At 38.6% G+C, this 72,089-nt stretch overlaps 2 protein-coding genes across 4 annotated transcripts; both read right to left on the reverse strand.

The window, feature by feature from the left end:
• Positions 1-6,409: 6,409 nt before the first annotated feature.
• LOC311281898 (inter-alpha-trypsin inhibitor heavy chain H3-like) lies at positions 6,410-27,882 on the reverse strand. Of its 2 annotated transcripts, XM_084395255.1 has the most exons (22): positions 27,724-27,882; positions 27,493-27,525; positions 26,868-26,891; positions 23,184-23,338; positions 22,965-23,069; positions 22,716-22,878; positions 21,393-21,503; positions 21,120-21,248; positions 17,553-17,669; positions 17,290-17,458; positions 14,879-15,004; positions 14,520-14,701; positions 14,132-14,320; positions 13,558-13,697; positions 13,205-13,362; positions 13,012-13,038; positions 12,596-12,649; positions 12,391-12,504; positions 9,423-9,624; positions 8,517-8,689; positions 7,495-7,606; positions 6,410-7,410 (listed from the first exon to the last, which is right to left on the reverse strand). In XM_084395255.1, the coding sequence occupies exons 1-22, from the start codon at positions 27,841-27,843 to the stop codon at positions 7,272-7,274; spliced, it is 2,742 nt and encodes a 913-aa protein (XP_084251381.1). In that variant the 5' UTR covers positions 27,844-27,882; the 3' UTR covers positions 6,410-7,271. The 2 variants fall into 2 exon arrangements, with proteins under 2 accessions (XP_084251381.1, XP_084251382.1); XM_084395256.1 differs by lacking the exon at positions 26,868-26,891 and having other exon boundaries at positions 27,724-27,872.
• A 1,017-nt stretch (positions 27,883-28,899) lies between these two features.
• Positions 28,900-52,104, reverse strand: itih3a.2 (inter-alpha-trypsin inhibitor heavy chain 3a, tandem duplicate 2). 2 transcript variants are annotated; one of them, XM_084395249.1, is made up of 21 exons: positions 52,011-52,104; positions 46,086-46,244; positions 41,251-41,405; positions 41,046-41,150; positions 40,771-40,933; positions 40,555-40,665; positions 39,617-39,745; positions 39,407-39,523; positions 39,154-39,322; positions 38,804-38,920; positions 37,606-37,787; positions 37,310-37,495; positions 37,097-37,236; positions 36,850-37,004; positions 31,361-31,387; positions 31,058-31,213; positions 30,818-30,940; positions 30,501-30,702; positions 30,204-30,376; positions 29,320-29,431; positions 28,900-29,231 (listed from the first exon to the last, which is right to left on the reverse strand). In XM_084395249.1, the coding sequence occupies exons 2-21, from the start codon at positions 46,197-46,199 to the stop codon at positions 29,093-29,095; spliced, it is 2,775 nt and encodes a 924-aa protein (XP_084251375.1). In that variant the 5' UTR covers positions 46,200-46,244; positions 52,011-52,104; the 3' UTR covers positions 28,900-29,092. The 2 variants fall into 2 exon arrangements, with proteins under 2 accessions (XP_084251375.1, XP_084251374.1); XM_084395248.1 differs by having other exon boundaries at positions 41,251-41,417.
• Positions 52,105-72,089: the final 19,985 nt, after the last annotated feature.

Raw genomic sequence — 72,089 nt, forward strand, 5'->3', positions numbered from 1 at the left:
GTTACTAGTCAGAAAGGGTTGTTGAAGTTTGTTCATGAGTGTAAAACTGTGAACGGACAGTGAATTGTTGGATGGGAAAGAAGCAGATAAAAGAGAACAGAGTCGATGCAGAAGGAACTGACATGTAGGGGAAGATAGGATGTTTTTTTTTCCTGATGGAAACAGTGAATTGTTGGATTGAGCACATGCAGAAGGAACTGACATGTAGGGAACGATAGAGTTCATGGAACTATTTATGAACGCCTGATTAAGTCAAATTAAGTTGAAATGGTACGAAAGGTGAGTTTTAGATGGAAATGGGGCGTTGAGTATGATTAACAGGGATTGGCATGATATAAGGATAAGGAATGTTTCATTAAGTAAAACGATTGTCTTTTGAACCTAAAGGGTCCAGCTATGCTGGGAGTACAGCAACAGCGCTTGGTTGTTCAAACCAGCTTCTGAATGTTAAATGTATACTTGTTTTGTAATCAGTGTTGTTGATGATAATATCAAATTAGAAAATGTCCAGAGATTGGATATTTTGTTGATATTAAGCCATTTAAGGAAATATATTGTTTTATAAAGGAAATTATGGGTTGGAGATAATTTCCCCAGAAACGTGTGACTAAAGTTAATCAGAAACTTTGTGAAACCCGTTTAGAATATTTAGATTTTCCGTGTCGCTTATGAAAATTAATGTTCTGCCAATAATGACGATGTGAATGCTTTATTGTATTAATGTTATGAAAACAAGGGTATTGAAGAATAGATTGCCATATTTTTGTAACAAGAGTTGAAGGTGCAAGCGGCTAAGATAGCTGTCTGTGTAATTTAGAGACTGAGAAGATTTAGAGAATCTTGTGTTTTCTGTGAAACAGTAGAGATAAGTAGGACTGAATAATTATAATACAATCTTGTGATTTATGTTGAATCTGCAAACTAACCATTTGATAGAAGAATAAGCTTTTAAAACCAGTGTTGATGAAATTAATGACACGTTAAAGTTTTAATACTGTATGAAGAGTAACTGAACAGTCCTGATAAATAGTGAGATAAAAGAGAGCAAATGCTATAAGCAGTTCTGCTCATGCTCTGAAGAGATTTGCAGATGATGTTTTGTAAAAGTTTGATTGTGATTGGAAAGATAAACAATAACTTAATTGGCTCCAAACAAAGAAAGTGCCAAAATAACACAAATTTAAAGAAAAGTCTGTGTTAATATGAGTTAGAAAGTAGATCAGTGTTAATATGATGAAGATTGTGATTCAGCTGTTGTAATTGAATTTGCAGCTGGGACAGTGGGGGAAAATGCAGAGAACTTATCAGTGGCTCGGTTTGCATTTCCTGAATAGGAACGCTCTGCTTCAGGGGCGTAAAGTAGGGTGGAGATGTTAGAAAGATAAAAGGCAGAATAACAGAGAGTGTTTTATTGCAGTCAGCTGGGTCATTCAGTGACTGTAAATGCCCACTGTATGACTGTAAAGGTAAATGAAGGAGAAAAGAAAGTTGATAGATGGAACTTTTGAAAGTTGTTAAGAAGATTGAAAGATATTAAGTGTAAGGAATTCCTTTTGAAAGGAAAAGAACTATAAAAAGTACCGGTTGACGTAAAATTACAGATGAGCTAAATGAGTTGCAAAATATTTTAAAAGTACCGATCACTAAAAGGATGATTGTGTTTTGAATGAAACGCTTTGATAAGGTTTTAGATGATATAGAGAGACAAATCTAACGAATGATTTATAGTGATAATCATAAAATGTATGACAAGCAGAGAGCGCAGCCTCAAAAGTTAGTATGAACCATAGAAGCAGATTGATAAACTCCTAGAGAAAACATTGAAGTCGGGTATTAAATTATGGTAATTGAAAATAAAATTGAAATGAAATTTGAAACGTTATTAAGAACTAGAATAATTATTATTTCTTTAAGATAAAATAAACAGAAGCAGTGTTACAGGATTAACAGTTGCTAAATGTAAAATGTGTAAAAGGCATTTGATTAAACAAAGGCTTGTTAATGTTGATTTTAAAAGATAAGAATGTGATTTGGCCAAAACAGGTTTGCTTATCTAAATCTGGCATGTGCTGTAACTGAAACTGCCACAGTTTCAGTGCAACAGAGACTCATTCGGAGTGGATATTTGTAATGTCTAAATTACAATACATGTAATTTATGGAAAAGATGCCTTAAGATGGGCTACAGTTAAAGAAAAGATGGCAGATAAAGTCTGAAGTTAAAGGTTTATGAGAATGCAGTGTACCAGTCCTGATGCCTCAAGAGTCTCTCTCTCATTCAATGTCAGCTGAAAGCTGTTTTCTGAGGCTGTGTAAAGCACAGTGTTTCAGTTGAACAGATTCATAGATGCGGAAAAGCTAAGGCAGTTCAGATTTGACAAATTTAGAGGACAATTTGTAAATGTTTTAGAAGTAAACCTGAATGACTTTAGAAGTCTTTACAATAACACTGTTTAGGACTTGCTTATTTTAGGACCAGAGACTTTTAGCTCTCATTTTAGCTTCCACCATAAAACAGGGTCGATGGCTCCGGCTACAGAAGTAACAGTACACTGAATGTACGATTGTGATCTAAATTCACTGACTATAATCAGGTTGCTACCTTTAAGATGATTAATGAATTTAAGTGATTAAATACTGTTGTTATTAACCTGTCTCCCTGTGAACACTATTAGGTCAGAATGGCTCTGATGACTCTTGAATGCGCCTTTTCCTAAGCTCCAGAAAACAACAGATTATGTTGAAGAAAACGGTCACAGATTCTGTGATGGGAAAAAGCGGTTACCAGTGTGTACGAGTGATTACTTCAACGACGGGTACGATCTTTTAGGCCAAAAAGACAACCTAAGACAGAAGGGTCACGCAAAAACACTGGGCATTTCCTGATGGAGGTGTTTTTTTTTATGTGAGAAAGGTATTAGAGTTGAGCGGTGACTGTGAGGCCAGCAGCATCAGCAAACCATTGAGAGGCGAGATGAGCTGTAAGAAGTTACGGCCGTCTGACCCAGAAAATGTGAGTTCCTCTATATACCACTCACCAGAAACCGCGTTGATTGAACGGCTTGTTTTTCTGACAAGTGTCTGCAACTATGCCAGGGGACAACACCCTGAAGAAAAGACAATTATAGGTTAAGAGCTGATCTGAATGGGCATTCAGGAGCCAGCAGAGACCATTGAACTAGTGGTTATCTGTTGTGGAGACAGCTTAAAAAAAAAAAAAAAAAAAAAAAAAAAAAAAAAAGTTGTAATGTTAGTTGCCTGATGAGCAAGGAAAACACAGAGATTTGTGTCGATGCTAAACTAATGTGTCAGTTCTGACTCCTGTAGATCATTTAGACATGACAAAGGACCACTATAAGACATGGTGGTGGCTAAAGATGACTCAAGAGAATTTTCTGGAAAACAAAGGTTAGGTAAATTGAGTATTTAAACTAAAGATAACCTTAGAAAAGATCATAGAACGATTGAATATGACTATGATTATTTTAGTTACAGTCCTAGGAGGCTGTTGAAAAGATTATTTGCTTATAATGAGAGAGAAAGAGACTGCTTGAGTGGAGGAAGAGGATGGTACTCTGTCTGTTCTTCTGTTATCAGTCAGCCAAAGAAAGCTGGAGCAAAATAAGATAATGAACCAAAACAATCCAGCTGACTTTTCTAAAATCAGATGGATAATGAACAGACATGTTTTGAAACTGGTTAAGAGGCCATAAAAACATTAGATAAAAGATACAGGAAAATGTAAGGTTAAAATGTCATTTAAAATTTGAATCCTTTTAGATAAAAGATATTAATAAGAAATATGAGCGGTTCATAGTCAGGGAAGAGTGTGAGTGTGAATTCATGTTTTGTACAGTATGTGTTAGTTTAGGACAACTGTTCTGTCTGAATAGTGTGTATAAATTTGTCATTAACCTCTGGAAAGAGTGTTTTAGCATTATAGATGGGTTAAGGCGAATGACAAATTTGAAATTTTGAAATTGAAATTTCACAAAGCTGAGGATTGTGAGTCAATCTGATGAGAAGGCAACACAGAACAGGATGAGCTTTAAGTTGATTGATCATCGAGCTCTGTCTATTAATTATTATTTTGGTCATTCATGATGTGCAGTAGATTTGAATTACTTTCTGGACAGGTTTAAGTATTGATAAATTAGAATTGTGAAGTCGTAGATAGCCGTCAGTCATGTGTTGAAAAAAAGTTATAAATTTGACAGCAACAAACACGTACAGTAGGCTAAGTAAATATCAGATTATCCAGAGAGCCCTTAACAGTTATGTATTGTAAAAAGGGGAAGATTGTTATTCGACTGACGTTGACGAAGTGTAGTGACGTTGACAAAGTGTACACGACCTGACCTGACCAATTGATGACCTGGAGAATGTTCGTAGATGACAGCTGATTAAGAGACCAAACAATAGGGTTTAGGGGCCATTGCCTTAAAACAATTTGATAAGAAGATGAAATTGTGGTTTTAAGTAATATTTTTATTTCAGAGGCAGAGAAAGATGTCTAAAAGAAATTTGGCTTAAGGACAACGTTTGGGTTAGCAAACTTTATCCAAACAAATGTCACCAAATAAATATTAACAAATATTGCAGTTTTCTATAGCTCAAACAGTAGAGCGTTAGCGCTTGTAACGCCAAAGTCATGGGTTCAATTTCCGAGGGAAAGCAAGAATTGATAAGAATGTAAATGTGTACCTTGAAATGTAAGTCGCTTTGGATAAAAGCGTCTGATAAAAGTAAGAGAATTTTATTATGTTAGATTTATGCACGAGATGGGTGTTGGGCATCAAGAGGAGGATGAATATGCTCATGGCGGGAACAAGAGAACGCACAGTAAAACAAGTGGTCAGATGAGTCTTTGAACTTTTTAGTATGGATAATTTGTATTCAGGCCACAAACAAAGACATTTCGGCCTCACAGGTGGGAAAAACAGTAAATCCAGGGGGGAAGGGCTAAACCCATTGTCTTCACAGCAGGCTGAGAGGTTATCTAGCTTTGACCTCATCGGTATATGAGGACAGTAAAAGTCCAGGAGGGGTTTATTTGAAGAACTTTATTTGTATTAACCAGCTAGATCTGGTTTACTAAGGGGTTCACATTTGCTGAAAGCCATCGCACAGGTGGGAAGATAAATGTTGGGAGGACATTGGGTTTAATTGTGTGTATTGTTTGTATTTTAAGTGTGCTAATAACAAGAATTGTTTTGACAGGAAACGCCGGAGCAGAAGTGGCAGCACAGCAGACAAAAGAAAACTATGTGACAATAACCTCAACATTTGTTTTTCTTTACAGAAGATGCAGACTTTTGCGCATGGCATGAGCAAAGTGAAGAAACAGTGCCTCACCCTGTGTAATGCCTAACTTAAAATTTTCATTTTGCAGGATGTCAGGATGGATTGAACCAAACAGAACTGATTCTGTATTGTTTTGTTAACATGAACAACATGGGTTGAATGTTTTTTTCAGGGGAACAAGGACCCTGAGTGCTATTCAATGAGCAAAAATTATCTGGTGACAATAGTGTTTCAGGCTGTTGAATCCACAGGTCACACCAAAGGGACGACAAGACAAGCGGTCACTAACAAAATCACTTAAGGCCTCCATTCGCAGGTGACAGTAGACAGTAAATGACTCAAGGATATGCGCTAGAACATACCTCTCCTGCCAACGTTGGAAAAAGACCATTTCAACAGCACACAAAGTGTCATATTGGTGAAGATGGAACGTCCATGAGGCAACGAGATGATCAACATATCTGGAGAAAATGTTGACCAATTAATGGTTGAAGAAAAGTTTTGCGATTTTATTTGATTGAATCAAATTAGGGCTTAGTATTGATATACATGAAGGGTATAACTGTTCTTGAATTAAGACTTGAATTAATTCTATTCTTAAGGATTCAATAGTAAAATGGGTTTGATTGATTTTAGAAAATAGAAATGAATTTTTATTATTTTATTGGTTATCAGAGAATGATAAACAGGGGGGAGATGTTAATGAAAAATTCATTGTTCTTGTGTCCATTCATTTAAACTTGTTGATTTCAATTGAGTGTGTGTAAAAGCATCTGACCATATATATTTCTGTGAGGGTTTTCTAACAGCTGAAGAAGGGACAGGAAGACAGGGTGATAAAAACTTACACCTGAGCACGAGAAAGGATCCAGCCAGGAGAATACAGGGGTCGTTTAACAATAAACAAGGGGTCCCATGCCATCCCCTTAGGGGATAAAGAACAGCAGGAGGTCATCTAGATTGTAAATGAAGGCCTTTTGGCTTCTCAGGGACAAAGAACAGCATAACCTGCCCAGGGGGGGGGTAGAACCAGTCCATACTAGATGTCTTTAAGGAAATTTACAGAGACTAGGGAAAGGAGGAGTCAAGAATGTCAGAAACCTGTATAAAATGTCTCAGTTTTATTATGTCAGTAGGCTTTCTGTTTCACATCTGGGTGGCTGCGGTTGCGAAAAGATTCCTCAAAGAATAAAGGCCTTTTCTTCTTTATTACAATTTTGCCTTTTGAGTGTTCCTTAACCCTGTGATGCTGTTTTTCCCAGTGAGATAAAAAATTGCTATTACAGTTCCAACTAGCGTTGTCATGATAGTGGAATTTCTAACTTCGATACAACACAAATAAGTGCAAAATATTGGAAATAATGCGAAAGTGAAAATAAAGTGTATCCCAAATTGTTGTTAAACTCGCAGCACACGCAGAGACTGATTTTGTTGCATTTACTGAGCTGAAAACACTGGATCACGAGCTGCATGCGTGCGCACTGAACACAGAGCCATGCTTCACTCTGAAACATGCAGCACTGCTGACTTTATACTCATTTAAACGACAAGTTTTGCTTCATCTGGGGGACTTTTTGCTGACAAATAAATGGGGAGATCTAGGAAGAGAAGAGAACTTCTTGTTAATTTAGTACTTACATCGAAACAATAAAAAGCTGATTGAAAACGGGCAAACCTGTTCTTTAAAATACACACACTGCTGTGTTTGTCAACTTACTGAAGAAGAGATAGCGAGAAACCTCAGGTGGTCTCAGTGTATCGAATATTAGTATTCCAAATATTTGGTTATTGATATACATTGTAAAATCTATATTTTGACAACAACTAGTATTTTGACAACAAAATTTCCAAGTACAAATGATCTGGTCAAATTACATTTAAAGGCTGATGGCCGAATCATTTTGATAATTTCTCTAATCATCTGTTTGATAATCAATTATTGATTTTTCTGGCTTTAGAGGCTTATTGTTAGACTGTCTTGAAGAGGCCAGAGACGATGTAGTCTGTGTGAACTCCATCCAGCAGTCCGTTGCCGTTATTGTGAACGAACCAACAAGGCACTTGCTCTCCGTTCTTCACATCTTGTCTGAAATCTCTCTGCCAACCCCTGTTGACAGAATAATGCAGTGTAATTGTGATCGACCCCTCCATGTTCAATGAAAGGGTAAACTGCACAGTGTCTTAAATTCACCTGGTAACTACAAGCTCTTGTCCCTTAACAAACATGATGGCGTCTGGTTTCTTTGGATCCTTTCCTGGAAACGGTTCACTCACTTCAAACTCCAATCCATGGTAGAACTGACCTAAAGAGCCGTGAACAAGTTCAGAGTGAAACCGTCACAGACTGTGTCGCTCAGTAGAAGTTAAGCTAAGTTGACAGCATTTGTGGAATAATGCTGATTACCACAGACATTGACTTTCCTCTTGTCCATCCTTTTTTTTGGGCTAATTTATTAATGTTAAAAAATATTCACCGTTTCAACAGTATAGCCACATAATGTAGAAATATGTAGGCCTACGTTATCATGATTTTGGTGTGAAAAAAATTGATGATTAATCTTTTCTGTGCAAAGTCATATCCAATTTTACAGCTTTGTTGCCATGACAATGAAACACCATAATCCCTAAAACGACTGTAAAAATGATGATTTATACAACTTTACAAATCTAATACGTTTTAACAGAAGAAACAATAAGAGATTTTATAAGCCTACTTTTCTGATTTAAAAAAACAAAATTGCCTCCAAAAGTGCCCTTCACTGGACAATTATTTTAAAGGGGAACATGGCAACTCTAGCCATTTCTTCGCTGATTTTCTCTTTTGTTGTCGTGTGTTTTCTCAACGAGCTCCCCCTACAGCTGTGGGCCGTATATTTCACAACTCTGTAGTAAAAAAATCTCACTTGCGGCACCCTCCTCCCCCCTTCTACTGCTGCTCATGCGCATTTGTTATTATGGGAGCCAGCCAACTTTATCGTGTGGAGCTATGTCTACTGAGGTGGGTAATACATCATACACAGTATCATATGGTGTGTGTGTTTATGTTGAATTGCCGTAAAGCAGTTTGTGTTTCTCGCTTGTTCTCGCTTCTCACGAGACTTCCTATTTCATCCAAATGATTTCTAAACGGATTTACTAAGTTGAAATAGTTGCCAAGTTCCCCTTTAATATGACATATACAGTATATTGTAGTAAGTCATTTAAGTGTTTTACCAAGCAGGCCATGGACATTGCTTGAAAACAGGTGACTGTCCAGAGTGTAGAACCCGAGGTAGTCTTGATGATACGGATGTTTCTGCCAGACTTTGTGCAGGATAATAAGAAACTTGACTGAGTTCCTCAGGGTCACTGTTAAACTGCGATCTTTGATCACCTGCAGATCCATGCTGGAGAAAGAAGGACAGAGTTCTGTGAGGAGGTTTAGTCTTTTTCCAACTCCTTTTGAAGAGTACAAATTTTAGTTAGCTCACAATGACCTGACATGAATGAAGTGAAAGATGATGTGTGCTTCTCAAGCGGAAGGCTGTGTCCTTCTTAGTCCAGGCTTGTGTAAGTGAGGCTTGTAGGCTAGACTCCTCAGCATTAAACGCCGGAATGAGTTGGTCTATTAAGTGCGCAGGGCTACGTCACACATGTTCCTGCCCCAACTGTCACGGCACAAAATACTATTAAAATGTCATTTTGGAAAAATACTTTCATTTAAAAATCTTTATATTAATGCAATACAGCTGTCTGTGGACTTCCAGTTTAGAATTAAGTGATTAATTTAAACCAAAACAAAAAATAACATGTAACCTATGCCTTCATCTCTGAAAACATTATACTGTATTTGTCTTACATTTCATAATATAAGATTATTATGAAATGTAAGACAAATGCAGTATAATGTATACATGAAGCGGCGAATCGTTTTCCGTCAGTTCTTTTTAAAGAATTGGAATGTGTGCAAATGATTGTGGGGGATTTAAGGACGCGAAAATGAGCTAAATGAAGGATGCGAAACGAAGGCTGCCTTCTAAGGATATTTCAATTTGAGACAGCCTTTGACGGAGCTTGATGACGTGGCAGCCGAGATATGCAGCCTTCCGATTGAGAAGCACCCGAGATCCTGCATCTTACTTGGGCCCTTTAAGCGTGGCAGTCTCAGTCCAGAAGAATTTTGCTTGTTTTCCCTCATCAGACACTGAGATCTCTTTTGTGCTCACTGTCAATCTGATGCCAAACTTCTCATGAACGATTCCAAAGCGCCCAAAATAGGTGTTTACTTTTTCCCCAGGGATGACCTTCTTATCGCCAATGGTTTGGCCATTTACCAAAATACCTGTGGAGCACCAAAGAAACAAATAAAAAATACTAAAACATTGAACTTCACAATAGCTCAGAAGATAACAACAGACATATTGTCCTCTTGTATTTTGTCATTGGTGAGTAGCTACTCTGGGGAGCTTAAGCCCCTGATTATTGTATAACCTCAGATAATACAGATTTTAAGATAAAATTTGTGCACTTTGTTCGCCCTAGCCTAGTGGTGATGGAAAAATAGAAAAGGTTTTTATTTATTTAAGCATGTTAAACCAGGGCTCTGAACCGGTTCAAGGAACGAAAACGAAAACCGGAAACGAACGAAATTTTAACAGGAACAAAAACGAAAACGAAAACAAAATCAATTTTAATCGTTCTGAACAGAAACGTTTATTTAAAATGACTATTAACCAGTTAATAACGTTATTTTATCGTTCTCTTTAATATTTTAATTTGCCATTGACCAATCATGAATTTAGTCAAAGCGTGACGTTGACGCATTAACGAGTGACGTTGACGAGTGAAATGCCCGCGCAGCAGTCATCGGCAGACAATCTCTTCGGCATAGGCTATTCAAGAGAAGCACACCTTAAGAGGAGTGAGTGTACTTTTAAGTCTACTGGGCAAGTGTTGCTCTCACTAACCCAGATTTGTACAAACTTGCTATGAATGTAATTGCACTACCGCGCCCGCGGTAACGCAAGTCAGCGTAGATTGGGCATTTTCATGCCTCAAGTAGCCTACATTCTTTCCTCACTGAGGTCTTCAATGAATGCACAGGTATTGGAGGACATTATTTTCATACGTTTAAACAAGCAGTAGCCTACGGATTTTAAGCTCAAGTAGTTTATGGATTTCGTATAAGTACTAGCAAGTATCGCACATTTTTTCTATAGTCTTTCAGTTTCAGATAGCCAAAAACAGGACAGGTCAATGTATTCTTTATAGACTTTTAATGCTTTGTATTAAAAATAGAAAATGTGTTGTAGTTTTACAATGTTATTGCATTAAATGATTGTGCTTTATTAGCAGACTGAAATTGGTTAACGTTATGTGATGCAAGGATGTGTTGCGCAGTGTTTGCTTTGAAATTAGCAGTTGACGGTGCATTAAAAGAGCAATGATCGTCCAGTTTATATAGGCCTACTTTTTATTCATGTAATTTCTAAAACAATTCGTGTTGCAAAAAAAAAAATATATATATATATATGTGTGTGTGTGTGTGTCTGTGTACAAATAATTGTATCACTCTTCTGAAAAGAATTAGGCATAAGAGTGCCAATTTCGATTGTCTAACGGTCCAGTAAAACAGGTCAATATTTTTCCAGCTGTTTATGCTTTGTAATTAATACAGGTATTTCTGTAATGGTTTTAACAATGTTATGAAATAAATGTTCAAGTTTAATTATCATGTGTTATCTTATTTTTGAGTGAAAATTAGTCTTATTTATACATATTTGTTTAAAATATAGGCTAAATTAAAATAACGTTATTAACCGGTATTTTATCTAATCAAACCGGTTTCGGAACGGTAATGTTTAACGAGGAACGCAAAAACGGAAACGTTAAAATATTGATTCTGCTCGGAGTGAACCAATTGAATTTTTTTTTCATTTTTAAGCCCTGTGTTAAACACCGTTGACTGTCGTCTGCTTTTTCAGCTTTTCTTGAAATGGCTAATAAGCCAATAAGTGCTCCTCTGCCGCCATCTACTGGCTATAGTGGTAATTTCATGTCTTTTTTATTTTTAAATAAAAGTGTTTGTTTGCCAACAACTTATAGTTTTACAAATGGGGACAATCTTTGAAAGATAAACAAAGAATATTTTTTGTCATCACATTCAATATCGACATTAGATATCTATCTCGCAGCAGTGTTATTAATACTATGGTGAATGCAAACTTTTTCTCACTTGATCTCCCAGCTCTGTCTTGTAACGTTGTCGCGTGATCAAGATCGGCCTGCGGCGAATGGCACCCTAAACACTCGCGGTCTTTCTACGAGTTCAGACTTTTGTGACGTTACGCAGCTTTGACTGTCGGGAAGAAGTCTGCTGCGAAACACACACCAGTGCGAGTTCAGCAAAAGTGCGCATCGAGGGCGCATACCGACCGCAAAGGGGGCACTCGCTCGCACCCTTCTGAAACCTAAAATGACAAAAGGGATACCATACGGTCGCATGGGCTTAATGGACACACACATCCATTGTAAGTCCACAAGACCGAAAGTGCATATAAAGTGTGCCATTTGGGACAGTGCCTAAACCTGTTCTGAACTTGCTGTGCTGTCTATTGTTGGTCCGAGTTCATGAATGGTACAATCTAGTAGGGAGGTTTCTTACGCTACTTCTTAGGTTTCTTCAACGTTGCGAAACCAGTCGATGCCAAAAAACAAACAAACAAACAAACAAACAAAAAAACTACATGAATCGGTCCCAGTATGCTTTGCATGGGACTGCATTAGGACAGTAAATAAAGCAATTAAGTGTTATGTGATTTGAGTAAAGGGAAAGACTTGTTAGTGAGATTTCTGTTATGTTTCTGTTATGTTGGAGTTTTTGTTGTTACCATTTTGCTGAAGAACGGAGCTTGGAAAGCTGCACTTGACAGCTTGGGAGAGCCACAATTCAAATAAAAATGTTAAATAGTTTAAACCTTTTAGATTTAATATGAATCAATAATGCCAGGAGGGGGAACCACGTTTACGATAGAATAACTGTGTTCTATACAGCTATGCCTGGGGAATGTTAATGTACTTTTCTGCCAAAATAGCAAGTTGGTTTTACCTGTAAGCGGGTCTCTAACCAGGTTGAAGATGGTACCAGGTTCGTCATCAATGTTGAAGCACAGAGCATCATTCTTTTCTGGCAGCTCAATGATGAAGTGTGGATCTCCATCAGCTATTGACAAATTGTAAGAATAACACTGTTGATGTGACTTATGAATCTTTACCTACATTTCACATGGCCAGTACATGGTTTTAACATTTACCATAATATGTAGGTGATGAGGAGCTCACATGTGAGTGACTGGCCGGTATGAAACCTGCAAATAAGATAAAATAAATGCACCAAAATAGTTCACTTGGTTTTAAATAATGTCAAATATAAAAGAAAGCTTTAAAACTCTTAGCCTAATTTGCACATTAGTACACTATAGTCTCCATGCTCATGGCGTCACGGACACCAGTATTTAAACGATTCATAAACAATTAATCACTGCCTGGCCAACTAGATTTCGCTATGGAGATAACGGGTAGGATTATCATGATTGTTCGGTTGCTCAGCACATTGTGACTGTGTTTTAGAACATTTGTTGTTTGTTTTTGGACTATGAAGGAGCGGATACTGTGATAGTGATGTCAGACTTAACCAGATTAATAAGGGCTAGTGTAATGGCTTACCCACCATATCTGTCAAGTTTTCCTTGTTCCTCTGTGTTGAGAAAAGAGTAAGTGTCATAAAACTGAATAAACATTAACAAAATCACTGAGAACACTGGAACTCTGTTTTAAATGTATGGGCTTCTCCTCTGAGATTAATGTGCCATTTCCATGAGTTTTTGCAAACTTCTGTTTGCTATTTGACAGTTTAGTCATACCTTCAGTCAGTTTGTTGGCAATGAACATGTCATTTTTGGTCTCATCTTCAGGTTTAGTGACGACCATGGAGGTAAGCGGCGTAACAAAGTTGTACTTTAATGAAAGGCTTAAAGCATCAGCAGTGGCGTTTCCTTTCTCCTCTGGAGTACCTTTGTCTCTGTCAGAAAACATTTTTGTATTATAATTGGACTTGATTCAAATCTTCTGGTTAAAAGATTATGAATAAAGTCAGCCCCAATTAAAATCAGTAAAAAGAATTCAGACAAATTACATTTATACTAGTCATTTTCACATTAGGTTAACTATGTAAGAAGGCTTGTTGATCTTTGAGAGTTTTAGGTTAGGAACTGACTTCTTATCCAGGAGCTCCTGGATGGTCAGATACGCCCAGAGACGCTCAGTGAAGTCCCCAAAAATATACTCTTCATCAGGAAATATGGTTTCCCACTTCTGAGCATTTGTCTGACCTTTCAACTCAAAATTATTTTCAAACTGTTGCAAAACAAACAAAGCAGGATTAGTCCCCCCAAACAAGCTCACCACTGATAATGATGGAAGTTCACTGAGAATGTGATTATAGATATGAATTAATGATAATATAATATAATTCAATTGTTTAATTGAATATGCAGCTTAATATGCAGTAGCAACTTTAATAAGCCTGACATAGCAACAATAGCTCAACCAATGGTGTGGGTTTGGGGCAGAGCTATCTGTCTATCTCCAACCAATGGCTGACGAGGGGAGTGCCCCTTTAAAATTATCTGTATCATAAAGGCTTTTTTCTTTTTCACACTTACAAGGAGATGATTTTGGCGCACATACACCCAACAACCAATGTCCACATTTAAAACAGATTTATATACAAATTACAATTACTATGGACCGTGTGTATATGTGTCTGGAACCATAGATTATTAACTCACCCCTTGTGCGGACACTTCAATTGCAAAGTTGTTTATGTCATTTAAGTCATTAAGTCGCCCAGCGACCATGATCTCCGAGCCGTTGAATAGCTGTTTAAAATGGCTTCTTGTCAATGAGTTAACAGTGTTGTCCGGATAGTGAAAATTCACCTCTGAAAGTAGAGGACTTGACACTTCTTCATAAAATCCCTGGGTAGAAAATAATAATAATAATGGTAATATATTAAAATACTCCATAACGGAAAAATGTATCTTTACATTTTTAGGACTTTATGATTCTTAAAGTGATTTATGAGATTTTTTTGAATGAAGATTGATTTAATAAATAAAATAAAAAACTTAAATCATATTAATATTTAATATTTTGCAAAGACCCCAGTTGTGATACCTGTAGCTGAAGCGGAGCATCTGAGTCCTCATAAATCCTGCGAACCATGCCATTGTTCTGCTTGCTCAATGTATCCAAAAATCCATAGTCTGCATTTTTACCGAAGGCCAAACTGAACAGAGTGATATTCCCATTAATTGCATTACGAATGCTCTCTTGGATCTCAGGAGGCGATCTTGGGACTAAGAATTAGTCAAATTTATGATTAAAATTTATCATCACAGGCGACAACAGGCGACAAAAATGAACAACAGCTACAAATAACTGATTAGTTAATCTATAGTCTGCTCTTGAGCCCAGCTTTTTTGAGCTTTATTAGTCTGGAAACATTAAATGGTTGTTGGTATGTGCATACATACTTTGGTTTGGTTCCCCATCAGTCAGCAAAATGATCATCAGGACCATATTCTCTGGGGCTGTCCCGGTACGCTGTTCTTCATACAGCATCTCCACACCATGAATGACAGCATTATGCAATTCTGTACCTGAGACACAAACAAAAGGTGCTCGTGTCACACATTTGATTAGTGATGTAGAAAGGGTGCAGAAAATATTTTCTCTTTAAAATATGATGTATTTTATATTTTGTCATAACTTTAAATCTGGAATTAAAGTTTTTCCAGGTTTTTTTTTTTTTTTTTTTTTTTTGTAGTGTAGACGTTTTGCGTTTGCAGGTCTAAAATAATGACTAACACATTTTAGATGCTTATAAAGTAACTTTGCCGATTTTCAATCTGCTTTGAATTGTCACAATGTCAGTAGTAACTGAACAATGTTCCCTTGTTCTCCTCATTACCTGGACAGAGAAATTCATGTTTATTTGTCAGTAAAAGTTAGCCTGGTCCTACCAGACTTTCGTACATTTCATTTGTACAGAGAGTCTGGCCACTCTCCATTGACGGCGGGTACTCTTTTGAAGTTTAAAACTATTGGATCTGCCCAGAGTCACTCTGGATCTGCCATAACCAATTGCTAACGTTTGGTCGTGACGTAACCCTACAACTCAAATTAGCGCACAACCTTAATGTCCTCGTTCTCAGCCACTCCCTCTGTTCGCTGATTGGACCGGTAAAAATTTGGCCGGAGAAAACCCAAAAATATACAGCAAACCCATGACGGAGTACTGAAGGAGAATGAAAATTGAGCGGAAGTATGTAGGAGGGCGGAGCCAGGCTAAGTAAAATTCTGCTGGATGATGCAAAATGCTCCAGGGCTTTCGTGACAATTATAGATTATACTTCCACATTTTGTATCCCTGTTATCGTAACAATGGTTATTGTAAGGGTAGGTTTATGACTGCAATTTGTATTGTACTTTGTCTACGCTTTAAACAGCATGATAAAAATGGAAAACTAATATCATTCACTTGAAGGTCTGAATGAAATCGAGTTAGTGAATTCGGACACAGAGTGTGCTGGAAGCTTAGCAAACTAGCAACTCCAGTGGTAATGAAAATATTTATCCTGAACTCTGTCATGGAAACTAGCATTTATAAACCTTAATTGAACAATTTAAAAATCAATTAAAAGGAATTTATACCTATATAAAATTGTAAAATTGGATGGATGATTCAGCTGTGGGAATTCATGCCCTCACAGTTCATTATGGGTATTCTCTAGCTGTTGAGTGTACAGCAGTTGTACACTCGTCGTTATTGTGGTGCATTATGGGATTAAATGAGTTCACTCAATAGTGTCCACTATGTTTTCTGACACCACTACACAAGGCTGTTCCCTCAAATAGTGCTCTATTTAAGGGTATAGGGGGCAATTTCAGACACGACCATTAAATATTGACTACAAACAAACACAGGGCTTTCAGATTTTCTTTTGCGAAGTTCTCCATTTATGATAGTTTGCATCTTTTAGCCGCTGCCCACAACGTGCTGGATCCTTCACTGGAAAGTGGAAACCAAAAGTAACTCGCTTCTGTTAAACTTTTACTCTATTTTTTCGCCCGGGAACAATACAAGTTGACACCACCATTATGACTAAAAGTTTGCCAAGAAATATTTCCTACTAAAGCAAGGCATTATTTGACTCTGGTAAGCGTATTCATAGCAGACTGGTGGGAGTGGCCTTGGACAGCAACATGCCCAGTGCATTATGGGTGTTGAAGTTTTCCTACCTATTTGGCAAAAGGGAACACAACAGCCTTTTTTCCTTGTTTTCTCTAGTCAGGTAGTACCAATTTATAAATTTTTTCGCCTTTGTTCTGTATAGGTAGCCTAGTTTTATTGAAAGCACATTTTGCCTGTGGTGAAGTACACCTTTAATGTAAGGTAAACTATATTAAGTGAGATTTGCTGTTCTCAGTGCATAGGCAGCTTTAGGGATTCTTTCACCAATTTAAATAAATATGAAATTCTATATATTTATTGACATTCCCAGTTAATATAACATGGAGCAGCAAAATTAAAGCAATAATCCATGTTTAATATGAGTAAAGCTCTGTTGAGAATGTACATGAATTACGTATTCACAGAATACATGTACTATGTTTATGACATATTATTAGAATAAATCTGCCTAGAACAGTAGTCCCACCCATTTACAATTAATTTAGCATATTTGTAAAGGAAGAATTAATGTTCTTAAACAAATAAAAGCTTAAATTTCTGCTTTTAACCCTCAAATGGCTCCTTTCCTAGTCACGGTGCATTGTACTGTTGTGCTTTATTTAATGTTTTTATATGAATTGCACCAAATTAATCTTGTTTATAATTTGTTCAGTGATAATCTCAGTTTATATATTTCATATTCATACTTACTCCCCAGTACTTCAATTGTTTTGACATATTCCTGGGCTGCATGCACATTTTCCTTTGTTGCTTTACATAAATGTGGCCGCCATACAACAAAGCTGCTTGAAAAGACGATGATCGCAAAGTAGTCATCCTCTGGGAGTTCACCCAGGATGGTCACTAGGGCATCTTTGGTCTCGGTTTGGAAACAAACGGACAAATTAACTGTCCAAAGTACTGACAATCTTTTGAAAACAGTATTTTCTCATTTAACAGACATCATAACTCACCTGACTCATTTTTTTCCCCACCATAGAGTAGCTGTTGTCTATCACAAACACAACCATCTTTGGTACTCGTGGAAGACTGGCTGGTGCAAAGAAATGCACAAAGTAACCATTGACAACCTGTAGATGACACACACACACACACACACACACACACACACACACATACACACACATATCTATTTATGTCTATTTCTATTTTTTTAATAAGAAAAGTAAAAAGAGTAAAGGAAATGGAAGGGAGAATGGACTAATGACTGGGATATAAAGGTGCAGTAAGCGATTTCTGATTCCAAATGCTGTTGAAAGTGGATCGGACCGAGCAGCACAACACACTTGTAGCCAGTGGGTCAGGCCAGGGTGTCAATTGGGTGTATAAGTTGCATTGACATACCGTGGCTGCCTGGTCATGTCAATGCAATTAATATATTTGTATTCATTGCATGCAGGATTAATATACTAGTTATGTTATGTGTTACATACAGTGCTCGAAGTGGGGCGGTACTCACCGGTACGCAGTACCGGCACTTCTCCATTTTACTCCAAAGCGTACCTGCACTTTTTCTTGCGTACCGCTACTTCTCGCATTTGCAGTGCGTTTTTTTTTCGCACCCATATTAACAGGTTAGAGCTTTCACACTGCATGCGGATGCGGTCCATGCGTTCCAGGAGCGGTGCGTATACAGCAGTGCAACGATCAATTCCACACCGAGTCTATTTTCGCTGTGCTGCACGCGCTCAATTAAAGTAACAGCGCATGGTTCGTGGTCAAAATTAACACAAAATATGACATGAAAATATAATAATCTCACTATAAATGCATTTAATTAAATAAAATGTAGTAATAATCTCACCATAAATGTATTTTTGGACTTGCAGACTTGGAGTAGTTCCGTTTTCACACACAGGAACGCACAAACACGACTTGTTTAAATACATTTATGTTGTTAATAAATAACAATAAATTGTTGTTGTACCAGCAATATCTCCAAGTTTTGTTTTTCACTGTAGAAATCTCAAATGTCATGATTACTTGCCAATGCAAGAGAGTACCGGCACCTTTTTTCCCCCACTTCAAGCACTGGTTACATATAATTTGTATTGTTACATAAAACAGAACAGTAAGTAAATTAAAGCGATCTGGTTGTTATATTCATGTCATGTGAAATCAACGGCATTGCCAATGTATCTATTCACAACATGATTTTGCAGCGTTGAGTATTGTAGCTCATCACTGGGATTTCTGTTGGAAATTATGACCAATCAGAGGTGTTTAAATTACCGGTAGTGAGAATCCGCTTAGTAGCTCTCAAAATTTGTCATCTTCACTTTATTTTTTGTGAAGCATTATTTTGCTATTTGAGAGCATTTGTGCGGATGCAATGATTGTTGTGGTGCGTTTCAAACTCTGGTGAGTTTTCATTTCTCTACAAAACATTCGCTAATTATTGCCCGCTGTGAGCTGATAGTGACCGGTCCACCGTTCTGTTCAACTTTACATAATCAATTCAACTTTATCTTTACATTCTTAACTTTAATGCTGATTTTGGTTAATATTAGCCGTCAAGCACTCCCTTTCGCTGCGCTCCGATGTCACATGACTGGGAGCTAATTACCGCGCAAAATGTAGAGTCGAAGAGAGAAAATGAAAAGGACACTGCAGGGCCGGATTGGGACTCATTTTCAGCCCTGGAGTTTCATGCCTTAGACCGGCCCACTTTAGTTCCCGACTGACTATTAAAATAATGTAATTAAACCCTCAGTATATAAGGCCCAATCTTTCAAGGGCTATCTGGCACTTCCCCCAATATGGAAGCTTGGTTCCGCCACAAAATAAAAATAAATAAATGATAATTGCGACTTTTTATCTCACAATTGCGAGTTTACATATCGCAATTCTGACTTTATTTCTCAGAATTGCGAGATACAAAGTCAGAATTGCGTGAAATAAAGTCACAATTGCGTGTTATAAAGTCAGAATTCTGACTTTTTTCTCGCAATTGCGACTTTATATCACACAATTCTGACTTTATAACACGCAATTGCGACATATTTTCTCAGAATTGTGAGATAAACTTACAATTGTGAGATATAAATTCCTATTCTAAGGGGGAAAAAAGACGGACTTTTTTTTTTTTCTCAGAATAGTTTATCTCACAATTCTGACTTTATAACACGCAAAATTGCGACTTTATATCATGCAATTCTGACTTTATATCTCCCAATTGCGTGTTATAAAGTCAGAGTTGCGTGATACAAAGTCAGAATTGCCTGAAATAAAGTCGCAATTGCGTGTTATAAAGTCAGAGTTGCGTGATATAAAGTCACAATTGCGAGAAAAAAAGTCAGAATTCTGACTTTATAACACGCAATTGTGACTTTATTTCACGCAATTCTGACTTTATATCTCGCAATTCTGACTTTATAACACGCAATTGCGACTTTATTTCACGCAATTCTGACTTTGTATCTCGCAATTCTGAGAAATAAAGTCTTGAGAGATGTAAACTCGCAATTGTGAGATAAAAAGTCGCAATTATCATTTTTTTATTTTGTGGCGGAAACAAGCTTCCATAAACATCTGACTGTGTTAAATAGGAATCCATTGTAATAAAGTTATTCTCATTATTATGCAATAGGCTATTGCTCTACCCGCTCTTCTCTCTCATCTCCATCTCCTTCTCTCGTTCTTCTTCTCTCAGTCTCTTTATCTTTACCTGTAAATCTCCCCTTCCTGAAGATGAGCTTAGATTGATACAGTCTTTGTAAAGTGATTATTTATGTCGGTCGTTTAAAATTTCTATCGTAAAACAGCCGTTTAGTTTAGCCACGCACCTTATCTCGTGAAGCGTCGCGTTGGGATTCGCGCGCGGCCGCGGCTCGCGCTTCTGTGAACTTAAATCCCGCTTGCTTTGATCGGTCATCTCAAACATTTTGCCATTGCCGACGAGCGGTGTTTGAGTGCTGAAGCAGCTCAGATGATGAGGTCGGTTATCGTCGCGATATAGGCTATTATCCATGTTTTGTATCTCTTATTTTTTTGTTCGCACATCTCTAACAAAGTGACTTTATTTTTATTTTTTTGTGGGGCTGCGATAAAATAATAATAATAAAAAAAATAGTGGGGCTGCGCTATGACTGGAGCCATAAGGAAAGCATTCAACCCAGTGCCATGACAACACCGGCCCTCCTGGCCAATAAAACAGACCGGCCCACCGGGAATTTTCCCGGTGCTCCCGATTAGCCAATCCGGGCCTGGGACACTGAGAGATTTCTTTTGTAAGCTGTGTAAAGTTACAGATAACGTTAGTCGCAGAGTTGGAGATGCCGATCATGTGGTGAATGTGGATCCACCTGCGGAAAAGAAGGCTCACAGTTTTCAAAAAGAGTGTCTGAAAGACTTTGAGTGGCTCGCTATAAAAAAAGGCTCAATGATCTGCGTTCACTGTAAAGCCTGTGGGACAGAGGTGAGCCACTCAAGATTTAGGTTCGATTGTTGAAGCTTTTCATCATCAGGATGCTGCCGATTCAGCTGTCATTTTTACTTTTATAATCATAATGAAATCTGACCTGAATGTCACCAATGTCATGAGCACGGTTGACATCATACTTAATGAAGAAATCTCCATCAATGAGTGTGCCGTCACACTCAGAGCATTTCCTCTGTTGATCCAGTGTTGGAGAGAAGGACACATGGGCCTGAACAAAGGTTACAATTTGACATCATTATCATTACTACCAATATTATTGTCTAGCAGAGATTATTTTTAGTTATTAGTTAGTGTACTAATAATGCTTTACACTAAGTGGCATCCATTCATCCAAAGTTTTTTGAATAATCACCTTCTTATCACTGACAGTTTTCTCCACTAGAGGGAGCAGCTCATTGGTGATGAATGTACCATAGGCGTCCACAAATGCAATTCCCTGAGGCTCATAGATATCTGCCACAATCTGAGGATGAGAGACAGGACTAAGTAGTCATTTATTTTAGCTTTTAATTATAATTGCATAATTTGAATTCAGTCAACAAATCGAAATCATTCATTGTTTAAATGCGAGGTGTTCAAATTAAGAGAGGAATTATTACTGCTAAAAATTGTGGTCACTTTACAATACATTTGGTAACATTAGTTATTAGTTAACATGAATTAACAATGAACTATACTTCTACAGCATTTATTAATCTTAATGTAAATCTCAGCATTTACTAATACGTTTTTAAGATCAAACGTCTTTAAACACTAAGACGCAAGACACTTTAACAATGGCATGCATAATAGATCTATGTAATCATATTAATAGGCAGGTACACTGATAAAAATGATTTTGTGAAGTAAATGCTACAGAAAAAAACAATGTAATTTACATGAAAAAGTTAGTTCAGGCAAGAATAAAAATAAAAAAAGAAGTAAATTCTATATTAGTACTCAATTCAAGCGTGTAGAAATGAAAGCGTTAATATCAATGTTATAAAATTAAGTAAAATTACTCAACTTTTCTGATACTGGTGTTCCCATCATGCACTGGGCCTTGAATAATTAATGAGGTTGATTTTTCACTGTTTTCCAGCTGTATTTACACTGTTTCATCATTGCTTTTGTTGTTAGAATTAGTAACCTGCCATTTTGTGACATTTGGAGTTCATTTTCTACTCAAAATGACACATTCAAACACCAAAACGATCCATCAAATGTTACCGTCATTGTGTATTGTCTACCAAGTATTGAGGTCTCTGCGTTCACATGAAGTGCAACCTCTGATCTGTAGATATGGTGTCTATACATTACTTCGATATTTCTAAGTAAAGTATGTACTTTAAAAGTGTGGTTTAATTTAATGTTATATTGTTTTATTGCAAAGGAAACTTCAACTAAATAAATATTACTCAACCTTTTACTAGCCAAGTTAAAATGACTTATTTTCACTTAACTTAGTTAAGTAGAGTTTACTTAATTCCATATGTGAAATTTACTTAAAAAATATTTGTGCAAAAACTTGCCAAAGAAAAATTAAGTAAATTTTACTTATTGTTTTTTTCAGTGTAGTTGACAAGTAACATGTCCATGACCATTACATTTTTGTAAGTTTTCCACCACTTCACTTATTAAAAATATATCATGTGGCTCCTCAATTAAAATCTGCTGCAGTCAGTTAACAGTGAACCTGGAAGTGTTGGACCAGCTGTTTGGGTTTGACTCTGATCATGAGCTCATATTTGCCAAACTGTCGCTGAAGAAGTTCCTCATGGGTGAGAATAAATACGACACTGCTGTCTGCTGCGACGTTCACAGAAACAGAAAACTTCTCCATTTTTCTACCTGAAGCCCTGGAATACCAGAACACCAGTTAGTTAGTTAGTAGGATTTGAGCAACAAGCAAGTTCATGTTGACTTCTTGTTTTCTTCTTCTCACTTGACTAAACCAGCAGTCTGGCCAGATGACACAGCCTTCTGATACTGCTCCTTGGCCTTCTCTTTTTCCTTCACTTCACCTGTATATGTCTTGCCATCAATCTCCCTGAAAATCCAAAAATATCACGACATTAATAGCAATAATTTTTAAAAATGCAAACAAAAAAACGAAATGCAGTAGATTCTCATGGCTCATGCTGACTCATGGGAAAGGACTGACATGCTAAAGTTGGTGATGAAAGACTTCTTGGGTAACTCCATCTCAAAGGACACTTCCTGTGAGATGTTGGCCTTATTCAGAGCTTTCGTGGTCATGACAGTGTGGGCGAAACGTGATGTGACTTTACAGTCCACCTTCACGCTCTGTACCTCTATCTGAAAGAAGAAAAAAAAGAAGAAAAAAAAGATGCAACAAAAGGGTGATATTAGGGGTGTAACGATTTTCGAACCGAACCGAAAAACCGCGATACACCACCCACGATACGAATCGCGATACTCTCTTGGCGTACCGAACACGCCCGCCCTGCCCCCTGCTGTCGGCGCATTGGACCTCATGTCTTATGTGTACACAACGAATACAGCGTTGCCTAACCACCATTAACCACATTTAATCGCAATAAGCTTAGTGTTTTGTTACATTCGATAATAAGCAAGGTATAATCTTTCAAATTCTGTCTATTTGATCACGAAATTCAAACATTAAATGTCATTTTGGCGCTCTTTGATGTGGCGTGACAGATCACTGTAGGCTACTAGGCTCCTCATTTAAAGCGGCAGCGCGGAGCGCGAGTAAACGCGATTCTCTTCCTCTGTTACAGAATAAACATGAATGGACACCTGAAGGTATGTTGAAAGATACAGTATACTTACTGAAAGGCATCATAACTCGTGTAATCGCTCAGTCAGTGTTTCAACAGCGGAAATACGTCAATAAAACGCTTTGTCACATAGCTTTATTTACCTCAGGCAAGTCATTCACTGTCCAGCTTGTTGGTTTGCTAAGGAAATGAACTCTTTCACTAAATAAATGCACTATATTAGCCTATATATTATATTTTACTTAACCTGTTAATGACATCTTGATTATTTAAAGGTGCATTGCGCTACTTTTCATGTTAAAAATACCCGTTTTCTAACCCATACATGCTTAAACAATTGCCTGATGGGCTGACTGAGCCCTTCTCTGATCACTGCGATTGCCTCTATAATCCTGTACAGTAAAATAAATAAGAGGGATTCGGGTCGGAATCTGAGACTGGGCGTGACGTCATGCGCGTTCACGGCACGCTCATATGTCTGGCAGGTTTGTGTATGCGCCGACGCCGCCATTCTCCGTAGAAAATGGATTCTAAGAGACCGGCTTGTAGTTCATTTCAAACACCAACGCAAACTCCACGTAAGATAAAAAAAAAAAGAGAATTTTTGTCTAGTGCAACCAAAAGGTCCAAATTGGAGTCAGACAGGCGTCGGGGTAAGACGAGAGTAAACATAGGGAAGGCTTTCAACAAATGGAGAGATCTCCGGTCTGCTCTAGGGCTCAAACGGGATCCTCAGTTGGCTTTTTTCTTGATAAAAAGGTAAGATATATCCCATTCTCTAATGTCTGATACGGCCAATAATGACAATAAATGACGATCCATAAAATGTGTAATGCTTTAGCGTAAGCTAGATAAATGTACAATCGGAATAGGTTTTACAAACTTACCATTGTCAGTGATCAGGTTCAGAATGATTGTGATATAAAATGCTGATATATAAGTTAGATACTTAGACACAAATTTTGAGCAAATTACTGCTTAATTACGATGTATTGCTATTGGAATATGCTACTTAGCTGATCAATAAAACAGGCTAAACCCCCGCAAATCTTCGGTGGATTAGCCTGTTTGGCTTTTATGGTAACGTCATAGTGCCACTTGATTGTTTATTACCTTGAGACATTTGGGTGTACTTTGTTGACCGACTGTGTATGGTATGGTATCATGATTACAATTTTGAGCTTTTACAAAGTTATAACTTATATTGTTCATGAACGTGTTTCCATAATAATAGTCATAAGTGGATACAGTAAACACATAACACAGTTCAACATGGAGATAGATGGGAATAAAAAACGAAGTTTTCTACTACCCCCATTTTTTCCCTCACACATAAGTGTGTTATTTACTCAATTGCCTTTCCTTTCACATATTTTAAATTACTTGCAGATTTAAAACTTTATTACCTCTGAAGACATTATGATTGTAAACAAAAGATTTGTGCGGCTGATGCTCCTTGGGTTATGACCAGCTCGAGCTCGTGCAAGCGTGCGTGTGCGTGTGGTCCGTGAGCGTGCACACCTCTGGTTGCAGTTTCGCTTGCCGCCAGAGGGGGCGTAGTTCTGCGAAAACTCAGACTCTCGCGCAATGCACCTTTAATGTATGTTTAAAATATCTGTCATGAAAATGACAGCAACTGTGTAAATGATTATATTTCAATAATAAATTAGAGTAAAAATGTTAATGTAAAAACTGCCTTATGTGCAGTTTACATGTTTTCATACAATTTGTTACTTGAGTGTTGATTATTATTATTATATCTAAAAATAAATAGCAACTGAATTTAGGCTAAAAGTCTCTGTTGTTAAGCTTTAATGTTATAGTAATGTGCAAGTAAGGGCTCCTATATAGTTTACAGCATTAGCAGATAATTTAATAAAAAAATGTATCCTTGCGAAACGTTTACTTGTAATTGAATTAATTTAAAGACAAGGACACAATTTGTTAATTAAAGCACTGTTTAAAAAAAACAAAACAATTTTAGCTTTCTAATCCCCCCACACTCCACCTAAATGAACCGAACCGAACCGAGATGTCAAAACCGTGGGACGTACCGAACCGTCAGTTTTGTGTATCGTTACACCCCTAGGTGATATACTTTGTCATTTCAACAATGACAACAATTCTTTCCTATGGTACATTGCTTGTTAACTGATATATAAACTTCTTGTTGCAACAAAAGTATTTTTATTACAGAGTAGTTTAAGCAGTCCCTTTCAAAGAACCTTTCCAAAACTAGCTGAACTTTTAGTGAAAGGGCAAAATATTCCTCAAACAAATGTTGCAACCGCGATTGTCTATTGACTTAGACAGCGGTCATTTCAGGATAAAGGTTGAGCTTGTTGAGGTCAGTGTCAGCTGCACTATAAAATGTCAAACTATACTGTGGATGAACTAATTTTATTCAAGTTGAATGTTATGAATAACCACAGTAAAATGGCACGTAGAAACATGCACACACAGCAAAATTAAAGGGATAATTCACCCTAAAATGAGAATTCTGTCATTAATTACTCACCCTCATGTCGTTCCAAACCCGTACAACTTTTGATCATCTTCACAACACAAAATACAATCTGAGAGATTTCTGTCCCTCAATTGACAGTCTATGCAACTACATTTGAATCGAGCGGTTTAATCTAAATTTTCTGAAGAGACACGATTGCTTTATATGATGAACAGATTGAATTCATGGTTACTAAACCGCTTAATTCATATGGATTGGTTTTACGATCTCTTTATGAACTTTTTGAAGTGTCACAGTGGTAGTTGCGTAGCTGTCAATGGAGGGATAGAAAACTCTCAGATTTCATCAAAAAGATCTTCATTTGTGTTTGGAACATGAATGAAAGTCTTATGGGTTTGGAACGACATGAGGGTGTTTTTGGGTGAACTAAATTAATTGAATAAGATGTAATAAAATATAATTCATTAACTTTATATAATTAACTGTATCATTAGGCAACAAAAGTATTTTTTTAAGAGTCAAATAAGTTAAAGATAGCTCATTAACTGCCCACATTTCAAATTAACTTTCAAATCAATGGATTGACCAGATTGTGTGAGATTTAATGAAGAGTTCCCACCTCAGCACTGCTCACACTTCGCTTCTGTTAGGAGGCAATTGGAAAATGTATTGTATTAATTTATTATGGCAACTATGTGTAGTTGTAAAAGGTTAATATAGTCAAGCTAAACATTTGAGCTTGCGCTATAGTGTGCGCACACACAAAAAAAATGTGTGAATTATTTGACTACTTTCTGTACATCAGTGGTTCTCAACCTTTTTGACTCAAAGGTTTTTCATTAGGCTTGGATATTTACTCTGGTGTTTCTGCTGTGATTGTGACATTGCTGCTTGTTTTTGAACAGACAACTGACATTTGTTGATATATTACATTCATTAAAAGTCCCGTAAGCGCAACCGCGATAGAGACGATATATACAGTAAAATCTCTACCAGTTAATCGTGTCTACTGGTATATCGCCCACCCCTAGGATTCATGTATGCCTATTCATGCAGCAGCATATCTTACATGTTAACAGCAGTGTGTCTGTGTATCTATTGGCAATCACAAGCCTGTATTTGCTTTTTTAATATATATTTGAAATGAAATGAATTGAAATGAAGTTTGCAGAGGCCCCCAGCTGGCCCCGGCCCCCTGATTGAGAACCACTGCTTTATGTAATCTATTGGCATTGTTGCAATACCTTTAAGAGTCTGGCCGTGCTGGTTTCACTGTCCTGGAGGGGCAGAAGAGGACACATCACTGTACATATAAACTATGACGGCTGAACTGTTTTCCCATATTTGATACTGTATTGACATTATAAGACATACTGTTGCTCAGAATGTTACTGATCACTGCTGATATGTTAATGATTATAAGGCACTTTATTAGTGCAGCAAAACATAAATTAGGATAGCAAAAGCAGACCTACCCATTGCTCGTCGCCTTTTGTGATGACCAGGGTCTCAAAAGACCCTAAAGTAAAACATATGCACACAAACACACAGAATATCCACCCTGTAGACATGGTGCACTGTCCGCTCAATCGCATTCAGGACTATTGAATACTCTAAACCCTTGTGTACACTTTAAAGCAGAGCAAAAACCTGTTTGAGTGGGTGTTGGTGGATTTGTGATCTTTGTTCCTAAATTCTTGAATTGAGTGCAGTATTGATCATTTGCCTCATGGTATTTTTGTTTTAGACTTTAAGGATGGACAGCAGTGTTTTACTGTAGCGTAGAAGTGTTATTTTAACATCAGTGTAAACTACGGGGTTTAGGGTTGCAGGTTATCCTAAATTAGGTTTATTTAACAACAGAAACTGAATAATCAAATGTAAAAATAAAACACGGCTTATTTTTCACTCTATGAATTGTATATATGTATGTGTGTATATATATATATATATATATATATATATATACTGTATATATACTGATTCTTATTAAAGCTACAAAAGTTATTCAGCCAAGAGAAGGGAGTGATTTTCTCTGTCTTTTGTTCATGACTCCAGTTATTGTAAGCTCTTGCGATATATACATTTGCAATATTTCGATAATTTCGATATATTTTGCAGCCCTGTTCAGTTGAGAGATAAAGTTTACTCTTTAAATGAATGCTGTTGAACTGAATATACAAAGCAAACTGTTTGTTAAAATAACCACAATATTAACAACAACAGTAAAATAAGAGTGCTGTTTATCTGTTAGTCAGATGCACATGAAAGTTGTGTTCGTTACTATAACAAACCCTACACACACTTTCTTTCAGAATCATCATTGGTCGGTAGAAAGAAAAATTCAATCCATAAAAGCTTTTTAATTAAAATGAAGATAAGCAAAAGACACACTTGTCATGTGAGGTGTATCCGGTATAAATAAATATATTATGAATAATGCAATGAAATGTCAGTCACTAGTGAACGAGCCAGAGAAAGAGAACAAACAGGGTGTTTTTTTCTTCCTCCCCCCGTTCCCTGACCCTTAATTCACACGCTTGATGTTGTTCTTGCTCAAGCAACTTTTTTCCCTCAATGAGTTACTAACTGATTTCATGTTGGACTTTGTTCAATCAATCAATATTGAAACAAAAGATGGAAACACAAGGAATGTTCAGATGGGTGTTTTATTTCATAGCCGTTGAATTCCAATAAAGTATATAAAAATTTATATCATCAGCAGCTTTGTCAGATATGGCATTATTTCCAAATAAAAACTATCACATTATGTACTTAAGACTACATGAAAGCTAACATGTACTTTGTCCGTAGTGCAAAGGTCGGTTGAGCGACAGATGTTGTCTAGATTGTCTTAAAGAGACCAGAGACGATGTAATCTGTGTGAACTCCATCCAGGAGTCCGGTGCCGTTATTGTGAATGAACCAGCAGGGCACATTGTCTCCATTCTTTACGTCCTTTCTGAAATCTCTCTGCCAGCCCCTGGAGTCATGTGAGAGTCAATGAAAATCTGCATGAAAATCTTCAAGTGTGAATTCAACATTGCATATTTACATTCAATTTCATTTACCTGGTAACCGTGAGCTTGTTTCCTTTCACAAACATAATGGCATCTTGTTTATCAGGGTCTTTTCCTAGAAACAAGTCACTGACCTCAAAGTTAACACCCTGGTAGAACTGACCTGCAGTACAAATAGAGACCAAAAAAGCTATTGTTAACGTCAAGATTAGTGGAGTGGAAGTCTAGTAGCAGCAGTAATGTAGAAAGTGTGTTCTTATACACTCAAAACTGACTCTGACTCGGTCCATCATGAGCATTTCCCCTACTTTTACATTTAGATTATCTGTGATGTCATCTAATGCTCAAGGTTAATCTTTAAAAATGTTAATAATTTAATGTGTTCAGTATAGGCTAAACTATAGCATATCTCAACATGAATATCCATTTTACAGTTAATCATACTGTAGCTTATAATGTTATGGTGCCCAAATTTATTTAGATAACATAGTATAGAATTTGAATATCAGCCATTTATCAGTTATCGGCGTTAACATATATAGTCGGTATCGAAAATGTGCACTTAATTACCCCCCTCCAAAAATACCCCCCCCCCCCCCCCCCCTCCTAAAATAAACCCCCTCCTATGCCAGATAACAAAATAACCTGACAAATTTCATACACTAAACGATAGAGTATTGCTTAGTAAGTGCATAGTGTATAGGATGTCATTTGGGATTTTTTTTAGACAGACAGCAATAAAAAATACAAAATCTTTAGTGAAACTAATGAAGAACAAGCTTGACTTGACCAAAAATCCATAGTGTAATTTTAAAAGATATCACTAGTTTCATCACGCAAAAAAAAAGCAACAAAAAACAAAACATAGGTTCCCTTATGTTAAAGCGAAGCAGCTATAAGGTTTTCTGCTAATATTTAAGAACATCTAATTTTACCCAGCAGGCCGTGAACACTGTGTGAAAGATGGTGGCTGTCCAGAGTGTAGAACCCGAGGTAGTCTTGATGATACGGGTGATTCTGCCATATTTTGTGCAGGATAATAAGAAACTTGACTGAGTTCCTCAGGGTCACTGTTAAACTGCGATCTTTGATCACCTGCAGATCCATGCTGGAGAAAGCAAAAGATGGAGGATTGAGCTCAGTTTGATTCTCATTCAAGAATAATTAAATTCTGCCTTTTATTTTACTATCACGGACTCAGCACAGTTTAATGTACACTTATTGTCACTTACTTCAGTCCTTTTATAGTCCTGTTGTCAGTCCAGGACAATTTTGTCTGTTTTCCCTCTTCAGACAGTGAGATTTCCTTTGTGCTCACCATCAATGTGATACCAAACTTCTCATGAGCAATTCCAAATTGCCCAAAATAAGTGTGCATCTTCTTCCCTGGGATGACCTTCTTGTCTCCAATGATCTGGCCGTTCACCATAATGCCTGAATATTCATTTTTTTTACACAGATATTAGTAGAAAGAGAAGATGGAAAATAAACCTAGTACAAATTACCCACATCAAAACAGATGTTTCTGTTTTCTGACAGAATGAATCACCTGTAAGCGGGTCGCTAACCAGGTTGAAGATGGTTCCAGGTTTGTCATCAATGTTGAAGCACAGAGCATCGTTCTTTTCTGGCAGCTCAATGATGAAGTGTGGATCTCCATCAACTAACAAACCTAAAGAACAAGAGACAAACATAAGTAACGGGTAATAAATGCTTTTTTTCCTTTACTAAAGTAGTTCTCTTTAAAATGTATTGAAATTCACACCACAAAAATGACATCACTTCTCACCAAGATATGAAGGGAGTAGATTTTGTTTTTTTCTGGCAGAGAGTTGTCTTTGGAGGTTTTTGGCGGGGAGTAGACCTTGGGGTCTTTTGGCAGAGGCTCTGAGACTTTTGATACCACTGCCGATCAACTGAGGTGGAGCATAAAGTGCACCGATATCTTCAAGAGTAAAATTGTGCGATGGAGACAGAGAGAGAGTCTTCATTCAAAAGTTTTTGCAGAATCCATTGTATAGTAAGACATGACAAGATAAAACACCTCTTAATGTTCACAGTGATGGCTAAATCTAAGGTTAATTCCTCTTACCAGGTTCTGCTGTGTCCTCTCGCTGCTCTGTGAATCAAAATAATACAGTGTTAATGTGTCACATAAGCACCTCTGCAGAAAATTGTAGCTTCAAACGGTCACATTTTTTGGGCCATCAGTGTTGTAATACTTGTATTCAAGGCAGCCTAGAGAACTCATAATTTCTGTATTGCTTCTTTCCTTGAATTTTTATATAGGCCTAAGTCACTTGGGAATAAATCACAGCGTGTTTCATGATAAAAAAAACGTAACTTTGCAGTCCGAAAAACAGTTGTACAGTAGTTTATAGCAAATTATTTCACGGACCCCCCCTGGGACTTGAGAACTGCTGGTCTACACTGAAGAAAGCCCTGTCTAGGCTCTTCCCCGGTACGGGTTGTGTCGAGCCATTCGTTAGTCGAGTTGTTTGATGAGAAAAGGATGAAATATAGTTGCAATAAACGCGTTAAGAATCCGCACAACTGCAGCAGCGGAGGACTGTTATTAGAATATTAGAAATCTAATATTCAAGCTGTTTTCTCATTTTTCTACATCAAAAAACGACTGAATGAATGATACACGGATTCTCTTGAAAACTACTGCAGTGCAGATCCGTAATTGACCATTCGCAAAGACCCCCGCCCCCTTTAGTTACTGTTGCTATGTCCGACAAGCCACGTCACTCTCACGCCACACCATGCTCTCACGCCACACCATGCTCTCACGCAGTGAAACATACATCACAGAGCAGAGAGGACACTGACAACACACTAACAGACAGGACAGACCAGGTTACTTTTGATATGTAACAAAGTCTCACCTTTCAAATTTGGTCATTTAAAAAAAAAAGAAATTTAAACAATAAATACTGGTTTGTGGCTCTTTAATGTGTCTGACAGATCGCTGTAGTGTCACAGTGTCTGGTTGTGTTTCCCCGTGTATCCACTAGATGTCCTCCTTTTCCCCACGGTGTCATGCACATGAACTTCAATTCCCACAATTCCTGTCTGTGTATTACACTCAGGTGTTAGTAATTGTAATCACCAGCTGTCTCTCGTTTTCCCCTCGTCATGCATGTATTTAATGCCCTGTTTGTCTTGTGTTCTTTGTGGATCAATGTTGTATGTCACGCCGCTTCTGTTCTCGTGTTTTCCTGCCTTGCCTGTTTATTGTTTTGTATTGATTTCCTGGATATTGAACCCTGCCTGTCTTGACTTCGTTTTTGGATTACCCAATTAAAACTCATCTTGCTGCATTTTGGATCTCGTCTGCTTTCATCCTTGTGCGGTTCGTGACAGATTGATCCACCAAAAGGAAGATCCAAGCAGTATGAGTTCCCGTCGCCATTTCCCCACTGCAAGAGGTGAGCGGAGACAACCACCACCAGAACCGTCTTTCAGTGAGTCCCAACCCAGGATGAACATTTTTGAGTGTTTTGCTCTGTGGGCTCGGAAAACAGACGAAAGGTTCATCGTCAAACCCCCTGAGCTTCAGCCCACAGAGAGTTTTGTGTCGGACCACGCCCCCCACCATGAAGAGTCCTTCAAGGGGACCCGCTTGGCCAAGTTCCGTGGAACTCGGGGAGGTCGTAGAGGGGGCGGGGAGGGTCGGGAGGAGGTCCAGTCCCATCACTCGGTCTGGCCACCTTTCGATGCCGAAATTCCTCCACCACGGGCTCCACCCAGTCAAGAGTCGTCCACTCGCCATCAGAGACGGCAGAGGAGGAGGAAGTTTCCCGGTCCTGACCTCGATCCCGAGACAGTGTCCGTCATCCCAAAGCCCGTGCAACTAGCCAAGGTTCCGAAGCCCGTGCACGTGCAGCTGGCTGTCATGCCCAGCCCAGAGGATGCATCGCCGCTGCCCAGCCCAGAGAATGCATCGCCGCTGCCCAGCCCAGAGAATGCATCGCCGCTGCCCAGCCCAGAGAATGCATCGCCGCTGCCCAGCCCAGAGAATGCATCGCCGCTGCCCAGCCCAGAGAATGCATCGCCGCTGCCCAGCCCAGAGAATGCATCGCCGCTGCCCAGCCCAGAGAATGCATCGCCGCTGCCCAGCCCAGAGAATGCATCGCCGCTGCCCAGCCCAGAGAATGCATCGCCGCTGCCCAGCCCAGAGCTCCATCCGCCATTAATTCCGTCCAGACCTGAACCTGCACTTCACCATCGAAGACGGCGGAGGAGGAGGAAGACCTCCGGCCTCCCCAATGACCCGGAGGCCGTCCCCGAGCAGCCCGCCGTCGTCCCAGAGGCCGTCCCCGAGCTGCTCGTCCTGCCGGCCCCGCCCACGCTGCTAGCCCTGCCGGCTCCGCCCACGCCTGCCGAGCCTGTGTCTTCGGACAAGATGGCCGCCGCCGAGCCTGTTCACGTCACGTCTGCCGAGCCTGTGTCTTCGGACAAGATGGCCGCCGCCGAGCCTGTTCACGTCACGCCTGCTGAGCCTGTTTTTTCGGACAAGAAGGCCGCCGCCGAGCCTGTTCACGTCACGTCTGCCGAGCCTGTGTCCCCTGACAAGATGGCCGCCGTCGAGCCTGTGTCTGTTCCTGAGCCGGAGCCGGTGTCTGTTCCTGAGCCGGAGCCGGTGTCTGTTCCTGAGCCGGAGCCGGTGTCTGTTCCTGAGCCGGAGCCGGTGTCTGTTCCTGAGCCGGAGCCGGTGTCTGTTCCTGAGCCGGAGCCGGTGTCTGTTCCTGAGCCGGAGCCGGTGTCTGTTCCTGAGCCGGAGCCGGTGTCTGTTCCTGAGCCGGAGCCGGCGTCTGTTCCTGAGCCCTCAGTGACACTGGCCATTATGGCCACAGCCATGTGGTGTGTGTGGGCTACGCACACACTTGGACCGGTGGTGTCTGTTCCTGGGCCGGTGGTGTCTGTTCCTGAGCCGGTGGTGCCAGTTCCAGTGCCCGAGCCGGTGGCGCCAGTTCCAGTTCCAGTGCCTGAGCCGGTGGTGCCAGTTCCAGTGCCTCAGCCGGTGGTATCTGTTCCTGAACCGGTGGTGTCTGAGCCGGTGGTATCTGTTCCTGAGCCGGTGGTGTCTGCTCCTGAGCCGGTGGTATCTATTCCTGAGCCGGTGGTGTCTGCTCCTGAGCCGGTGGTGTCTGCTCCTGAGCCGGTGGTGTCTGTTCCTGAGCCGGTGGTGCCAGTTCCAGTTCCAGTGCCTGAGCCGGTGGTGCCAGTTCCAGTGCCTCAGCCGGTGGTATCTGTTCCTGAACCGGTGGTGTCTGAGCCGGTGGTGTCTGCTCCTGAGCCGGTGGTGTCTGCTCCTGAGCCGGTGGTGTCTGCTCCTGAGCCGGTGGTGTCTGTTACTGAGCCGGTGGTGCCAGTTCCAGTGCCAGTCCCGGTGGTGCCAGTTCCAGTGCCTAAGCAGTTGGTGCCAGTTCCAGTGCCTGAGCCGCTGGTGTCTGTTCCAGTTCCTGCGCCGTGGCCGCCCGAGGGGTCTTCACCGCCATGGCCGCCCGAGGGGTCTTCACCGCCGTGGCCGCCCGAGGGGTCTTCACCGCCGTGGCCGCCCGAGGGGTCTTCACCGCCGTGGCCGCCCGAGGGGTCTTCACCGCCGTGGCCGCCCGAGGGAAGGTCTCCGCCCCGGCCGCCGGATGAACTGTTTGCTTCGCCCCGGCCGCCGGATGGACTGTTGGCTTCGCCCCGGCCGCCCGATGGTCTGTTGGCTTCGCCCCGGCCGCCCGATGGACTGTTCGCTTCGCCCTGGCCGCCCGATGTACTGTTTGTTTCACCCCGGCCACTGGATGGACTGTTTGCTCCGCCCTGTTCCCCCGATGTACTGTCTGTGTCACCCTGGCCCCCTTTGAGTCTGTTACCTCCTGTTTCTGTTTCCTCGCACGGACCTGGCCCCCCATCCCTCCCCCTGGTCCTCCACCGGGCCAACTCCCTCCTGAGCTTTTGTTTTGTTCCTTGTCCTGTCTTGTAGTGTCTGGGAGCCACTCCGTTGAAGGGGGGTAATGTCACAGTGTCTGGTTGTGTTTCCCCGTGTATCCACTAGATGTCCTCCTTTTCCCCACGGTGTCATGCACATGAACTTCAATTCCCACAATTCCTGTCTGTGTATTACACTCAGGTGTTAGTAATTGTAATCACCAGCTGTCTCTCGTTTTCCCCTCGTCATGCATGTATTTAATGCCCTGTTTGTCTTGTGTTCTTTGTGGATCAATGTTGTATGTCACGCCGCTTCTGTTCTCGTGTTTTCCTGCCTTGCCTGTTTATTGTTTTGTATTGATTTCCTGGATATTGAACCCTGCCTGTCTTGACTTCGTTTTTGGATTACCCAATTAAAACTCATCTTGCTGCATTTTGGATCTCGTCTGCTTTCATCCTTGTGCGGTTCGTGACATGTACAGCCTCAGTTAAAGCTGCTCGTGAACCGATCATCTCTTCCTTCTAGTTAATGTATAGCATCAAATAAACATGAATGAACATAAGAAGGAATATTGTTTTAACCGCGGAATGACGTCAGTACACTCCGTTTTTCAAGTTCAAATCCTCCAACGTTAATCTACTAACTCTCCTGACTGCTTTGTCGGACAAAAATGGCGGATTCGGCGGATTATGATTGGTCAGATCACCTGTCGATCAAACTCCCTGCGAAGGGTCAATTGGCCAAAATTACCGTTCGACTTTTCTGAGACCCTCTACTCTTCCCTGTGGATGACCTGTGACCTACTTTCTGTCCGATCTGATTTTTCTGCGTTTTGAATTTTAGAAAACTGAAATTCCGAATTTCTTCTTCATCTTGAAAACTTGAATCTGTATTTTTTTATTTAATCTGATATTTGCAGTCTAAGAATTCAGAACAAAAAAACTGCTGTTTAAAAATACGTCTATACAATTCAGCCTTAAAAACATTTCAGTTTGTTAAATTTCAAATGTTCAATACTCATTAAAGAAATCAAATTCAGAGCTATTTAAAATTCCACATAATATTCAATTTTGTTAGATTACACTATTAATTCAAATTCGAATAATTTTGTCATAATATAAGCTCTATACTCATGCCGTTCCAATCCCGTAAGACTTTTGTTCATTTTTGGGACACATGAAGATATTTTTAATGAAATCTGAGCTAGTTTTGTACATTGCTACGCAACTACAACTTTGATGTTTCAAAATGTTCTTAAGAGAATGTAAATCTAATCCATATGAATTGAGTGGTTTAGTCCAAATTTTCAGAAGAGACAATCACTTTATATGATGCACAGATTTAATTTAGGCTTTTATTCACATATGAATATTCATTAACACACATCAGTTGTGGTAAATGGAAGCTCAAGGATGTTCATGCGATGGCATGCGAAAAGCTTCTGTTTATGTTCGCTGAACAATATTTACAATGTTTCCAAAGATGAACGAAAGTCTTATGGGTTTGGAACAGCATTAGGGTGAGTCAAAATGTTAATTCTTGGGTGAACTAACCTTTTAAGCCGTACAGGTTTGGAATGACATGAGCATAAGTAAATGATGACTGAATCTTCATTTTTGGGTGGAATATGGCTTAAAAACATTACCAAGTACCTTCAGTCAGCTTGTCAGCAATAAGCGTTTCTTCATCCTCGTCCTGTGGTTTGGTGACCACCATGGATGTAAGTGGTGTGACAAAGTTATACCTTAGAGAAAGGTCTAGAGCTTCAGCTGTGACATTCTCCTTGTCCTCTGGTGAGCATTTCTCTCTGTCAACAAATTTTATTGGACATTGTATTATTTTTTGTAATTCTCAGGTTGAATAGGTTGAATTATTTGAGCGCATATGTCTCACGCTGACATTTTATCCAAGAGCTGCTGGATGGTCAGATATGCCCACAGTCGCTCTGTGAAATCGCCAAAGATGTACTCCTGCTCAGGGAACACACTGTCCCACTCTTCAGCAACTGCTTCACTCTGGACCACAAACTGGTCCTCCAACTGAAATTGGATGTATGGCACTTATGAAACTGTACAATCAAACTGATTTTTATTTTATTTTTGCTTCCCTTACCCCATGTGCAGATAATTCAGTCAGAATGGTGTCAGTCTCAAGTTCTTGTAGGCGTCCGGCTACCACTATCTCAGAGCCTTTGAAGAATTGCCTGAAGTGACTTTGTGTCAAGTCAGTTACAGCATTGCCAGGATAATTTAGGTTCACCTCAAAGAGAAGTGGGCTAGCCACCTCTTCATAAAAACCCTATAAAAAAGGAAATCATTCAAGACCTGGCTATTATATGGATCAGGCTGCATACATTAAATATAAGGTATTATATTGATTGATTGAGAGTATACAGTTGTCAGTTCTACCTGCAGTTGAAGGGCTGCATCTGAGGCCTCATAGACTCGTCGAGCGAGTCCATCATTCTGCTTGGCCAACTTATCAAGGAGACTGTAGTCCACATCATAGCCAAAGCCCAAACAAAAGAGACTTATGCTTCCATTAATAGCTTTATGGACATTTTCTTGGATTATGGATAGATGTGTCTGCCCTTAAACACACATTATTAAGTGCAGAAGATTGTTAAATCTATATAATTGAAGGTTTGAGTTTTCTAAAGCAGGGGTTTTCAAACTTTTTGTTGCCATGAACATACAATATAATAATCCACTTGGAAGTGTCAGCCTTCCTAAAATATAAAGGCGACTCTGTATTTTCATAAACCCTATTTATGCTACTGGAGAAAATTAATATGATTGTTGTATTGTTTCCTAAATTAAATAAATGGCCTTTTTATTTGGGCTGGAAATTGCCGTAGACCTCCCGATTCAGTATTACAAAAATATTTAGCTGCCGATTCTGTATGTATTGCATTTTTTGTTTGTATTTAGTGTTTTATACATTTTAGCCCTCAATGTCCTGAATGCTATTAATAATAATAATAGATTTAAACCAATGATGTGGAGTTCAGTAAGTAAGTGCCTTCAGAAATACACGTGAAGAACAAAAACGCATTACAAGCAATAAAACTAATTGTGTTTTCAATATGTATCTGCGAAAGGCTTAAGCTGCCAAAGTTTTCCGTAAAAGAGCAGTGGACTGTGTTTTTCTTTTTCAACATTATTAATAATAAAATAAGCATAATCAACATCATAGACAGCGGCAGTTCGCTTTATGCTTCATTTACCATTGTAAGATTTTTATTTTGGTATATTACATGTTTTGTCCTATCTGATTACAATCCCTTAATCAATTCGCTTCACACAAGTTTCTTTTGCAGAGGCGAATACCTGCTTGTGCCTGACTATTTTAACTTGGCACATAATCTTAAAAATGTGAGCTGTGAGCTCATCTGTTTTTCCTAATTTTTTCCCCTATAAAGCCATAGCACTCCTCGGTACCCAGTTTGAAAACCCCAGTTGTAAAGTATTTTGAATGCCCAATAAAGACAACACGTTTTGAGCTAAGATTACTTGATTATTACAAATGAATTGATTTAGTTATAGTAATTATTACCAAAGAAAGTTTAAAACAGACATGTATTCTCAATGCAAAGCCAATACACACCAGAACTGGGTCGGCCATCAGTCAGTAGGATGATCATAGACATGTCTGGGAAGAAGTCACTTTTTTCTGAGGTAAGCATGTTCACGGCATACAAAATTCCCTCATTTATATCAGTCACTGATGGAAAAATATGAGATAATGTTTTAAATACAGCAGCAGTGATTTTGGCATTTAATGTGAGGAATGCTATGCAAGATTTTCCCTCAATAAAACCAGTAATTTACTGTAAAATAGAGGTGTTATACTGTGTTACATGAGAACCATGGCTCTAAGTGTCAAGAGTACTAACAGCTAAGCCATGATTTCAACCCTGTGCAGGGTTTACAGAATGACTTTCGCTTCATACTTACTGTGTCTTGCTTCAATAGTCTGGACGAATTCTTTTGCTTCTTTCACATTTTCTGGTGTGGCTTTGCTAAGAGATGGTCTCCACGACTCTATAACGTTATCGAACGTGACCAGCCCAAAGTAATCATCTTCATGCAGTTCACTTAATATCGTCATCAGAGCTTCTCGAGTCTACCAACAGATAATCGGCCGATGACTTATATGTGCGAACTAGGAAAGTGGATGAAAAGTATAGAAAGTATTTGTTGGACTTGCCTGTTTCATCTTCTCTCCCTCCATGGAGCCACTTCTGTCTACCACAAATACCACATTCTTAGGCATTTGTGGCAAATTATCTGGAGCAAAAAAGTGTACAAAGTAGCCATTTACTATCTGAAACAGAGAAACACAAGAAAACACCACCATCAGAATAATGCATGGTTAGTAAGAAATTCATTGTAAAAAATGGCTTTGCTGATATTGTACCTGAATTTCACCTATATCCTGTGGGTGGTTCACATCATACTTGATGAATAAATCTCCATCAATCAATGTCCCTTCACAGTCTGAGCATTTTTTCTGCTGATCCAATGTAGGAGAGAAGTACAAATGTGCCTGAGGACGAGCATAGAGGATCAGTGTTAGGAGGATAGCAGGAAGTGTTTAGACATTACAAATGTGTATTTTTGATACTGAGGTGTTTTTAGACTCCTTATTAGAAATGAAATGAGATGCTGTGTGTTCTGACGTAAGAAGTCTGCTTTGGGCCAATCATAAAGTTTTTATGGGGATGACGTGATTAATCTGCGCTGTTTACAGTAAGATTTTTAACAGTTTTTCTATGTAAATATGCGCTAGATGAGATCTTTGACTGAGCCTTCTTTTCCGATCATCGGCGTTGTGACTCTGCAGTTGGATACTATAAAGCGCGTCTCGTGTTTTTAAGAGCAAAACAGTGTTCTGTTTGATCATCCCTTATGCCTGTCATTCAGACGTCAAAAAATTGTGAGATGCGGGCTGATGAAGACACCGGCGCAGCGTTTAAAGATCACTTCTGACTGATAACACAGAATTGACCGGTATTTTGGTGCTGATGTGTGAATGATCTCTTGCCGGTAAAAAGCCAGAACGCCGTTGCTTGTGTGAACACCATATTTGTGTATTTACCGGCAAAGTCATTCTGGTAATTTTACGGTAATTTACCGGGATTGCTGTGTGAAAAGGGGCTATTGTCTAAGAGATTTATATATGTATATTCACAATGGTTGCAATTATAAGAAATAGTTACAAAAAGTTGCAACTGCATTTTTATTTTATTTTGTTGTTTTGTGTATTTTTTTTATTTATTTTTTGACTAAGATATAAACAGTCTTCCATATCAATCCAGCAATGTTGGGGGATTGTTTGAGAGTTTTCATTCTAACCTTATTGTCAGCGACAGTTTTCTTCACTAGAGGAAGCAACTCATTGGTGATGAATGTACCATTGACATCCACAAATGCAATTCCGTTAGGTTCATAGATGTCTACCACAATCTGTTGATGAGAAGACAGGACTGATATAACATAGTTTACAATATTTCAATATTTCCACTGAATATGCTTAGTAAAAAGAGTTTGAGAGAGAAACTAATGATGAACCTCAAAATTCTGAACCAGCTGTTTGGGTCGGACACCTATCATGATCTCATAGCTGCCAAGATGGCGCTGCAGCAGCTCTTCGTAAGTAAGAGTGAATGTGACGTGGCTCTGGGGTGGGATATTTACGGAGACTGCGAACTTCTCCATGTGCCTCCCCGAAGCCCTGAAAAAGCAAAAACAACTCTGATATCTGATCATTGAGATTTGCAAATACAGAAAAGCAAATATGTGTACTCTGACAGCATTCCAGAGCTTTGGCGTTGACCTGTACTCACTTAACCAGACCAGCGGTCTGGCCGGATGACACGGCACTCTCATACTTCTGCCTGGCCTGTTCCTTTTCCTTCACTTCACTGACATATATCCTGCTCTCAATCTCTCTGAAAAACATACACAAATAATTTCATTAGGTCATAGTGGGTTTTGGGCATGTTGCAAGTGTAATGTATTTATAGCTTGTGTAAACAAAGGAGGACTAACATGCTAAAGTTGGTGATGAAGGCTGTTTTGGGCAAGTCCACCTCAAAGAACACTTCCTGTGAAGCATTGGCTGTGTTCAGGGCTTTGGTGGTCATGACTGTGTGAGCAAAGCGAGACGCGACCTTGCAGTCCACTCGCATGCTTTGCACTTCTATCTGAGAGAGAGACTGAAAGATAGTAAGAGAAAGTTAAAGGGATTCTCCACTTTTTTTGGAAATAGGCTAATTTTACAACTCCACCAGAGTTAAACAGTTGAGTTTTACCGTTTTCGAATCCATTCAGCCGAACTCCGGGTCTGGCGGTACCACTTTTAGCATAGCTTAGCATAGATCATTGAATCGGACAGGACCATTAGCATCTCTCTCAAAAAAATGACCAAAGAGTTTCGATATTTTTCCTATTTAAAACTTGACTCTTCTGTAGTTACATCGTGTACTAAGACCGACGGAAAATGAAAAGTTGCGATTTTCTAGGCTGATATGGCTAGGAACTATACTCTCATTCCTGCGTAATAATCAAGAAACTTCAATGATTCAATGATCTATGCTAAGCTATGCTAAAAGTTGTACCGCCAGACCCGGAGTTCGGCTGAATGGATTCGAAAACGGTAAAACTCAACTGTTTAACTCTGGGGGAGTTGTAAAATGAGCCTATTTCCAAAAAAAGTGGAGTATCCCTTTAAGGAATCTGCTGTACAGTTGTAACTTATATTTACGCACGCACGCACTCATGCACGCACGCGCACACACACACACACACACATATATATACAAAACTAACATACATATATATATACAGTGTATATATATATACAAAACTAACACATTATTCTCTGCCATCAATTATGGCATATCCCTGACAAAGATTGTTGCTTTCAGTGCTGTACAGTTTTATGACTAACTTTGCAAAACCACACCCACTATTTTTTGCTTGTAATTGAAAATAGGGGCATGTGAGCTATAGCCAAGAAGTCCGTGTTTATGTCTGTTTACTCCAAGATGAAAGCTTGGTTGTTATTGCGTCTCTCTAAACTGACACGAAAATTTCACTGCCGCCAATATTATTATTTTTATTTTTGTATTTTTTATTGACACTGCGAATAAAGCTAGTCAACTAATACATTTTGTGCTTTTGGTCACACACCTAGAGCTTCTGCGGTTACATTAAACTATGACTTGGTGCTGCTCAAGAACAGAGTATTTTGCCAAGCAACAGTGTGTATTAGAGGAGGAATGCTGAACTCTTATTCTGTGTGTTCTTGTATTTGTTGTGTGAAAAATACATAGCAAAAACTTAACAGCTGTTTGAAAACATGTAAATACAGTTTTACTTTCTTCACCGACAATCTCTTAGAAATCTGTCAGAGATGAAAAGTTGCACTTTGTGTACCTGGGTAACCGGCCCGGGGTTTTCCTGCTTTTCTAACCATCTTAGATTTGATGTGTATATAGTGGGGGCGGACATTTTTAACTTGAAAGGCTTCCAGTGTCAGCCGCTTCCAGTTATTTTAGCTGTACAAAAACAGCCTGTTATCCTGTTTGATGTTGGGATATTTATGTATGTGATTATAAACCCCATTGGTCTTTAGCATAAAATAGTTTTACTGTTTATGGCACTTAGTTAATAGCTTACTTCCACACTGAAAAATAAGGTGGATAAATGGCACCTACTGTCAGAGAGCCAATTTGCATTTTCATTCAACCCCATGTGCCATTTTTTCAGCATTGGTCTTGAACAGAAAACTGATTTCAAAAATAAAATGTTCATACATTCGTGTTGACGTGAACTGGCCCGGTTTAGCACAGGGTGTAGAATGTTTTTTTTTAAAGGAGTTGGGTCACATTTTCCATAAGCCCAGTGACCAGACCATGTATAATAGATTATGGATCTTTAGTGAGCCTCCCTCATCTCAGGTTCCAAAACAACATTCACACTTTTTCAAAGGAGTATGTAAATCACAATTCTGAGGGGAAAAAAAAAACTTTCAATAGGATTGCTGATTATTAATTCTCTAATTAATTTAGTTTAACATTAAATTACCTTCAATGGCACTGCTGTGAAGAACTGTACTCTTACTTGTCAATATTTTACATCAACAGAAGGTGAGAAATTTCACATATAATATGTTTAAAACTATATGGAACTTCCATGGAACACGAAAGGAAAAATTAAGTTGAAAAATGTAGTTTCTGACCAATTCTACATTCTCTCTCCAATGAAAGTGGATAGGACCAGGGCCTGTCAGGCTCCAAAAACGCCATCAAAGCGTCATAAAATTAATCCATTTAAATTGTGCACTATTTTTCAAGTTAGGGTTGTCACGGTACAAAATTTTCAGTAGTCAGTACCAATACCAGTAAAATTCTGTGGTTCTCTGTTCCAGTTTCGGTACCAGAGCAAAAACTGTTGAATGAAAAATCAGTCCCGTTTTGTCTCGTCTGTTGGTTATCACTGTCCATCATCGCAGTTTATTATTCAATTGACAATCCAGAATTGACAATCTAGTGTACTTAGCAGCATGAAAAACTAAACTTGTATTCAGATTGTGAATGGGTAATAAACAGAAAGCAACAAAAGAGCCTTCCTTTATAATCACTAACTGTGCATTCACACCGCCGCCAGCGAGAGCGGCAAAATTCGCTCTGGCCGCCCTGCCAACAACGCCGTAGAAAGATTCATGGACGCTCTGACGTAGATCGAATGCTTGGTCTTTTTTTCAACTTTATTTAAAAAAAATTAAATTTTAAATTTTAAAATCTACAATCTTAAAATCTACTTTATTTTACAAAGCAAATAAGCATGTTGATCGTTATTTGTGCAGACTGACCAAATGGGTATAAGTTAACCTCATTGAATATTTTAAATATGAAAGTAAGAAATTGATCGATGGAAAGAACTTAACAATTATAGTGACATGTTTGCTAAGGAAATAAACCAATTAAAAGCCATTTTTGTGGTGTTTCTTTTGTGTTCATGGTTAAGTGCTAAACTAATTTGCATTCCCGCTGAAAAACAAGTGTTCTAGCGCGAAAATGTTGCCTATAAATAGTGTTGCGCGATCAAATTCACATGATCAACCTCTCCTCTATTTTGCTTGGGAACTAATGTGGTCTGAACCAAAGTTTACTCGACTGCATTCTCTGGAATCCTCTCAAACTGAGGACTTCTACGTTCCGATTGGTTGCCGCCGAACAACGATAGAACAAAAGAATTTAAAACAAGAGCCAGAGCAAATACTTGTATTACATTGTGTTTTTTTTACCTTGTATTGGCATTTTTACATTCAGAAACAAACTATCTGCGAAAATCAGATACTAGCAACACTTCCGTGGATATTCTGTATCATAGCAACCAAAGGGTCTCAAAGCAAGGTTTATAATTGACGCAAAATGACGTCATTGCGGTGTGGGCGGTCGTGCGCGTTGGGTGCGCAATACACCATTTCGATTGGCAGTGTGCACGGCTTTTTTTTTGTAGCAACGGCGATTGTTGATGCGCGACTTCGAGCCGAATCTGGCCGAGCATGTACATCTCACCGCACCCAGTTTGTGCGTTTTAAATTAGTTGCTTACATTTACAAAATGAGCCTATAGCAGACATAAGCCATTATTAATATTAATAAAAAATATTACTATAATTATTAATATTTATTTTTTATAAAATGTCCACGAAACTTAATGAAATGTTTAGTGAAATTAGAAAATATTTAAGAGATCGTTAATTTCGTTGTATAGCCTACATACATGTTTTTCTATCCACATATTTTGTTCTAATGTCACAAGTAATAATCTCAGGGTTTACTAGATTCTTTTTGTAGTGTGGTATTGGTGGTGATGTACTAAAATAAACATTGTCACGTGTGGACCTTTCTTCTTCTCACCGGTGATTCCTGATGGTTAAGTGGACAATTACTTGAGTCGCCCCCTGTCGTTTCACAGAATAGTACAACGGCGAGCGCGTCGAGTATAAACGCCTCGTCCGTTTGGGGAGGTGCGCGCACAGTCTGCGGAGACTCGCGCTGCGGAGCCAGGCGAAAGAATAAACAAGGCTTAAAGGCCTGTTCACACCAAGTACGATAACTATAAAGAAAACGATATGCTCCAGAAGGAAACACATTAATGCATTAAGTGTGAAAACACTTTTGAACAGGATGAAGATATAATTTTTTTATTTAGTACAGCCCTTTGGAAGCAACAGAAGATACTTGCATGTTTCCCGGAAGACAAATTAAATACAATTAACCTTGATCTTCAAATTCAAAAAGTTTTCATCCCCCGGCTCTTAATTCGCCTTGTTTCCTTCTGGAACGTCATTAAATGTTTGAACCTTTTTTAATAGTTGTGTATGAATCCCTCGGTTGTCCTCAGTGTGAAAAAATGGATCTCAAAATCATATAGTCACTGCTGGAAAGGATTCAAATATGCAAAAGATGCTGAAAAACTGAAGAATTTTCAGGGCCTGGAGGATTTTTCTGAAGAACATTGGTCAGTTTAATTATTCAGGACAAGGGTCACAAGAACAACCATCAAAAAAACTAAACAAAAAACAGTTGTGGATCATCCAGGTAACGACGCACAATATTTGAACGGGTCATTTTTATAATTTCAGCTTTTTTTGTCTTGTGGACTATATGTAAACATCTTTTATGTAAAATATCTTATTCAGGACAGTACTAAATAAAAAATAACATGCATTTTTTATGATCCCTCTTATTTTTTTCCCCATTTTTTTTCATTTTTCACAGATTCTGCAAGGGGTTCACAAACTTTCAAGCACCACTGTATGCTCTTTATGTAGATTTGAGAAAACATGAAGCACATAATGTAAAATCTTACCTGTTTTGCTGAATTATTGTTTTGATCTCTGATAGCCGTAGTGTCTTGAGCTTTAGCAGTAAGAATCACACAAATACACAAACACATCCACAACATGACTTTCACTGCAGACATGGTGAAGCCTGGCCCGAACTGACTTCAGCTCTGCCTGTAAATGTTCTTAAACGAGAGCGAGAAAGAGAGAGACAGATGAATGAGTGCCTGTGTGTGTTGTACGGGCACTGTAAGAGTTGCCAAAGGGGTGTGTGAATGCGCCCAATAATATTGTACATTCTCCACTGCCTACTCACTCCATCCACCCAAAACAGCAGAATTCACCAATGACAGCCAACTAAATTATTTTCTAATTATTTTCACCCAAAAAAGAGGATTAGCCCAGGATTTACTCATCCTCAAGTCATCCTAGGTGTATATGACATTCTTCTTTCAGACGAATACAATCGGAGTTAGGCTATTAAAAAATGTCCTGGCTCTTCCAAGCTTTATAATGGCAGGGAATGGCTGTTTCTGTTTTGAAGTCCATAAAAGTGCATCTATCCATCATAAACGAACTCCACACGACTCCGGGGGGTAAGCCTTTGAAATATTGTTTACTTTGTGTGGAATATTTTTATGACAGAAAACCGAATCAGCCAATCACTGCCATTATAAAGCTTGGAAGAGTCAGGACATTTTTTTATATAACTCCGATTGTATTCGTCTGAAAGAAGAATGTCATATACACCTAGGATGGCTTCAGGGTGAGTAAATCATGGGCTAATTTTCATTTTTGGGTGAACTATCCCTTTAAGGGATAGTGAACATTTAGCAGATTGTTACGCAAAAGAAACCTCTTAAGGGTGATAAAATACCTTACTGTGAAATTATCCCGCTTAGTATGTGGCTACTTTAATAAACACAAGGCACATTAATAATTAAAGGGATATTTCACAGCTGGAAAGATGAATGTGTATTTAAATTGGGTCATTTATGTAGTAGAAATGTGAAGTTGGTCCCTTCTAGACTGAGAAAAGCCAGAAAATTTATTTTTCGCTTATGTGGATGAAAGACAACAACTCCCAGAATGCACTTGCTTCGCTGCCTTACGAGGACACTCCCAAGCCACGCCTACCGGTTACAGAGGGCAGTATCGGAAGAAATTATACAACTAGGCTACTAGTCGACTCAAAACTGAAAAGACGCCGTTTTATCGTGAGATCCCCCTATGGGCGGGTTGAAGACATGCGGAACGAGCTCCTCCTACTGGCTCTAGTCTCTCGCCTCTGGACAAAAAAGCTAAATGACGATTTTTACGTCATCAGAGTGTTTTTTTCCAGACACACAATACAGAAATCTCTCGTCTCAGGAGGACATGAAGGAGGGAAGCACGGTCACTTGAAAATACTACCGGGTTTCTACTGATACAAAGCTTAATGCTAATCGGTGAAGTATCCCTCGTTTAAACAAAATATTTGTTTGACATATTTTATTTGATCAAAATGTCAAGATCTGTTATTAGCTGTAGCGTTGTTGTTTGTCCAATAACAGACCACTAAATGGCGCAATTAAAAATGTGTAAAAATTTAAATAATTATAAATGTCCACGAAGCATGGACAAGTTTCTGAAAGGACTGCCAATGCCAGGTAAACGTAAAGCAGACGAATCTACTTCAAACTACTTCAACTACCAAAACAATTTTTCTATTAAAAAAAGGGAGGCTGTTAGAAAAAGAAACCACTGCATTGCTCCATGATCTGACGTTCACATGTACATTGACGTGCTCTCTGCAATGAACAGGGGTCATCATGGGCACTCAGATATGCAGCCCCATACACAGCAAACTGCAATGCATTGTGTGTTCTGACACCTTTATATTATGGGCAACATTAAGTTTTTCAGCAATTTGTGCTAGCTTTTCTGTGTGATTGGACCAGATGGGCTGGCCTTCACTCCCCACACATGCGTCAGTGAGCCCTGGGTGTTCATGACCCTGACCCTGGTTCATCAGTTGTCCTTCCTCGCACCCCATTTGGTAGGTACTAACCACTGCACACCAGGAACACCCGATAGGGGAAAGTGGGGTGAGTTGTGCCAGATTTTTACTCAAAGTGACTTTAAAGTGAGGCCATGGCAGTAATGCCTTCAACTTAAGGATGTACATATATTTCAGGATGTGGTGCATCCCTGAGAACAATAACTTTGGATCTGAAATAAATTGTTTCAGAAATGTAGCTTTTGGGAAAAAAGTGGTCTCATGGGCACCAGGGGCAAGTTGTGCCTTTGAGGGAATACATTGGGGTAAATTGTGCCAGTGATTTCTGAAGTAAAACAGAACATTTTAATGTTATGAACCGTAATGCTATATGAAAGCAAGATAAATTCAATACAAAATTACTCATTTAAGGTTTATTTAGATATTGTCACCCTGGAATACCATAGCATGTGTTTTTCCTACTATGGTCAATTGCATAGGGATTTTGTATTGAACATAACTCTGGATCACAGTGTCATAGAGACAAGGGGGCGGGCTCATTTTACTCAGACGACCAATAAGTCTCTCAGGATCATTGTGAAGCTATCAAGCTACGCCCTAGCAACCATTTAGAGCACCATAGCAACACAATATATGATATTTGTGAATCATTTCAGGCAAAAAGGCTTTGGCAATAGATGCCTGTTGACATAGCGCTGTCTGTCAATTATGTAACATACAGTATAAGAATAAAGTGACTAGGTCTAAACATCCTATTGTGACATAGGCCACTTAAAAACAGAATAAAACTTCTCTTACATAGTGCATAACATAGTGCAAACTCAAAACTGAAATCAGTGTTAGCTAAATTAAACAAATAGCAGGCAGGCCTAAGTCAATCAATGATGAGGCATGCCCATCTCCTCACTTCTCAAGATTATCCCCTGTGAGTATGTCGGTCTAGGTGGTCTGGATCTGGCACAACTTAACCCAGGCCCTTTGGCACAAATCACCCCAGACCCACAAGTCTGAAAAACTAGCATGATCCAGCAGTTAAGAGCTAACATCATGCTAACTGTATAGACTCATTGTGTAGCCTACTAAAGCACTAAAACATGTGTGAAATGTTTTCAAACTTGTCTATAATTGGTCAGACACTACAATCAAAAAACCTTAATCATAGAAATTTTACTTTGAAAGGGAAAAAACTGTTTTTTGCACTAAAATGTTCTTAACTCTCATGCCATGTGTCTCTCTTCTTTGGAGGATGAGTAAAAGTGATTGATTTTCAAAATGATGTGGTCACATGACCAATTTCTTCTATGGTTTTCCAGAAACAAGGGGTGGAACTACTTCCCCCCTGGCACAAATCACCCCACTCTCCCCTACTAGACTTGTGTTTTGGATATGCTCTGACCCAGGCATCTAGCCATCCATATTTGGCCATGTCAGAGTCACTCAGATCTTCTCACTTGCCCATTTTTCCTGCTTTCAACACATGAAATTCAAAAACCGACTGCTGTCTAATAGATCCCACCCCTTAACAGTTGCCATTGTAACAATATAATCTGTCTGTCTGTATTATGTCTGTCTGTCCGTCTGTATCTTGTCTGTATATGTCCTGTCTGTCTAAGAGCTAACTATGTTGTTTGCTAAGACAAACACCAACATTATTTTAATTTATTACATTTATTATTATATATATTTAACCCTAACTTTTTAAATGTTGCATTTGGATGTGAAGTGAAAATATAAACTAAAAATGCTGTTAATGTACAAGAAATGTAGCCTATATGGGTCAATGACGTATAAGGATTTTCAACAGGTCAATTTTAAAATACAAAAAATAATAATATCTGTTGCAATTGTTCAAACATTAAGGATGTTGTGTACACCTAAATTCATAAAAAAAAATTCAATTTAAGTGATTTTAGTGTTTTTTCATCTAGATGAATTGTCCGTAGCCTTAAAAAATGTCATGTGGTGCGACTGTGATTTATCTTAAAATTAATTAATTTCCTTAACATGCTTAAACATTTTTTTTACAAGTTCTTAGTAATTAAAGTGTTTAGAAACCAAGTTTTGCATTTCTTTTGAGTTTTTGTAAATAATGATCTCGTTTTTTGTTCAGTAATTTCCGAGTTGCCTTCTTAAATCTAGTTAACAGACTTACTTTTCCTGTAAATCACATAAAACTGATATAAATGTTTTAAAAATATCATTTACTAAAGCATACTGTATCAGTGATTCATATTTCAGCCACAAAAATAAGATATTTTATTTTACATTTAATACAGCGATTGCTTTTATTGGTCGCACCAAATTATAAGTGGTCGCTCCAAATGACACGAAGACCTTATATAGTTAAAAATCTATTTAAAGAGATCAATGAACAATACATTTTATACAAATTTCACAGAATTTTCCTGAACATTTTTTTTATATAAAATTTTATTTTATTTATTTTACATTTTTTAAAATAAAAATCACATCAAAAACACAAGTGCACCATTTCTTTTAACTTGACTTAGAATTTCTTTCTAACAAATAATAATGTAATAGATATAAATTATTTCATAAAATTATTGTATACAGGTAACATTTGGGGTCAATAGTTTTTTTTAGGTCATACCACATGACATCCAAATTTGGCAACTACATACCAACCATTACAAAGGTTTATTTTTTTTCCAATTTGAGAGAATTACAAACCTGCTTGCTGCTTCCATGGGTCCTTGGTAAATTGGTATATGATGTAACGTCCTGTGTTTGAATAGTTTTCAACATTAAAGTCCCAAAATGGTAGTTCCTTGATGGTCACACCACATGATATTTCATAAAATGGACATCATCGGACAAAGTTTGTTTGTATATTATGATGGAAATATAAATACAAATGCTTTGAATTTTTTTAAAGGATTACAAAACATTTTGGAAATCATGCCAAATAGTGCAGAAAATAAATTTGAATAAATTCAGAGTAATTTCAAAGACGTTTTCAAAACAGAAGTTATGGCCGGACGGTTGCACCACATGATGTTTTGACACTTTAAATAACAAAAAAATAACAAATAAGTAAAGGTTTTTGATGAGTTAAAGTGAGTACATACATGGGAGAGGTACTTCAAATATGCAGTATCTTTTTATGCATTTAAACCCGTTTTTGCCTGAAAAAATGCAATCGGACAGAAAATTTAGGCGTCACGTCATTGACCCATATACATTTCAATTAAATTATCCTTGAAACACAGAAGCTTTTGAGTACAGAACCTCTCATTTATCAGAAGTGCCTCTTACAAACTGCTTTTATACAGTATGTTCAGAGAGTGAGAGTTAATTTGCCGTAAGTTATGTCGAACAGCGGCCAAATGAATCAAACTACTGAGAGGTTAGAGAGAGTGATCAAGTGTGTCAATGAGTCTGTTCATGGTTTTCTGGACTTCAGTGTGTCATGTCTGGTCATTGCTAGGGCGTGAGTGTTTGTGTGTGTTTTGCTTTTCTCACCACTCCCTTTTTAACAAGACTGAAGTCAGATATGATGTCAACATTTCTCCAAAGGTAAACATTAAGTCAGCGCTTCAGTAGTCTCAGCCTCAGACGTGATCACGCCCACGGAACGTTGGCTAAACGTCTGATGCATATGGTACACTTAACTGGAAACACTTCAGGAATGTCGAAGTCGTCATCTGATTGGTTGAATTTGATCGGATTTCCGGGGGGCGCGAGTGTCGCGTTTATTTTCGGTCCGCCGGGAAACAAAGCGCAGACGTGTGATTGCGGAAGAAAAACTCTTGTGTTTACATGAGTGACAATGAGCATTTATCAAGATCAGCTAAACGTAGGATTCTCAAAAGAATGCGAGGTTCACGGCATAGACTCTTTAAGAGATGTCCAGGAGTTTTGTTTGAGGCACTTAGTGGAGACAAAAAGACACCATTGTTGTTATACGTGCACGAACAGATCAATGACTTACTGCTTGTTTTCTTCTCCTTCTTTGATTTTCTATGCTGACTGACTTGTTGCACGCCGGTCTGTTGTTGTGGGGACATTTCCACGCCCCGAAACGTGATGCTGAACGAAACAGACTGTAATTGGTTGTTTGACATGTCGGTCAAACGGCCTTATGGGCGGGCCTTGGCCAAAGAAAGCTGCTATGAATTCCAGACCTTCAGCCGTCAGTCTGAAGGTCTGGCTATGCGAGACTAGCGCTTCAGCAACACAGCACAAGGGTGGCATTTGCATGGGATCTACCTCTAGTTCTCCTCTTTTTTACATTTTCTTTACATTTTTTGCTATATATAGCCAACATCATCATATAGGCCAGGGGTTTTAAAACCCACAGGGGCCACAAGGGGTTGCTAGAGACTCTACAAAACAACTGAAAGGAAAAATAAAGAGAATATATGAATATATAACATTGTTGAAGTTAAGTATACCAATAATATTATACTGAATATAAAAAATACAATAATAATATAATACTGTTATAATATTTATTACTGATATCCTTGCACTGTATATATATATATATATACAGTGCAATGCATAAGTTAATACACCCATGCTAAAGTTGACTAAAAAGAGGAATAAAAAATCATATTTTGGAAATTGAACTTCATGCCTTAATTTAAAAAATTAGGAAAAATCCAACCTTTAAGGACACCAATTTTCTTTGTGAATGAATAATGTATCGTAAATAAATAAATGTTCTTCCTTAAAATACATGGTGCATAAGTGAGTACACCCCTATGTTAAATTCCCATAGAGGCAGGCAGATTTTTATTTTTAAAGGCCAGTTACTTCATGGATCCAGGATACTATGCATCCTGATAAAGTTCCCTTGGCCTTTGGAATTAAAATAGCCCCACATCATCACATAGCATTCACCATACCTAGAGATTGGCATGGTTTTATTTCAGTTAGCCTAAAAGCTAGTTTGATTTGCATTGCTCTCTCTAGTTTTTTAAATTAAGGCATTAAGTTCAATTTCCAAAATGTGATTTTGTATTCCTCTTTTTAGTCAACTTTAGCATGGGTGTATTAACTTATGCATTGCACTGTATATATATATATAAAAATTGTAATTCAAGACATACAGTTGAATTGAATTGAAATAGAATTGAAATAGAATAGAGCAAGTCAAAACTACAAAAATTTATTTAAATATACGGGCCACGGAATAATAAAGTTATTTGCGACTTTTTATCTCACAATTCTGTCTTTATATTTTGCAATTCAGACTTTTTTTCTTGCAATTGCGAGTTTATATCTTGCAATTCTGACTTGTTTTTTTTAGAATTGTGAGAGATAAATTGCAATTGCAATTGTGAGTTATAAAGTCCTATTCTGAGGACAAAAGACGGACTTTATAAAGTCACAATACTGACTTTTATAACTCGCAATTGCGACTTTATATCATACAATTCTGAGAAAAAAGTCAGAAAAAACAACAACAACAAAAAAAACCTTCCATATCTAAGACCTTTTGAAATCATGTTTTTTTTTTGTTTTTTTTTGCTGATATTATAATGAGGCAATTTGTATTAAATTAGAAAATACAAAATGGGGCTGGTGACCATTTGGACCCCACTGTACTTTTTTCATCTATGCTCTCTAAATATCCTTGTCTTCTAAACATTATTTTGGACGTTCTATTTGTCACCATGGCTGTGGACATTTTAACCCCTATAAGAGCATTTTGAATCCGTGTTTAGTCAGTAATGCATGTTAAGTCTGTGGGCTGTGATGAAGATTTTAGTTCTGTCCTGTCCTGTGGTTCCTGCAGTCTCACACATACTGTGAAGGGGTGAAGGTGTGCTGGCAGAATCTCCATTTAGGAGGTGACGTCATCACCGAAACATCATTGACATGGAAACAATGCAGGCAAATGAGGAGTTTGATCCTACTGAATGTTAGGTCCTTTCTCACAGGACGTTTGTAAAAAAAAAAAAAAGAAAGAAAAGAAGATGTCAAGATGCTCAAAAAACACTTACTGACGAATATGTCTGCAAAACACACACATAAAGTGGCCTGTTGCTCTCTGCCACTTGTCTTTTCTCTTCCCTGAGCGTGAATATCAGTGCGTCATTTCAGTTTGATTGTCAGTGCTCTCCATTGGATATTAGTTTGTGTGTGTTGAACCCTCTAACTTGTGTTTTGCCGCTTTAGCCTTGATTAGATGTCTGAAGTATATTTCCTCAAGGGCGAGGGCAGAAGAATTGACCCAGATCATGTCGGAAGTTCAGGAGTTGAGCTGTATTTGAAGGAGTCTGAGAGGCCAGAGGGAGATTGGGGCGGCTGAGGCCTGCTAACTCAGAACAGATGTGCTTTTCAAAGTCAAGAGAGGGATAGATGTATGGCGGCAATAGATGTATGCTCAATATAGTCAATTTGACCTGTTTTATAGAGCTGCTTTACAGTGTGGGAAGTGCTATGAAACCCGTATCAAGTGTCATTTATCTACATAAACCCCACAGTAAAGATTTCCAGCATGTCTTGGATGCATCATGACTGTCCGGTGAAGGTTCGGGCATTAAACACAGGATGGCAGTAGAGCCACAATATTGATCTAGATGTGTTATTCACTAGATGGCAGCACAAGCCGAGAGTAGTTCGGAGAGTAGCCGAATGGTAGTTGACGTTTGAAAAGATTTATCTTGGTTTTCTTTGGTTATGTGAGTTTTTCTTATTTATTTCGACAGATTTACTTCTGATACGGCAACATTTATTCATCTATTACATTTTTATTTCTTAATCTTTCCTTATATAGCATTATATAAATAAAGCCTAATTAACGAAATGTAATCTATATATATAAATATTAATTAATACGCCTTGATTTTATTGTTATATTTATTTAATCATAATTAACCAAAATGAAGGGAACATCTATTTCAGGAAATAAAACCATTGAACAGACAATATTTAATAGTAAAATTATGATTTTTGGTACATTGCATTATTGGGACAGGATATTTATATATATTTTTTTTTCTTTAGTCTTGTTATACTTTCTTCACAGTGTTTAATATTGTTTGACAGGCAATACTTTTTAATTGTGTTGGCTTGAAAATACGACACACACATCCAGCTCAGATGAATATGTGCGCTGTGTAATTATGTAGATTAGGCTTGTTCACAAAAAAACATAAATCAAGGTCATTAACCGCACATATTGCCTATCTCTGTTATCACAATTCATATTCTAATTTTAATTTAGAATAATAATAAAAAATAAAAAACTATCTCTAAATTTAGTTTCAGTCATCATGGTATCAGTAAAAAGCCTTTAGTGTTCAGATTATTTTCTCTAAACCTCGACCTTAAGTGACTTTCATTTTTATCCCATTGTATTCAATTGTGTGGTTGAACTAATATATACAGCAATAAAAAACTTGGTTACATGTCTGAATGTTAAAGTTGAACCTTTCAAATTACCATGACCATGTGTACATCACAATATAACATGTTTTTCTTTGGCAAAGGAGGTCTGGTGGATATGGCAGATTTATTTAAATTCTTTATATAGTGTCCTGATGTTTATTTAACACTTAAATGCAATCATCAGTATAGTAACAGCGATTGATCTTTTTCCTTATTTAAAATACACCTAAAGTCATATTGTAGCAACACTCACTGATAAACGATGTTAATTAGAGGAGAAATGGGCTTGTTATCAGATGCTTTATTCTAGTGAATATGTCTCAAGAGTAGGTTTACCTTAAAACCCCTTTTCTGGGAATAAACCCATCTTGTCCTGGCTGTTAAAACCCCACCAGTGAACATTTCCACTGTTCTATACAGTTCATGTTGGCCTTATACCACACTACATTGGGTAAGTTGTCACATTAGGCCTGCCATTAAATGGCCTTTTGTATGCTTTTCAGCAACTTCTAAGCTGTAAAATAAATGTGACAAAAATAAATATATATATATATCTGTCCCAGAAATATTGTAAATCAGTAAATTCTATACATTTTCAACATAAAACAACCTGAAATTTTATGAAGAAAGAAAAAAAAACGCGTCTTGAGAATGAGCGTACCTTCATGTTATATCTGACCATTGTCTGAATGAATGTGTGGTATTATTGTGTTCACCTGTTTATTCAAAAGCAATTACAACAGGGTTAGGTTAACCCTACCTCTAAGCTATTACAACAATATGATAGGACAGAATGCAGAAAGCGCAAAAATGCTGAATTTAAATGATATCCTCTGTATTTGAAACACTGCTAGAGAACAAAGAACTTGTGTAAACTGGCGTTTGACGCAAAACTTTACTTGGATATAGCTCATGTGTGACTGACAATGAGTCTTTCAACTTTTTAAAATGGTTCTCTACTCTGTCTGTACTGTAATAATGCTCCTTTTAGATTTTTAATGTTGCTCAAGTCTGTCAATATTATATTGATATTGCATTTGTCTGACAGTGTACTGTATTAATTGCTCCTGTATAGCATCTTGCTCTTGTTAGTATTTTAATGTCACTCTAGTCTCAGTATGTAAATGTCGCTCTTGTTTGTCAGTATTTAATTATGATCTAGTCTGTATATGTCAGTGTCGCTCTTGCCTGTCGGTATTTAACGTTGCTGTATGTTAATGTTGGTATTTAATTCTGTCATCATTTACTCACCCTCAAGTTGTTTCAGACCTGTATTCATTTCTTTCTTCTGCTGAACACAAAAGAAGATATTCTGAAGAATGTCGGTAACCAGACAGTCCCATTGACTTCCAGTATGGAAAAAAATAATACTATGGGAGTCAGTGATCAACTGTTTGGTTACCCATGTTCTTCAAAATATCTTCTTTTGTGTTCTGCAGAAGAAAGAAATTCATACAGGTTTGTAACAAATTGAGGGTGAGTAAATTATGACAGAATTTGCATTTTTTTGGTGAACTCTAGTCTAAAAGAATTTGAATATAGTTTTTATAGCATTTTGCTCTGTTAATATTTTGCCGTTGCTGAGCTCTAGTCTGAAATCAATATTTTAATATCAGTCTAGTAGGCCTGCACAATATTGACAAAAATTGCAATATGCGATAACTCGTTAAATAACGCGATAATGCTTTAAGTGTGTAAAATAAATGTACATTTTTATTAAAAACCGACATGCACGTTTCACATTCTTTTTGTGAGAAGAAAGCATCCCTACAGCTTCTGAAAGTGAACAGCAGTGTTTTGCTGTGGCATTACACAAAACGTAAGTGTCCTTTTAACGTCAGTGTAAAGCAGGGGGTTTCAGGGAGGGCCTACATTAGGTTTGTTTAACAACAGAAACTGAATAAATATAAAAATAAAAGTTCGCTGTATTAATTCATTTTATACTGATTCTTATTAAAGTTACAGAAGTTATTCAGCGAGCAGTTTCTCTTGTTTGATTAACATGGCAGCAGGTTTATTAGGCTGCTGTCTCTTTAAGAGCTGCACGGATCCAATATATTGTTACACGCGCAAAGTTTACTTCACTTACAAAATAGGCTGACTGACTGTGTTTACATGAATACTCACCAAGACGTGCATTTTAACACTGAATTCGTCTGAGAGGTGACTTTCTGTGCGTGTGAGTTATTCGCTTATTACATTTAATAACATTAAGCATGTCACACGTATGTAACGGTTTATTAAGTCTATTCTGTGCTGTCTGCGTCGACCTAAAACTTGGACTTTTGGAGTATTAAAATCATGCAGTTATGCATATATTTGCAGTATTTCGATAAATTCGATATATCATGCAGCCCTACAGTCTAGTCTGTCAGTATTTTAATGTCGCTCGATATATTAATATTGCTCTTTTTTTATTTTTGTTGCTTATGCACATAATGTGAACATTAAACAGCAGATAAATCCAAACGGCCTTACATTACCGAATGAAAAGTCGACCCAGGACGAGCTGCAGGACTGTGAAGCTTTGGGGTGTTGATGGACTCGATCTACTCTGTGTTTTCATCATCGCTCTGAATCGGATGCGGATGTAGTCTTTCATAAAAATTTGGCAGATATTCATCAAACTAAATATTCTGGGGGCCATGAAAGTTTTAAGAAATGGATAAAAAAATGCTGGCGTTGGCTGGCAACTTTTTTGAAAATACTCAGTCAGTAATTTTAATATCGCTCTAGTCCGTCAATATCTTAACGTCACTAGTCTGACAGTATATTAATATTGCGCTCTTGTTAACATTTGAATGTCGGGCTAGTCTGTTGGTACTTTGTCTCAATGTAGTCTGATCATATTAATAACGCTCTACCCTGTCGGTATAAACGTTGCTCTGGTCTGTCAGTACTTTGTGTCATGCTTGTCTGCACACGTCATATGTAACAGGATCCGTTTCATTATCATTCATCCGGCTGAAATACTGAATGTAATGAAAAATCTAAACACGGCGTGTCACTGAACATGACCTATGACCTAATTTCTCTTGAACTGCATCTAATGGTCTTGACCCTAACCCTTAATGGTCCCAACTCCATCAAAGTTGTGTAAAGTTGCTCCGCTGTGATCTCCGCGTCCCGGTCTCGTCCTCACCCCTCGGCGGGCCGCCACGATCCCCTCACACCCCTCCTGTGCTGTACCTTTGTCCCCGTTTGAATATTTCACATTGCTGCTGCCGCTGGTGCGTGATGCAGGACTGAGCTCTCATTGTGTACATGCGTGTGGGAGCGCTGGTATGCGGGCCCTTGGCGTGTGGTGCGACAGGGCATGCGTGTGGCCGCTGACGCCAGTCTGCCCGCCTGTGCCCGCCTGTCTGTCTCAGCACGGCGTGTTTGGACACACCTGACCGAGGCTGGAATCACCTACATGGCCGCCCGCGTTTTTATCTCTTTCCCGTCTCCTTCGTTCTCCGGTCGTACATTGACTCTTTCGATCTCTGTCCTTGTTTCTCCCCGTGCTCCTTAGTGTGCTCTTTGTATTTTACTGTCTCCCTCTTTCACTCATTTTTCTTTCATGTCTGGAGTGGTAAAGAAAGAGTTCATTTATTTCTCGCGTCTCTTTCTGAGCCTTGTGAATCGTATCATGTGATTTTGGGCTTCATTCAATCAGATTTGCTTGAATTGCTTATGCTAGTACCTTACTTCAAGCTTATTTCCGAACATGCCCACGGACGTCTTAAACCTTGAGCGTTTTAGAGCTTTTTTAGGTTTAGATTTGTCCAAGATCTCTTTGCGCCCTAGTGGAACATTTTAAATATGAATTCTCTTTACCCAGTATGGAAATCAGTGTTGCTCCATCCATCATGATTGGTTTCTTGTGTGGGGATTATGGGGGTTTCACACTTCCATTGACTGACATAGTTCAGTTAGGTGGTCCGAACAATGAGACACGTGTTCATTCGGATTTTGTATGCATGATCGAATTGCTATCAATCTAAAACTGCTCAAATATGTCTCAGAGGGCATTTACACATAGTCTTTTCATGATCAGACTGCTATCTGATCAGTACACTGTAAACAGTGTTCAGTTCACCTACTTAATTTTTTTTGCATTGCCTTAAAATGATTAATAAATAAACATAATTGAAAAAATGAAGTTATGTGGACATGACAATTTGTTTGATTAAGCATGAAGTTTATTTACTTAATAAATTTAAGGCAACAGGTTTCCTCATTTTTATTTTAGGCTTGACAGCCTCAGGTCTCCATTTACTTTAATTGCATGTAGCATTAAAGTCATACAGTAAGTTACTTCATAATACCACATAAATAAGAGCAGTACTTGACATCCATGATGTTGAATGAAACGTTGTACCTCTCAGATGACCCTGGCGAGAGAGGATCGAGTGTAAAGTCACGATCTGTTCATTGTTTCCTGATGTCTCTCCGATCACACCTCACTATACCAGGACGGCTCTGCAAATTTCGCACATTTTTTAGTTTCCTGTGATGATAAGATTCTGTACATATTTCAGACTTATCTTATTGATTTGTTTGTTTGTTTTCACATGCTGGGAGTCTTGTCCTCGTACTGTCATGCCTGTCAAATCACAATTCCATCTGAGAATGTGAGAGAGAAGGAAAGAGAGAAAGAGAGACAAAGTGGTGCCCCATGTTTATCAGAACCATGGAGTTGAATTCCAGATGGCATGATAAGGAGAGAAACAAGCAAACAAAAGCTCAAAAATAGAAAGTATGAAAGTAAAAGAGAGGGCAGACAGGCTGACGACGGGAGCCCTGGTGCACTCTGGGAAAATTGTTCGAGAGTGTTCTGGTCGCCGCTCCTTTGATTTGCTCTGACGGAGCGGATTAAAGTTTGTCATTTCAAATTCATCCAGAGACACAAACTGAATCAACAAGATGATTTTAGCAATCTATGGCAATTAAATCAGGAGGAATGTGTGCTTTCTTTAATGTAGTTTCTGCTTTTCATTCTCTGCTGTGTGTGAGAGTCACTGACATGACATATTTAATTTGGTCATTTCAGACCTATTCAATTATTAGGAAAAAATGTACTTGTTTCATACACACACTTCTTCTGTAATGGATGTAAACACACACAAATTCATTCTTTTATTCAGCATTCAGCAAGGATGCATTAAATTGATCAAAAGTGACAGTTAAGACTTTTACAAAAAATATTTGTCAAATAAATGCTGTTTCTTAAACTTTGTTCATCAAAGAATCCTGAAAAATGTATCAGTTTCTACAAAAATGTTTTTAACGTTGATGTTAAGTTGAAAATACTCCTTGAATATCAAATCATCACATCAGAATGATTTCTGAAGGATCATGTGACACTGAAGAGTAAATTAGTTTTGTAAATATAGGGAATCTAAGTTTGCCAATACTAGAATTAATGACATTTTAAAATGTTTTAATGTATCTTTGAAATGCAGCCTTTGTGAGAATAAGATCATTCTAAATTCATTTAAAAAAATCATCAAATGCCTGAAATTAACAAAAAAGACAGACTGCTTAATTCTATTATAAGTAGTGGAGTCGGTTTATTCTGTAAAATATTCATATTTGAAAAACGTTTCAGTCAGTGTGGTGTAACCAATATACAGGAAATGACATAAAACAAGTAATATCATCACAGATCGGACCCTGCTGATTGTATTAAGGTCAGCTATAATATGACATTGTTTAAGTGACAACATTAGTTAGTTCAGGTTGTCAAGTGTCAAATATCATTACCCAGAGAAAAATGTGTTATATTCATGATTTGAAAGTGTTCACATTTACATACATTAAAGTTTAAAGGAAAAGATGTTAGTTTATAGTACAAAATAGTATTTTAAGTTATTTAAAAAAAAAGTAAGAAACCAACATCAATACAAAGAATACATTTCTGACACATGCATTCTTCACTAGAGTTTTTGTTTCATGATCTTAGACATCTTTTATTGTTATTGACCCATAAGCTATCGATTTTGCAGAGGTCTGAAGTGGGATTTGCCTGAGCATTTAAAGGTTAGGCTGTTTCCACAGGGGTGGCGTCCGCTAAATAGGCCTGTCTCATGCTGTGGTAGTATGACGAGCTCGCTTCCACAAAGAAAACAGGACATACACTCGAGCTAAAGCCAGCATAATCCCCAGTCTGAAGGAGAGAAAATAAGGTAAAGATTTTGAATGATGCGATGCACTACTCTCCCATCTGTTTCGCTTTTTGATGGGTTATGATGACCTGGCCATGACCTTTCGGTTCACCCTCCTTGTCCCTTCCTCTTGCCGGTCACCTGACCACATGGAGTGATTGCATGAAACAAACTGAATACAAGACCTAATTATTTGTGCTTGATGAATTCGCCGGGCCTATGGCAAATTTAGATTATGAAAGATATTTATGGAGGGGGCAAATCCTTGAGGATCCAAAATCAACACTGACCCAATACCCTGGTGTTCCCTGAACTTGTTAGAAATGCCCCCCAACCTTTTCCTGTCAGAGATTAGCTGAACGTGTGGGAGCAAGGAATGCTAAAAAAGTTAGTGTAATCGTTATGCCGAGTGGCCTTGAGAGCCGTTTTTTCACTGACCTGTGCGTTGCCGGGTCATATCAATCCCGGTCGAATAGTACCGTTTTAAGTGTCACTTCCTGTTTTAGGTGGTGTGTAGGAGGAGAGGCTGTTCAGATTTGAAAACGCATGTCTGGCCAACAGGATCAGAGGATGTGTGTTTGCTTTCGCTTGTTAAGAAAGGGTAGGGGAGCGCTGCTGAGAAAAAAGTCCCTCTGCCACACACACACACACGCACGCACACACACCCACGCACGCACACACACCCACGCACGCACACACACACACACACACACACACACACACACACACACACACACACACACACACACACACACACACACACACACACTTACTTACTCACTCACTCACACATGCACACACTCACACACACATAAACGCACACACACACACACACACACACACTCACATACACAAACGCATACACTCACTCACTCACTCACTCACTCACTCACTCACACACACATGCACACACTCACATACACATAAATGCATACACACACACACACACACACACACACACACATTACTTACTCACTCACTCACTCACTCACTCACTCACTCACTACACGTAAACACACACACACACACACACACACACACACACACACACACACACACTCACACACACACACACACACACACACACTCACACACTCACTCACACACACACACACACACACACACACACACACACACACACACACACACACACACACACACACACACACACACACACACACTGACATACCCGTAAACATACACATAAACACGCACACTCACTCACACACACATACACGTAAACGCACACGCACACACACACAATACTCACTCACTCACTCACTCACTCACTCACTCACTCACTCACTCACTCACTCACTCACTCACTCACATACACGTAAACACACACGCACACACACACACACACATACATACACTTAAGCACATCATCCCCAAAACATCTCCAGTCAAAAGTTACTGTAAAAGGATATTTAAATATTTCAAATAAATGCTGTTCTTTTGAACTCTCTATTCATCAAAGAATCCTGAAAAAAAATGATCACTGTTTCCACGAAAAATGTTTTTCAACATTGATAACAATAAGAAATGTTTCTTGAGCAGCAAATCAGCATATTAGAATGATTTCTGAAGAATCATGTGACACCATTTCCATTCCATTTTGGGACATTGCATAAAAAACCGGTGAATGGAAACTTCAAGATACGCATCAATTAAAAAAAAAAGCATTAAAATCACATGCGCTCAATTGAGATGGATACATTTTTATCTGTTAAGAAGACATGCATAACATTCAATAGAAATACATTTACCAAATAGATCTCTCGATGCGCAACAAAAAAACTCACAGGACTTTGCCTGAACAGAGGATGCGATTGAATAACTGGACTAACCAGAGGACCAATCGCATCGCAGCACCTCAAATGTTGGTTTGATCCTTCTGGAACACCTGAGTCAAAGTCTGTCATTAGAAGGATATAATGCCCTCTCCGAAGTGACTCGCATGATTGAATTCCCAAACACCAAGCATCCGAACGCAAGATAACGTGACAATGTTTATTGCATTTCGTCTGCACGCTTTGAGACGCAAGTAATTTACGATGTAGGAAAAAAGAAAAAGAGCGACAGTTGCAGCAACTTCTATTTTTATTACAGATATTGCTAATTCCCAGGAAGTGTTCTCTTGGGCACATCGGAGGGAAACTCTGCTTTATTCGCAAAATATTCCATTTTTGCGCACAAGTTAAATTAAAAAGTGGTTGGAAAACAGCTACTAAAGACTGGTGTAATGGATGCTGAAAATTCTGCTTTACCATCACAGAAATAAATTACATTTTAAAATATATTACAATGGAAAACAGCTATTTTAAATTGTAATAATATTTCACAATATTACGTGTCATTTTTTTTTTATCAAATTAATGCAGCCTTTGTGAAACCAAAATCAAAACATACTGTTTGTTTGCTTTCACCTGTTAAGAAAGAGTAGGGAAGCGTGGCCCTCGCTGTTTTAGAAATGCTTCCCTGTGTCACACACACACACACAGTCCCCAAAACATACTGACTGGAGCCTCCCTGACCTCCACATCACCCTGGATCCCTGGGAAAAAGCAGACAGCCAAAGTGAACATTCAGACACAAAATCACAACCAGACCCGTCATTTAGCACAAGAGCCTTCATCCAGGCCAAACCACCCAGGGAGCCGGCCCCCTCATGCCCAGAGAGAGAGCCCTGCCCTGGGGCAACACGCTCAGCAGCGGCCCTTGTGTCCACATGGAGGAGGGAGATTATTGCTGGAGACATCTATGAAAAGTGACACTTACATGATTATGAAAACATGTTTTGAAGAGCATCACTGTTTGTCAGTAGCAGTCGTCAATAATAGCATTGTGGGTCCAGAGAGGATGACATGCAATCAGAGAGAATTCTGGGAACGCTGCTCCATATAGGTCATTGCGCTGACTTTTTCTGCTCTTTTTTTTTCTCTTTGTCTGTCTAGTGATTTTTGCGTTGGCCGTGGCTGGTTTGGGATCCCATGATCGAGGTCAGGTAAAGGGGACGAGACAAACGGACATGCTCGCACACACTCAACACACACTCAGCACATGCCTTTTCACAACCCCTGCCTCATCTCCCACAAGCCCCTGGGTGCAGAAGCCTGGCACCAGACAGTTATTCAAGCCCTCGGGCGGCAGAGCAACTACAGGTCACACAGTCAGAGAGAAACAGAGATGCAGAGGAAGAAAGAGGTTAAGGTTTGTGTATGCGAAACTCTGCATTTCATATTAATGTGAGTTTTTTTTCTTTTCCTCCATAAATCCATGGGAAATGTAGAATTTCCCCCGGAAACCAGTAAATGTGACGTTGTGCAATCATAACCACATCTGTTTCTGTTGTATATATGGATGTATATTTTGCAGTTTCACTAGCTCGACACTCGGATTTTATGTTTTGCCAACACTAAACTGTCTTTATTCACTGACAGGAGATTTTTCGGCCCCTTTAAACGTTTAACATCGTTTTGAGTGTAGATTTTTTTTCTCCTTTAAATATGCTAATTAAACATATACATCGCAAGACGAATAATTCTCATTGCTTTTGCTCTGTCTGTTTGTCCCCTTATATCTTTGTGCATGCAGTTCTGTTCTTTAAAATACAAAGTAGACATTTTGTTTTCTCATGATCAGTAAATTAATTAGTTTTGCTGTTTTCGTTTTTAATTTGTGTCCTAAGCTCATGAAAAGAGCAGAAGGAAGCGGAGAGAAGTCTCTGTGATTGGATTAAATTTTCCTCTCTTTGTAAACATTGTGACCTGAGTTTTTGACGCGCAATTTTTCGTGCTTTTAATGACTGTTTTCCTACCCTTTCAACATGCGCGTCTTCATAACAAGGGGAGCGGAGATGAAGGCCTTATTTAAAGTTGCCTTTGAGTCTTTGTGCTGCATGGGGTGTGTTTTGCTCTGTTTTGTTCTGGTAAATCCTCTGTCTGTTTGCTCTAAGAAGAGCCTTGAGCGATTAGTAATATTTCGACTGAAGGAGAACATTTTACCCTCCTCCAGGTTGGTTGATTCTGTTGAATGTGTGAAGGTGTGTGCGTGTGGGTTTGTTTGTGTTCGCCACCTTAGTGTGTTTATGAGTCAGGCTGATTTACCACGGTACAGGTTGTAAATAGGATAAATCACTGCACGATTTATCCAATTTACATATTGCATGTACCAGGCTTAGAAATAGTTGCACACTAAAATAAGTAAATTTCACAAATGTTTTGCCAAACTTGTGACCACCCCCCAGATCAAGCACTTACAAAAGCATTTACCATGACACCCGTAGTTTAACAAGAACAAACCTAACTAACCTATCTTAGTAATTTTTCTAAAATACAATTATATTACATTTATTATTACTATATTTTAACTGTTGTAACGAAATTGAGCAAAGCTTTTTACACTGTTGGAAAGAAAATTATTAGGGGTACATGATGGATCATAATAAACCTGAAATCGCAATATTCCTTGGTGCGATTATCATATTGCAGAGTCTGTGAAATAAATATATGCGCTGCATGTTTCAGAGTGAAGCACGGCTCTGTGTTTTACACACAAGCAACTCATTATCTGCCAATGTTTGCAGCGTCTCAAAGTGACTTGGTTCACAGTAAATGCTGCTCCATACTAAGTGTATCTCTGTATCTTTAATGAGAATCTCTAATCAACTACTGGTTTCCGTCAAATTAAAAGTTTGATGGTTTAACGTTTGAATTTAAAGAAAAATAAGACATGAAACATGAATTTAGCAGTTTTAATGTAAAATAAAAATTATTATTATTATATTATTTTCTTAATTTCAGAAGATGCTTAATAGCGCCCCCTACTGTACAGTATAACCGCGAAAACATGATTGCTGGAAATTTCCATCAATGGCGGGGAAATAGTTAATAGCGGCATATAAAATTCCACAGCTCATATCGTCAGGAGTTTTTAATCTACAGATATTTTTACCTTATTTCTTTAGCAGAACAATCCACAAACGCATTAAATAACATTACAACCTACTGCAGAGATAATAGTATGTCCATCCCTCACAACCTCGCTTTCATTCCTGGTAAAAACATCAAAGATGGCGCTGCTGCGAATAAGGTCTTATGCTTTATTTTAAAGGTTCCTTATTTTGTTTTGGAATCTCCTACAATAGGTTTACATTCATCCGTGATCAAAACGCACTTTAATTTTCTCACGATATATATTACACATAACCTTATTTCTCAAAGAGTTTAAAAGTGGTTCGTTCAAAGATTCAGTCTCTCTAAACCCCTCCTTACTCTGCTCTGATTGGTCAGATGGCCCAGTCTGTTGTGATTGATCTACTCTGCTCTGATTGGTCAGATGGCCCAGTCTGTTGTGATTGATCTACTCTGCTCTGATTGGTCAGATGGCCCAGTCTGTTGTGATTGATCTACTCTGCTCTGACTGGTCAGATGGCCCAGTCTGTTGTGATTGGTCTACTCTGCTCTGATTGGTCAGATGACCCAGTCTGTTGTGATTGGTAACTCTGCTCTGATTGGTCAGATGGCCCAGTCTATTGTGATTGGTCTACTCTGCTCTGATTGGTCAGATGGCCCAGTCTGTTGTGATTGGTCTACTCTGCTCTGATTGATCAGATGGCCCAGTTTGTTGTGACTGGTCTACTCTGCTCTGATTGGTCAGATGGCCCAGTCTGTTGTGATTGATCTACTCTGCTCTGATTGGCCAGATGGCCCAGTCTGTTGTGATTGATCTACTCTGCTCTGATTGGTCAGATGGCCCAGTCTGTTGTGATTGATCTACTCTGCTCTGATTGGTCAGATGGCCCAGTCTGTTGTGATTGATCTACTCTGCTCTGACTGGTCAGATGGCCCAGTCTGTTGTGATTGGTCTACTCTGCTCTGATTGGTCAGATGACCCAGTCTGTTGTGATTGGTAACTCTGCTCTGATTGGTCAGATGGCCCAGTCTATTGTGATTGGTCTACTCTGCTCTGATTGGTCAGATGGCCCAGTCTGTTGTGATTGGTCTACTCTGCTCTGATTGATCAGATGGCCCAGTTTGTTGTGACTGGTCTACTCTGCTCTGATTGGTCAGATGGCCCAGTCTGTTGTGATTGATCTACTCTGCTCTGATTGGTCAGATAGCCCAGTCTGTTGTGATTGATCTACTCTGCTCTGATTGGTCAGATGCCCAGTCTGTTGTGATTGGTCTACTCTGCTCTGATTGGTCAGATGGCCCAGTCTGTTGTGATCACTCTACCCTGCTCTGATTGGTCAGCACTTGATGCACAGTGATATGAATGATGGAGTTGGGTTTTCCGTATCAATTCCAGCGCGAGTCCTCATCCTTTAGAAGTAAAGATTGCAGTGCTGAAAAAAAACAGTGTCTTCTTGACATATCGACAACACAAACCAATCTCTTACAACTAGTTTTTGAGGGCAGGTCAAAGTAGACGTTGTTCACGGCAGCCAATGAAGAGCATAGATTGGCATTATGCACATTGTTATGTAGGTATGAAACAGGAAGTGAGACTGGAATCTCTGAAGACTTGTTTCAGCAGTTCAGAATCGATTCTTTCTTTTAGGAGACAATAACTTTATTTGTCGTGCACTTTGATCTTTGAAACTTTGCTTTAGAAACAGCTGTATTGCACACTGCATGATAGGTAATATTTAAAAAAAACATGAAGGGGCACTTTAATCAATCACAACCACATGCACATGCATTTTTGTAAAGGGAGGGATGCATGTTAAGACTAGACTACTGTTACTAAATAACTAGTTCAATAACTACCGAATTGGCTGAACTTGAGCACATTGTATGAGGTGAATGATTTGCGTTCGGAGCATGTTTTGGAACGCGTGTTTCTGTAGATGGACGGTCAGGAGTAAAGTGGCGTGGTCTGAAAGGAGAGCGCAGACCTGAGGAGAACAGGGTCTATCAGGAGAGAGGGTCTATCAGCACAGGCATCAATGGAAATCTGAGTGGGGGCCATTAAGCAGAAGGAACAGTAGCAGAGTGGGGGGATGAGACAGGGAAAGAGGGAGAGAGAGAAAGAGGGAGAGGGACAGGGAAAGGATTGTTCGGAACAGACTGACTGTCCTTTTAGTCTTATCTCTCACAGCTTCTTTTACAGAAAACTAAGGAGCGAGCGAGAGAGAATGAGAGAAGGAAAAAAGAACACTTTCTCTCCCTGCTATTTTCCCTTTCTCTGATTTCTCCTCTCTCCGTCTCACTCCATTTCATTCCTCTTTATTTCTTTTCTCAGTCTTTTCCTCCACACCTCTTTTTGCCTCTCTGGGCCGTGTTGTATCTTCTCAGAGCCGAATCACGCCTCCGTTAAAGCAATATTCCAGCGTCTGTGGCCTGTGTGTTTACTGCCCCCCAAAATAATGTCAAAATAATGAAAAATAACTTGTCCTTCTGTTTGCAAAAAACAGAAATGTGAAGCTCAGATTTTTGCTATGTGCAAAAAAGTTTATTTTGAGCTGTAACATGTTCTAAATCGTCTTGTTAGCATTAAGTCTTACGGACTTCTGGTTATCTGTTTGATGTAAACAGAACTTTTGCAAATAGTTTCTTTGTAGTATCCTTGTGCATATCAACCTGAAATTAATGTTGCACATTCATAATTGGAGTTGAAAAATATGGATATGACTTAGTGATTTAAACACACTAGTATTAAAATCACTATCATATTAATACAGTATGTATAAAGGTTTGGTATTGTGGATATACTTTCTATAGTATATACTTTCAACAGTAGCAATAGAGCTTTACTTGTATCAATGAATGGGGAACATTCCTCTTAATTATACTGAATGTGTGCATAGTGTACTTCAAATCTTAAAAGCATGACTAGCACACTAAAGCACATGTAAAGTACTTGATTATTAACTGTAGTGTGTTATTTGATATTACATTCAAAAGTTAATATTTTAAGTGCACTAAATTGCAAATCAGATGTGCTACTTAAGTGGGGCAGTTACATTCAGTTCGCATGCACTTAAATATATTCATTTCCGTAAATAGTGTGCTTTGTAATAGTATGCTAAAGTGTTTTTTACAGTGGTCCTTTTAAAAGTAGAAGCTCAATTATTTTTTTAACCAGTAAAATTGTTTGTTATTTGAGCTGTAAAGTTGTCTAAATTTTCCTTTTTTTCAGTAGATGAACCGTCACAGATGTGGGGCTTATTGTGTTTATCCTGAAATATTCCTGTAACATCTGATCTGCTGCCTTTGTTTGTTCAGCATGGATTCATTCAATACCTGCTCAACCCCACAGCATGTTACCCATTCAGATATTTTACAATGAATATATGCCTGAAAGAAGCTTTGAGCTGCAATAACACCAGCAGTTTAGACTGAAAAACGCAGACATCCATAAATATCTTTATGTCGGGTCCTAAGTCAGGCTTCTCTCTGTACTTACAAGCTAATGAGAAAAGACCAGAAGAACTTTTGTCATTTGATGATAGTGATTTGGGATTTTTATTTTATTTGTGGAAACACTAATTAATTTGCTTCAAGTGAAAAGTTAGACTCGTTGACTAGGATAACCCATGTTGCATTATTTAATCTTTTATTATTAAATTCATTTTTTATGTTTTTATTTAGTTATTTAATAATTCCATTAGGAGTATATTTTAGGTGTATGTTTCAGTCATCATAACAATAAAGTCATTTTTGCTACAGACGTAAATCATACCTCAAATCGTGCAGGTTGTTGAATATATTTATATTCCTTGTATTTACACATGGAAGCTTCTTTCCACCAAAAAATAAATACAATTTTTTGTAATTTTTTCTCAGAATTGTGATTGAAACTTGCAATTGCGATTAAATATATCAGAATCGCATGATATAAACTCGCTATTTCATGTTTTAAAGTCAGAATTGTGAGATATAAACTTGAGATATTGACTTTATAATGCAGAATAAAGAGCAAAATAAAGTCATTTTTCCCCCCTTGGAATTATTAGTTTATACCTCACAATTCTTAGAAAAGAAGTCAGTTTGTCTTGTTTGCTACTGTAGCGGAAACAAGCTTCCATATGCTTTTGACCTTGCAGATATAAAAACAGAGGTAGGCCTCCTGAATCTCATATCAGATTTATTGGTGGGATCTTTTTACTTAAGCCCTAGCAACACCCTAGCAACCACCCACAACACTTTAGCATGACGGTGGTAAGTTGTTCATGGGCTGGATCCTACATTTTCTTCTGCAAAATGCTTTTTTTTATTGTTTGTCTTGCAGCGCGCCTTTTAAACAGCGACATCCTCATATGATCACGCACCGTCTGTGTGTGTATGTACATCGGCGTAGCATGTTCCATGTCTGATAGAGAGGAGATGGGAGGGGTGTGTGTGTGTGAGGATAATTAGATATCAAAGGCAGGGGTGGGGAGGGAGGCAGAGGTCTTCTCTGATGCTAAAGCACTTATTAATGAGATAGGCCTTATCTGTCCTCCTCGGAGGAATTCTGCCTTTGATCGGCCCCACTTTGGACTTAATACATTTTTGATTGATAGGCGGAGATGACAGAGGAAAGAGGTGAGGAGAAGAGAGAGAGAGAGAGGGCAGGCCAGTAAAGATGGAGATGCAGTTGTTTCAATGCCCTTCATTTGACAGAATAACCAGTGAAACGGGATCACGGGAAGGCATTAATTCTACATCGCACAAGCGTACTGGAAAGGGAGAGAGATGTTGATGTCGACGACTCACGGACCACACAAGGGAGCGATGCTGTTGATGGCTAGCAGGAGGAATTCTGGGAAGTTATCGAAGGTGGGCACTGTAATAGATAACACACAGCTCTCAATAACACACAAACACCACATACGGACACACAGGCGATGTGTCACCTTCACAGCGACTGAACGTGGCCATTAAAGCCGTGCGACTCCACGTCGTGTGTCTCTGTCAGAACGAGTAGCGGAAGGAGAAAGAAGGACGAGAGGGGAGGGAAGGATAAAATGAGAGAAGCCATAACTGCAACTCTGTCACTGTCTATTACTTGCATTCATCATAAACTTACATTCAGCACATTCTAGTCATGGACAGGTTATAATCAAACAAAGCAGCCCCAACACACACATGCTTATATCCACACTTGACATTCTTCATAAAGACAGGATATTGGTCACCTTGAAAAGATCTTTCAGCTTGCCAAATAAATTTTTGTAATAACAGAAGTGGAGGGCAGGTTGAAACGTCCGGTTTGGAAGAACGAACGGAAGCCCAGCTATCGTGACATACAGTAGATACGACCAAACTGTTTGAGGAAAATATGAAGCAACACAACCGTTTTCAACATTGATAATAATAAGAACATATTAGAATGATTTCTGAAGGATCATGTGACACTGAAGACTGGCGTAATGATGCTGAAAATTCAGTTTTGGTCACAGGAATAAATTACATTTTAAATAATATTTTAAATTTCAATAATATTTCACAATATTACTGTTTTATTTGATCAAATAAATGCTGTCTTGGTGACCATAAGAGGCTTCTTACAAAAAAAAATCTGTAACACTT

Source organism: Rutilus rutilus, assembly GCF_951802725.1.
Source record: "Rutilus rutilus genome assembly, chromosome: 22".
Taxonomy (NCBI): Eukaryota; Metazoa; Chordata; class Actinopteri; order Cypriniformes; family Leuciscidae; genus Rutilus; species Rutilus rutilus.

Bases quoted from the DNA above. Each gene is read 5' to 3' on its own strand.
- LOC311281898 (XM_084395255.1), bottom strand. From the start codon at position 27,843: ATGCGATTGAGCGGACAGTGCACCATGTCTACAGGGTGGATATTCTGT. The intron at 13,698-14,131 runs GTGAGTTAATAA...GTTTTGCAACAG, and splicing joins TTGAAGTGTCCGCACAAGGG to TTTGAAAATAATTTTGAGTT. The intron at 12,650-13,011 runs GTGGGTAAGCCA...TCTTATTTGCAG, and splicing joins AGGAAAACTTGACAGATATG to GTTTCATACCGGCCAGTCAC.
- itih3a.2 (XM_084395248.1), bottom strand. From the start codon at position 46,199: ATGTCTGCAGTGAAAGTCATGTTGTGGATGTGTTTGTGTATTTGTGTG. The intron at 39,323-39,406 runs GCAAGTCCAACA...ATCTGTTGGTAG, and splicing joins AGGGAGAGAAGATGAAACAG to ACTCGAGAAGCTCTGATGAC. The intron at 37,496-37,605 runs GTAGAACTGACA...CCTTTTTTATAG, and splicing joins ATGCAGCCCTTCAACTGCAG to GGTTTTTATGAAGAGGTGGC.